Source organism: Anthonomus grandis, chromosome 5 (genome assembly GCF_022605725.1).
Source record: "Anthonomus grandis grandis chromosome 5, icAntGran1.3, whole genome shotgun sequence".
NCBI classification, from domain to species: Eukaryota; Metazoa; Arthropoda; class Insecta; order Coleoptera; family Curculionidae; genus Anthonomus; species Anthonomus grandis.
This window is the reverse complement of record NC_065550.1, coordinates 27,931,963-28,004,051: the sequence shown is the minus strand read 5'-3', so window position 1 is coordinate 28,004,051 and position 72,089 is coordinate 27,931,963. Positions and strand designations below refer to the sequence as shown.

Genomic DNA, 72,089 nt, shown 5'->3' with positions numbered 1-72,089 from the left:
CTGTTAAGTGATTAATAACTAGTGCCTAGGTGATGAAAATATTTCTTTAATATTGTTAATTTTTTCTCACTATTTTTAAAAGCTCAGATTGAAATGGTTTTCCACTATTTTATTCCTATACTTTTGCCTGGATCTTCTGAAAATTCACCTGACTGGACGAAAAACATACACGTTTTTCCAAGGAAGCAAAATACAAGAGACAAAGAAGATGTATCAAAAAAAAATATTTTGACTAAGAAGATTTATGCCCAAGCCTTTACAAACCAATATTTATTCATTAAACATCGTCATATCAATTAAAATCAAATCTTTCCCTTCAATCAGACGAATTGATAATTAATAGATTTCTAATGGGTTTTCTATGAGATAAACCCGAAAAAACTTTGCCAAAGACGCCAAGAGGGTAATTATGAATTCAGTTAAGGAAAAAACTTTGCTCCTGGGTTTTTTTAATGGTTTTTAAGCCACAAGGCAAATATAGGTTATCGACTTTATTACATATTAATGTTTTATATATGGATGGCGCCATAACCCGGAAGTAACTTTTGATTTTTAATTTTTAGTGAAAAATTCCAATAAATGATGAGCCAACTCACGTATTAATAATTTTTTTTTTCAAATTTTTAATTAATTAACTACTAACCTACATAATCGGTAAAGAATTCTTTCTTAATAAATTCATAATTAAAACTAGTCAAATTGAACAGAAAAAAAACTCACGATGATGACGAAAGCAGAATATTCTTTTAAGACCTTGTTGCCAAATTTAAGAGTGCCATCAATTTAAATAACTAAATAAATCTTAAATTATCAATATAAAAAAAGATGTACTATGAAATCATGAAAAATGAATATGAAAAAGTGAAAGATATTCCCAATATACTAAGAATATCCAAGAATATTCTATCAAATGGCCTCCCTACTATTTAAATCTACCTTCCTAATAATTTTAATATCGAAAATTATTAGTTTTAGTTAGTGAAGATGGTGGGCGAAGAAGTTCTTGGATCCTAAAGAAGACGTGGAATAAAGTTTGCCAGAGGAGCTCTATTTTTAAGATCCTAACTAAGTTCACGAATTATAAATTTTTCATTGAATTTCCTATTTCATTGAAATAGATGTGTGAGAGCTTCATCTCTAATATAGCAAATCTACTCATAATGACTTAGTAAAATTGAAAAAGAGATTCATTGAGTCAGAGTTTCCCAATGGCCTCCTAAATCTCCTGACCTAACTTCTATTTGACTGACTTTTGTAGTAACTCGAATGTTATAAAAACCTAGAAAACATTGGAAAAAAACCCAAGCTAACTTAACACACCAAAAAATTTCCATTTTTTAATTTCTGAAGAAGTTCAAGAAGAAGAAACAACGTAGTCAGCGTAGTCCTCACGCCGCGTGTCTTTCTCCCTCTTTCTACGACCCTTCCCTCGACGCTTACGTCTCTTTTGTATCCCCCCCGGGGCCTATTCAACCTCCCACAATGAGTCCCTGTGCTCCTTGTGTCACTTACGAACCGTGTAAGCCTGATGGTAAAGCGTTTGTGCCGACACCTTATCATCCAACTTCTATTCACGAATCTTCTCATCATCACGCACCATCAGAGTAAGCTCCGTCCGTCCATGAGCCTTCACACCATCATTCTCTCTCCATACATAAATCTTCAAATCATGCTCCATCTACTCACGAACCTTCTCATTACGCTCCATCTATCCACGAATCATCTCATCATCATCATCATTCACCGTCTGTCCACGAGCCTTCACATCATCATTCTTCCTCTATTCATGAACCTTCTCATCATCATGAACCATCACAGCATGCTCCTCCTCGTAAAAAGATAAGATGAAGCTTAAGAGATGGGCTTCATCTCAACAGAACATAGAAGCTCCTTAAGATCTGAGTGTCTCTATGGCCTTCCAAATCTCCTGATATAACTTCAGCTTAATTTTTACTGACATAGCTGAAAAACCTAAATAAAGTTAAGAAAAATATCTCCAAAAAATTATTTTCAGTGTGTTTCCTATTCTGTAAATGCCTTGAATCCTATACTTAAAAAATTTTTGAACTAACTGATTTGAGTACAAAAAATCAATTTTAGCTGAAGATAGTACCCTAAAAAAGAAAGTAAATTCAAGTTTCAGATCTGAGTTTTATCTTTAAGATCGAAAATCTACTTATAATTATTAAGTATTCATAAATGGTAGCGACAGAGAGGCACATTAAAGGCAGATTTTTCCTATGGCCTTCCAAATCTCCTGATCTAACTTCAGTTTGACCTTAACGCGGATAGGGTAAACGTTGGAAAAAAACTCTTTAAAAACCATTTTTTATTAAATTTCTTATTCAGGAAGTGGATTAAATACCAGATTTTAATCATTCTTTGGATTTATTGGTTAAGCTAAAAAATTTCTAGTTTTATTTGCTGAAGAAGTCTCTAATAACCTAATGAGGAAATAAGATGAAGTTTGAGAGATAAGCTTCATCTCTAAGATTCCAAATCTCATAATTATTGTTGAGTTGAATACATGATATAGGTAGAAAGACTCATTAAGGCAGAGTTCTCCTATGACCTCCCAAATCTCCTGATCTAACTTCAGTTTTAAAACATTGAAACAAACTTTTCCAAGAATTATTTGCTATTAAATTTTCTATTCAGGATTTGCTTTGCATAACAGATTTTAAAAACTTGTTAAAGTACCTGGTTTGACTAAAATATTTCCAGTTTTGTTTGCTCCTATTGCTTCTTTACGTCAGGCAATATTTACCATGGCTTAAGACGTTTACTATCAATGTCACCTAAAGAATAACAATCAGTAGAAGCAGTTTCTAAAAAAGATCATAAGGAATCAAAGGGTTTGTTTGGTTTCTTCAAAAGTCCTGAAAAGAAGCGTAAAGAAGGTAGTGCTGAAAAAGAATTGCCAAAACCAGTTTTATCGAAAGAAGCCATTCCTAATATGACCAAAGTAAATTATTTCTTACGAAAAGGTTTATCATGATGTACGTTCAATAGTGGATAAGTCGCAGAAAGAGATGGAACCTAAAGTAATTTAATTGGGTTTCTTTAAATCTCCTGAAAAGAAAACTATGGAAGGAAGCATAGAGAAAAAAGTTCTCAGGCAAGTTCTTTCAGAAGACACCATTACTGCCATGAATAATACTACTGACTTCCTAAATATGAAGTCGATATTTACCCTGACGTAAAACCTTTAATACTGATATTACCGAGAGAACAAACACCAGTGGAATCAGTTTTTGAAAAAGAACATAAAGAATCAAAGAATCGTGGTCTCTTTGAGAACCCTTCTTAAGTATTAAGAACTTTTGAAAAGAATATTTAAGTATCTTGTTTTTTTTTATCAAAAGCTATACTATAATTGGCAACTCTTCTTTATCCATCATCATAATTTATAATAGTATAATTTACCAGAAAAAAATGAGATTTCTTAAATTTAGCTTACTTAGCTTTACTTAATCAATCATTATAAATGAATAGATGTGAGTCTTATTTATTCATATTTGGTGCACATAGGACTAGGAGAATCTAAATAGTAAATATGATAATCATGGTTTAGGCTCATGGTCTCAGATCCTCAAGAAGATGAGAGTGGCAGAAACAGTTTAAGAAATCATGATCAAAAATGAGCCTATGAGTGTCAATAGTACAACTAACCAGGAAAAAGAAGGTTTCTTAATTTTAAAAAAGAATATTGAATTATCTTGTTTTTTGATCAAAAGCAACGCCACAGTTGGCAGCTCTACTTTATCCGTTATTAAAATTTCACAAATCAATAGATTTAAGTCATAATCAATAGACAAGGCAAAGAATAGAATAGGCAATTATCACGAAAATTTTAAAATTTTCACGCGCAAATGCCTCGAGAAATCGAAGCTCATCAGCGCCGAGCAGAATCTTCTTTTAGAAATCTCTAAATAAATTGATACGTTGATGCCACATCTATGTTTATTAATTGGAGAGAAAATTCCAGGTTAAAATCAAGTGAAGTTAGATCAGGAGATTTGGGAGGCCATAGGTCCAAGCATCTGCTTTTAATGAGTGTTTCTGTCATTATGATTACTTATAACTCAAACACCATAAATAGATGTGGGCTATTAGAGGTGAAGCTCAACTCTCAAATTTTATCTTGCTTCATTTAGTTACTAGGAACTTCTTCAGCAATTAACACTTACAATTTTCTAGTTAAGAATAAGAAAGTCATTAAAAAATAGTTTTTGGAGAAGTTTTTCCAGCGGTTCCTAGGTTTTCGTGCTATTCGAATTAAAGTCAAACCAAGTTATATCAGAAGAACTGAGAGGTTCTTGGAAAACTTTGGGTTCAATAAGTTTTTCTGTCATTACCCATTATTTGTTATTACCTTTGCCCTTGTCATATCAGCAATGATTTCTTCGAATAAATCTGGTTTTACCAATTCTTTTTTCACCCTACCCTTTATACGCCTTTTTCAGGACTTGTGAAGAGGCCAAGGAAACCCTTTGACTCTTTATGTTATGTTTCTTTGGGTAATGTCTGTACTAAACGTCTTGGTAAATATAGACTTCAGTTTTAAGGAAGTCAGTGTTATTCTTCATGGCAATTATGATTTTTTCTAAAAAAACTTGCCTGAGAATTTCATTCTCTATGCTTCCTTCCTTCTTTTCCTTATCGGGAAACTTACAGAGGCGAAAGAGACCAAGCAAACCCTTTAATTCTTTAAGTTCTTTATAAGAAACGGCTTCTACCGGTTGTTGCTCTTTAGATGATATTTATACTAAAGGCCTTACATCTCGGTAAATATAGACTTCAGTTTTCAAGTCAGTGGAATTCTTTATGGCAGCAATGGTCTCTACTGAAGAAACTGGCTGACTTTTCACTTTTATACTTTACCTTATTTCTTTTGTGGCTTGTCTACTATTGAATGTACATCACGATGAACATCTACTACTTTTGCTAATAAATCATTTATTTCGGTCATATCAGCAATAAATTCTTCAGATAAAACTCCTTTTGTCAATTTTTTTTCCACTCTGGCCTCCTTACGCTACTAATCAGGACTTTTGATAAGATCAAGAAAACCCTTCGACTCTTTATGTTATGTCTCTTTGGGTAATGTCTGTACTAAAGGTCTTACGTATTGGTAAATATGGACTTCAGTTTTTAGGAAGTCAGTGTTATTCTTCATGGCAATAATGATTTTTTCTGAAAAAACTTGCCTGGGAATTTCATTCTCTATGCTTCCTTCCTTCTTTTCCTTATCGGGAAACTTACAGAGGCGAAAGAGACCAAGCAAACCCTTTAATTCTTTAAGTTCTTTATAAGAAACGGCTTCTACCGGTCGTTGCTCTTTAGGTGATATTTATACTAAAGGTCTTACATCTCGGTAATTATAGACTTCAATGTGGAATTCTTTATGGCAGTAATGGTCTCTACTGAAGAAACTGGCTGACTTTTCACTTTTATACTTTACCTTATTTCTTTTGTGGCTTGTCTACTATTGAATGTACATCATGATGAACATGTACTACTTTTGCTAATAAATCATTTATTTCGGTCATATCAGCAATAAATTCTTCAGATAAAACTCCTTTTGTCAATTTTTTTTCCACTCTGGCCTCCTTACGCTACTAATCAGGACTTTTGATAAGATCAAGAAAACCCTTCGACTCTTTATGTTATGTCTCTTTGGGTAATGTCTGTACTAAAGGTCTTACGTATTGGTAAATATGGACTTCAGTTTTTAGGAAGTCAGTGTTATTCTTCATGGCAATAATGATTTTTTCTGAAAAAACTTGCCTGGGAATTTCATTCTCTATGCTTCCTTCCTTCTTTTCCTTATCGGGAAACTTACAGAGGCGAAAGAGACCAAGCAAACCCTTTAATTCTTTAAGTTCTTTATAAGAAACGGCTTCTACCGGTCGTTGCTCTTTAGGTGATATTTATACTAAAGGTCTTACATCTCGGTAATTATAGACTTCAATGTGGAATTCTTTATGGCAGTAATGGTCTCTACTGAAGAAACTGGCTGACTTTTCACTTTTATACTTTACCTTATTTCTTTTGTGGCTTGTCTACTATTGAATGTACATCATGATGAACATGTACTACTTTTGCTAATAAATCATTTATTTCGGTCATATCAGCAATAAATTCTTCAGATAAAACTCCTTTTGTCAATTTTTTTTCCACTCTGGCCTCCTTACGCTACTAATCAGGACTTTTGAAAAGATCAAGGAAACCCTTCGACTCTTTATGTTCTTTTTCAAAAGCTGGCTATTGCTCTTTGGGTAATCTTTGTACTAAAGGTCTTGGTAAATATGGACTTCGGTTTTTAATAAGTCGGTGGTATTCTTTATGGAAGCAATGGTCTATACTTTTTCTATGCCTTTTTCTTTCTTTTCGTTTTCAGGAGATTTATAAAACCCAATATACCTTTTGACTTCTTGTGCTCTATAACTATTTCCGGCTCTAATTCCTTTTGTGGTTTGTCTACTATTAGACGGACATAATGGTGAACCTCGACTGCTTTTCCTAAGACATCATTTATATACCTTGAAACCATTAGCCTAACTTATCTATAACCTCGTGATTCTTATGCTTTCCAAATGTGAAGAAATGATAGATTCAAATCAATAGATTTAAATCATTGCTGATATGACAAGGGCAAAGGTAATAACAAATAATGGATAATGACAGAAAAACTTATTGAACCCAAAGTTTTCCAAGAACCTCTCAGTTCTTCTGATATAACTTGGTTTGACTTTAATTCGAATAGCACGAAAACCTAGGAACCGCTAGAAAAACTTCTCCAAAAACAATTTTTCATTGACTTTCTCATTCTTAACTAGAAAATTGTAAGTTTTAATTGCTGAAGAAGTTCCTAGTAACTAAATGAGGAAGCAAAATAAAATTTGAGAGTTAAGCTTCATCTCTAAGAGTCCACATCTATTTATGGTGTTTGAGTTATAAGTAATCATAATGACAGAAACACTCATTAAAAGCAGATGCTTGGACCTATGGCCTCCCAAATCGCCTGATCTAACTTCACTTGATTTTAACCTGCAATCTTCTCTCCAATTAATAAACATAGATGTGGCATCAACGTATCAATTTATTTAGAGATTTCTAAAAGAAGATTCTGCTCGGCGCTGATGAGCTTCGATTTCTCGAGGCATTTGCGCGTGAAAATTTTAAAATTTTCGTGATAATTGCCAACGTTTTCTACTGCATATAGTTCTGGTCTCGTAAGCAAGAGATTGCGTTTTGTTGCAAGAGCATCCTTTTTATGATGATGATGATGATGATACGAGATTGTTAATTTTTATAAATATATATCAGTTTTTTTTTTTTTTTGTTATTGTCGTTCTGTTTTAAGTAATCTAATTTCTGTTGTTATAATTTAGTTCGAGGCGTATCTAGAATAATTATTATCAATAGTAAATAAAAATTTGTTTGAATATGGGTCAGGGAGATACAACACCGCAGTAGGTAAATGATGATAATAGAAATAATTGGTTTGTGTACTAGAATTTCTGGGGAGATAAGGGGACAGTTTGCGTTTATTTTTTTATTATTTTGTGTACATATTTTATTTACGTTGTTTCAGTGGTAATAATTAAAAAAAAATTAGATCTACTTTATAGAAGTTCTTACGCTATAGAAAAAGTAAAGTTGAACTTCTTGGATTTAATTTTTTCTTTCTCCTTCTTCTTCTTTTTTTCTTGGTCTCCTTCTTAATAAGTTTGCCTACCAACTTTATTTCGAGATTATATAAGTATATAAATGTTGACTAGACTTCACTTGGTGAAGAATCAATTAGCTAAAAGCATTTATTTTATTACCACATTTTATTTACGTTATTTCAGTGTTAAAAAGTAAAAAAAAAATAATTTAATTTAGATGGCTATACAACATACTTTCTGTACTATACAAAAAGTAAAGTTAAACTACCGAGAAATAATTTGTCTTCTTACTCTTTCTCTTCGCCTTCTTTTTCTTGTCCCTCTTTTTATTCGTCTTCTCTTTCTTAATAAGCTTGTTTCCAATTTTAGAGGTTTTAATGTAATAGAAAGTGTTGGTAAAGGAAAAGGACACCAGATTTTATTTAGTGAATAATCACTTAGTCAACAGCGTTTATTTATTTCATAAATTACCATATTATTTATTATTTAATATAATACTTATTTAATAATACGCCATATTTTATAAGTTCTTTCAGTGTTAATAATAATTAAATTACTTTAGAGGACCGTCTTAAAGTTCTTATACAAAAATTAAAGTTATCTCCCTGGATGCAATTTTTCTTCTTTTTCTCCTTCTTCTCTTTCTGAGTAAGTTTGTTACTGATTTTACGTAGATATGATGAAATAATAGAAAGATAGTAAAAAAAAAGGACACTAGACTTGACTTGTTGAAGAATCACTTAGTCAACAGCTGATAATTCCTTCTTCAAACAAAAAGCAGAATATAATTTTTCTCTATCAACATCAATGTAAAAAGACCCAATTAAGACCTAGAAAACAAATAATTAAAAATTTAAACTAAATCAAGCTTTATCGAATGTGAAAGGCAAACATTTAAAATTACCACATAGTGCAAGACAAATCTGGAAAAAAATCACTTTAGTGAAATTTTTAATTTAAATTGCTATTTTGGTACTACCTTTAATGACAAATTATAATTTTTATTATATTCATTTTTTCTCTTCTTATTACTTTTTTTTATTCGTCTTCTTTTTGTTTTTTATCTGCTTCTTTTCTGCTCTCATTTCTTTTTTTGAAGTTCCTTGAAGTTCAAGATAAATCGGGAAGCAACCACATCACTAGAATCTTTAATTGAACTTAGAACTATCTTTATTGATAAACTTTGATTCTTTTTTTTCTCCTTATTACCTTCTCTCCTTCATCTACTCTTTCTTTCTCTTGAAGTTCCTCGAGGGTCAAGGCAAACCTGGAAAAAAACCACTACAGCAGTAGAATTTTTTAATTGAATTTGCTATTTTAGAACTACCTTTAAAGACACATTTTTGTTATTTTCTTCCCTCCTTATTACTTTATTTCGTCACCTTTTTTTTTCTTCATTAAAGTTCTTTGAAGTTCAAGACAGACCTGGAAAAAACAACCATATCAGTTTCAGATTTTTTAATCTTTTTAAGTTTTTTCTTCTTTTTATGCCTCTGTTTTATCTTCTGTTTCTTCTCTTTTTTAGTAACTTTGTTACCAATTTTATTTAAAGATTATAAGGAAATAAATAAACATCTTCAGTTTGCTGTAAGAGGATTAAGTTAAGAGTACTTGGAAAAATATTCTAGGTATTCTAACTGCCTCAAATTCTTTTCTAAAATTCTCAAAACGGTGAGTTCTTAATTCACTAAGCCTCATGATGACTATTTTCTTATTCCAGGTAGTCAAGCCATATATTTTCTCCTTTATTTTAGGTAACAGAATGCACATTTTTTCCTTCCAACCTAGGCTGGTTTGTTGGGAAATTAGTTAATATTCCAAATTCATAAAAAAAATTATTTATTAATTCGTATTTAGAAAAAAAAATTATTCCAGGCAGTTAGGCAATAAAATCTAAATTATTTTATTATTCTAAGCAATGAATAAATAATTTTATCATAAGCAGAGAATCTTTCTTATTTATCTTAGGCAATTGAGGCATAAAATATATTTTTGTTTTATTTTAGTGCAGTCACAGATTTTGATTTTTTTTATTATAGACAGTTGAGTCATAAATTCTAGATTATTTTACTATTTTAGGCACTGAAAAACTTAACGTTTTCTTATAAGATGATCTTTATTCCAAGTAGTTTAATTATGAATTGTACTTTTTTATTTTGGGCATTTAAGCCTAAATAATTTCTCTTTTACTTCAAATCTTTGACTCAAAAATTCATAATTATTTTATTATTCTAGGCAATAAATAAATAATGTTATCATCAGCAGTGAATCTTCCTTGTTAATTTTGGGAAATTAAGGCATAAAAAATATAATTTTCTTATCTTATACGTAGCGCAGTCATAGATTTTTAATTATTTTTTTATTCCAGGTAGTTCCATAAATTCTAGATTAATTTACTATTTTAGGCACTAACAAATAGATGTTTTCTTATTAAACGTTCCTTATTCCAGGCAGTTGAAGTATGAATTGTATCTCTTTTATTTTGAGCCATTAAACCTGGATTATTTCTTTTTTACTCCAGATATTTGAGTCATAAATTCATTATTATTTTACTATTTCATGTAATAGAATGAAAATATTTTTTTATTGTATTCCAACCTGTTGAAGCCCTAGTATTGCGTTTTTTACTATAAAGATAGTTTAGCCAAAAATTTATAATCATTTCTTAATACCTTACTAGAATTTAAAAGTCTTGGTAAAGAAAAAGGATACTAGACTTTACTTGGTAAAGAATCACTTAGTCAACAGCTGATTGTTTACTCTTTAAAGAAAAACTAAGGGATGATTCTTCGGTATCAACATTATTAAAAAAGCCACATAAAATTTAAAAAAAATATTTGAATTTGGAAAAAATTAATTTTAAATCAACTGAAGCCTTATTAAATATGAAATGCACACATTTAAAATTACCCTGAGGTTTAAGACAAAACTAGAAAAAAACAATTTTAGTAGAATTTACAATTAAGTTCGCTATTATGGAACTATCTTTAATAACTTTTATTTCTTTCTTCTAGCCTTATAATTTTTTTCCCTTTCGTCTTCTTTTTCTTCATCTGCTTCTTTTTCTTAAAGTTCCTTAAAGTATTTTTCCTCATTTCTTTTTCTCCTTCATCTTCTTTTTCGTCTGCTTCTTCGTCTTTTTTTGGAAGTTCCCTGAAGTTTGAAAAAAAGCCACATCACTAGAATCTTTAATTAAACTTACTATTTTGGAACTACCTTTAATAATAAATTTTGGTTCTTTTTTTTCTCTCCTTATTGCCTTTTCTCCTTCATCTTCTCTCTTCCTCATTCTCATCTACTTCTGTTCTTCTCTTTCTCTCTTGAAGTTCCTTGAGGGTCAAGACAAACCTGGAAAAAACCTCCACATCAGTAGAATTTTTTTATTGAATTCGTTATTTTAGAACTACCTTTAAAGACAAATTATTTCTTTTTTCTTTTTTTGAAATTACCTGTAATAACACATTTTTATTTTTTTCTTCTCTCCTTATTACTTACTTTATATTCGTGTTTTTCATCTCCTGTTTTTTGTCTGCTTCTTCTTTTTCTTTTTGAAGTTCAAGGAACTTCAACACAAACCGGGAAAAAATCACATCAGTAGAATTTTTAATTGAATTTGCTATTTTGGAACTATCTTTATTGACAAATTTGTATTCTTTTCTTTTCTTATTACTTTTTACTGCATCTTTTTCGTCTGTTTGTTTCTTCTTCTTTTTCTTAGTAAGTTTGCTTATACCTATTTGATTTAGAGAATGAAACCTTGGAAGGAATTATATCTTGAAGTTATATTAAAGTTATCATAAAAGAATATGAAAAGAACTGCAGAGCATTAATAAATCCCTAAGAAAAATAATGTCAACTTTAAAAAAGCAACAAGGCAATAGCATCAAATCTATATTTAAAGTGAGAAGCAAGCATTGAAAATTACGTTCAACAACAAGAGAACACTGTCAAAAACGACTTAATAAGTAGAATTTTTAATGCAATATCTTATTATAGAATTTCCTTTAATGCCAAATTTTTAGTGATAACGTATAACTCTTCTCTTTTGTGATCCAACTTCTTTTCTTTTTCATTTTTTTAATTTTAAATTTGAGTCTGTAAATTATGGTAATGAAGGCCAAACTTAACTTTAAAACCGTTTTTTTTAAGAATTTTTTAAAGCAAAGAATAAAACCATTATTGGATGTGAAGATTTTCACCAAACCTTGGAAAACCACCTCAGTAAAGAAGAATTTCATTTGTTAACTGAAGACTTTTAAAAGTAATTTTTCCTGATACAGACTAATTCCAAAAGTAAAACTACCCGCAAAAATTTTTATAAAACATGCAAATGTCCTAAATATCTAATGTTTAATCATCCTTAAATAGAAACCTGTTATACCCATTTTAATGACCTTTGGTCCGTTCTTGCATCATTACCGTGATGACAGTAAGAATTACCGTTTAAAAGCAATTAAAAATGTCTTTGCTTGTCTCATTAAATTTAGAAAACTGGCTCTTACGGTGACATTTTCAGACAAAATATTAACTTCATCGTCCGAGTATTGGGTGGAAAAATCTTCAAAAAATACCTAATAACTAAGGTATGCGGTGTTAAACTAAAATTGTTTACTTTCACTAAGCATAGTGGTACAATTACATAATTTTGTAATTTACGAGGTGAATCTACACCTCGTTAAGCAAGGCTGATTTTGAAAATGAGATACATTTACTAGAGAAGAGAGATCCATTATAGATATATATTCATTTTTTTTTTGGATTAAGAATTGTTTAAAAATGGGCCAAAAAAAACTAAGATTGTAATAAAGTATTTAATTTCTCTTTCCTATTTAGTTTTTATGCAGGTATTTTAAAAATGAAAATCTACCAACAGTTTTAATTTTTTTATTTAGATAATTTAATTTTTAATATTAGACAGAATATACATTGCCTATCATTACATCAAACTGTCTCAAATAAACATTATTCCAAAATAAAGATAAAGTTTGCACTCGTTTGGCACAGTAAGAAACATTCACGTTCATCCACTAAACCTAAAATATGAAAGTAGACACTTAGTAATACATCAATAATAGAAAATCCGATTAACAATAATCACTTTCTATTACTGAACACAATAAAATCTTAGGTAGAATAGTCAGGTGAAACTTAATACCCTTATTACATGAAGAGTCAATTCGTAACCTCATTGTCAGGGTGATCATCATTAGGGGGCCCTTAACAATAGATTTAGCTTGCCCTTTACAGCCTCAGCACCCTATTTGTCTGGAAAAGTGATAAGGGTGACATACTTAAAAGGATTTTTACTACTATAGATGATTTTAACCCAATTTTACGATATTTTTGTTATAAGTATTATGGTGAATGGGTGCCTTTATTATAAAGGTTTTTTGCATCTGGTTTTGATTGTTTGGTTGACCTTTTAATATTTGATGCCACTTAATTTAGGGGTTTATTATAAGGGCAGAAATAAAAAGATTAAGAGACAGAGGAAGAGCTTCTAAATTAATTTTTCAAAACCTTAAATTTTGAAATTATTGGATTAGAAAGAGGCCCTAAGAAGTATAGTATATTCCTTATGCTTGCCATTTCTAGGATTTTTTAAATTCTTGGGTATTTAACAAAACTATTAATTTATAATTCTTAATACAAAACTTTAAATATTTACGAAATTGGACAAAAATTTTGATTTAATTTATAAAAACTTTTATTCGTATACCTAATGAATAAATATTAATTATTTTCAATTGTAATATCAAAATAAATAATTTTAATTTATATTTAATCTCATTAATATTAATGTTTTTACCGTTAAGGAAACATTTCTAAAATGGTAGGATGAAAAAATAAAAACATTTTTGAATAAATAAACAATAAAATGCTATTAATAGTCGGAAAACGTACTTTTTTAAGGGTATAATATGAAATAAACAAAATAAAAAAGGTATTACTGCAAGTAATGGAACTAGGCAAACTATTCAAGAACAATCAGATTCTGATTTTAAAACTGTAAAAAAATTCCATGCTCACATCTCCATCTTAGTCTAAATGTAAAAGTCTTAGTCAAAATGTAATAAAATAATGTTTTTCATAAGTAATTAAGAAAATTATGCGAGAAAAACACAATTTTCATAATCAACACATGATGAATTACTTCCTAGCCATTTAGAGATGGCCTCTGAGATGCGCAAAGGAAAGAGTGAAATGGAAAATAAAAAATGTAATAAGTTGTGGATCTGCTGCGTTTACATCATGCAATATAAATGAGTTGAACTTATTGATTAAAAATGTATTCACAATAAATATTATTATTTTTTTGTCAAAAGAGAATTATATAATATACAGTGCTTTCATTTCAAAAAAAAAAAAAAACACGTCAAATTAGATATACAGGTGGACGTTTAATTATGCATTTACTGAAGTTCTGTCAATCACCTCCTCACCTCCAGCTAACCTCACTTTAATATGTCAAATGGGAACCCCCATCGTGTGATACATCATAGTAAGGAGCATAAAATTCTTCTCTATTTAACGGTATAAAAAAAATGAAATCGGTAAATGTGTAAGCAAATAGTTATCGAAAATGTCTAGAAATAATGAATATTTTATTTACGCCAAACTTTGGTTTGTCAAATGGCTACCCCATGGTGTGATACATTATTTTAAAAGGCATTCATTATGCTATCAATGGTTGTAAAAAAAAATAAAATTGATTGACCAAGAAGCAATTAAAGTGTAAATCGGTAGGGTAGAAAAATAAATTTAATTAGTTTAACAAATTTATTTTATTAAATGTTCACAATACGCACCGTTATTAGCAAGACAATAAAAAAGCCTATTTTCAAACTCCTTACGAACATTGGCAAGGGTCTGCCCGCTAATTTCTCTGCATTCTTGAAATATTCTATTTTTTAAATTCTCAATACTCTCAGGTGGGGTTTTATAAACTTTGCTTTTTAAGTAGCCCCAAAGAAAAAAGTCTAGTGGGGTTAGGTCCGGAGACCGCGCAGGCCATTCGATTGCACCACGTCTGCCAATCCACTTTTCTCGAAAATGTTCATCAAGCCACTCTCGAACTACCAAAGTGTAGTGGGCAGGAGCTCCATCCTGCTGAAAATGTATATTATTTTCATTCAATAATATAGCACCATGTTGATCTACTTGATTTTCCATAAATTGGATGATGGAAGGGTATATTGCATTTTCTAAAAGGTTTAAATAAATTTCGCCAGTCAAATTTTCTTCCAAAAAAAATGGCCCGATTATTTCATTCCCATAAATTCGTGCCCAAACATTAATTTTTTGGGGATATTGGGTATGGCCTTCCCGAAAAACATGCGGATTTTCATTATCCCAGTATCTACAGTTGTCTGTTCACCAGACCATTTAAAAAAAAGGTCGATTTGTCACTGAAGCAAATATTCTTCAATAAATGGGGATCGTCGTCAATTCGCTGGCACATCACTTCACAAAATTGAATTCTCCTATCAAAATCATCTTCTCCGAATTCATGAAGAATATGAATTTTATAAGGAAAGAACTTATTTTTTTTTTAAACTTTATGTACGGAACCAGGGGAAATATTTGTTAGTTTTGCGGCCTTTGGTATAGATAAAGTTGGATCTATAGCAAATTGTCCTAGTACTTCAACTTGGCATGCTTCATCGACAACTCTATTTTCATATCTTTTCTTATTGCAAATCGATCCCGTCTCTTCAAATTTTCGTATCAATTCTAATACGTATTTATGGCTCACGTTTTTATCTTGATACCTTTCGTTAAATGCTCTCGCGGTTCTGCGAGCACACCGATCTTGAGCTCCATAAAGGAAAATTATTTCTATTCTTTCGGCTAGCGTATACACCATTTTATTAACTCACTGTTTTAACTAAAATTGAAAAATTGCACGCGTCAAACTGACAGCTTTAACAATAATAAATCGCCTGCTTTTTAAACGCCTGAAAAATGTAAGGTATTGCACTGTTTTTTTGTACCTATTAGGTAGGTTTCGCAAAAAATATAAGTGGAATAAATACAGATAAAAAGTTATAAGACTGCAAAGATTTTTGCAAAAAATTTGAAGACATTTTTTTTTCTCGCAAATAACGGTACAGATTCTTTACTTAAAAAAATAAATAATTTGCTTGAACTAAATGTACTGTTTGTTACCACACATTTTAACTTCTAAATTGCTTGTATTTTTTTTTGGTGATCTATTATAAAAAATGTAAGAATTTTAAAATGATGTAGGTACCACATTCATTTAAAATACCAAAGTTTGGCGTAAATAAAATATTCATTATTTCTAGACATTTTCGCTAACTATTTGCTTCGGTATCACCATCCTTTTCATCTAAATGAATAATTAGAAAGATGAATGGATATTGATATTTATGTTTTTCTTGCCCACATATTCTTTTAACACAGCCCAAACTAACTCAGTTGGGCTTAAGTCAGGATGATATGAAGGTAACCGTAACACCTCATAACCTTTTGAATTAAAAATTTCATCTATTTCATATTTCATGTTTTTCATATTTCACATGTTTCTTTTATAGTTTGGCTTATGGTCTTTTATTATATTTGGGATGATAGTCACAACATGTTACACGTTAACTGATTATAAGGATGTAAGTTTTGGTACATATACAGGCAATAGAGAGCAAAACTTTAGTTTAATTTAATTCTGATATCTCACGAGATATTTCTGCAAGTATTGAAACAATTGAATAGACTTCTGATACAACAAATTTTCCGAATATAAAAAAATCGCATTTTAAAAATATCACTATTACAAAAGATGTTTTTTGGATTAAAAAATAAAAAAACTAGTGATATTGTGCTTAGCAGGAAATTAGTAAAAGTATTTAGTGTCATTAGATATCATTTATTACATTTAATTAATTCGTACTTATCAACTGAAAAAATTCCAAGTGATTTAAAAAGATTCCAACACTAAATGTTTAAAATGATTCCTGCATATTTTCGACGAATAAATTTATTACATCTTATTGAGAAAATTGTATCCCAATAGTTGAGTCAATACTTTGAACAACATAAGCCGTTATATATTGAACAATCAGGATTTAGGAATAATGACTCTTATGAATCTGCTTTTCAGTATGTGTCCATACTGAAAAATGGCCAAAAGACATTAACGAAGAAAAATGAGTTGTTAGTTTATTTGTGGATATTCAACGTGCTTTTGAGACAATACACCCTAATAATTAATATTGGACTGTGTTAAAAATTACCTGGATAAGAGGTACAGTAGATTATGTATAGGACAAAGGTTTTCAAATAAAATAGAAAGTATTATATGTGTACCACAGTGTTCTTGCAGACAATTGTTCGTAATTTATATAAACGATATCTATACGGTTTCATAAAACTCTTTCGTTATTTTACTTGCTTGATACAGTAATAATTACTCGTATGCTACAAGTATTTTAAATTCGAAATTTAATATTTTTTAACAAGGGCTCTGTAAAAATTAATTAAAACTAAATACTAATAGGTACCAAAACAAACTTTTTTACTTCTTTAGATCAATGTATTGACAATTCATAAATCAAAGCTTCACTTTGTTACTGAAATAAAATATTTATTAAAAAATTTAATTGTTGATTCTTACTTGATCATCTGCGATTAGTTTTTCTATTTCAGATAATTTACTATTTTCGTCCGCTTCAGTGTCACTTTCTGTATTACGATCTAAATTAATAATTAGTTCTTCCATAACCGTGCCAAACCTTTTAGTTCGCTTACACCCCTACTTCAATTTTTCCTCGGGAATTTTTTTGAAAAAGTCGCCACAATATTATATAACCTTTTGAAAATTAAACATTAGCTATAATTTTAATGAGGTTATATAACACATTATTCTTGGCCATATATTCTTTTAATTCAGCATGAGATTGGACGCTATTCATTTTAACAATCTGAGACCTGGACTCTACCTCTTAAACCATAACTCTCAAGTTTATTAATTAACAGCTCAGGACTTATAAAGTCAAATGAATTTGATCTAAATAGTTATGAGTTTGTTCACTTCTACCTGAACGAAATCCATCCTGAGAGGTCGTAAATTAAATGAGTCAAAAAAAACTGAAATTTGATTGAATACAATCTGGATTTTTTTGAAAATTTGTTAGCCCTAACGGTGCCTTTTTATGATAAAGTTGTTTATACCGGTGATTTTAATGTGGATTTTCTTAAACCCTCAAACTATTTGACTAGGATAAGTTGTCTTATAAATAGATTTGATTTAAATCAGATAATTACAGAACCTACCCGATTTTGCTTGCGGAATATTTCTTGTAGTCTATTAGATGTCATAATAACCAGTAAAGTACTGTCCGTTAAAAGCTGCGACTCAATACCAATTTCAACTGTGATTTCTGATCATTGTCTTATTTATGCTATTTTTAATTTTAGTACAGAAAAAATTAAAGCCAAATATTTTAGATGTCGAGACTACAATAATATTTCTAATAATCGAGATGCCTTTGATTATGCTGCTAGCCCCTTACCATGGGACGAAATTTATTATTCTCCTAATATAGATGAAAAGTTAAACATTTTTAATTCAAATATCAAATATTTAGTTGACAAATTTGCACCTACAAAATTAAAGAAAAATAATAAAAGTAAGCCTTTTACTCCATGGATAACCGATAACATTAAACTACTTATAAAACTAAGAGACAAAGTACATAAAAAATATCTGAAAACTAAAAGTAGTAACTGTCTCCAGTACTATCGAAATTTAAAAAAAATTACTAAACACGCTATCATACGCGAGAAAAATGCTTATTTTCGCAACTTATCTAAAGCTTCTGGAAAGCCCTTTTGAGATACAGTAAAGAAGTTAAATATTATACAAAGAAAAAATTATTACAATATACCTGCCACATTATCTGAAGCAAATGACTTCTTTGCTACTTCTAATAAATTAAATGACACTACTTGCAAAGAAAAAAATTCCTTTTATCAAAATAACAAAGCTCTCAATTTCCCCAATTCACTAAATTTTAATCTTATGGATGAAACCACTTTAAAAGATATTATAGCATCAATTGGTACTAATTTAGTAGGTCATGATGGAATAGCAATAAGAGATGTTGTTGCTTGTTTTCTATTTTGTAGCAAACCGCTACTCAATATTATTAATTCCTGCATCTTAGAAAATCAATTTCCAGACTTGTGGAAAAAGGCTATCATTAAACCATTTGCAAAAGTCTCAAACCCTAAAGAAGCTAAAGATCTACGCTCTATTAGTATTTTACCAGTTTTGTCTAAGGTTCTAGAGAGACACATGTATAATCAAATTACTGCATTTTCAAATTCCTATAAAATTATACCTGAATGTCAATCCGGGTTTAGGAAACATTTTAGTACATCTACTTGTCTGGTAAACCTTATGAATGATAACAGGCACTATGAAGAACAGAAACAAGTAACAGCCGTATGTTTGCTGGACTTTAGTAAGGCATTTGACACTCTAAATCATTATATGCTGCTAGCTAAATTAAATTTCTTTGGTTTGTCTAATACTCATCCCTTATTCCTGTTACCACTGGGGTACCTCAGGGATCTCTATTAGGACCCTTATTATTCTCATTATACGTTGCTGATATGAAAAATTTTATATCTTATTCAAAACTACAAAAACACGCAGATGATTCTCAGATTTATACATCGTTCTTATTAAACTCCTTACGACACTCACAAACACAATTTAATTCCGACTTAAATAATTTACATATATATGCTAAGGCTCATAATTTGAAACTAAACCCTTCAAAATCGTGTCTGTTATTTCTAAGATCCAATAGAAATAACATAGAACATATTTCTCAAGACTTTGTGGTTAAAATAGATAATACAGTAGTACCGGTGGTTAATGAAGCAAAGAATTTGGGTATTATTTTTGATAATACTTCTTCTTCGTCTTTTTCAGCCCACATAAACAAAAAAATTGCCACTGCTTATATGCACTTAAAATATTTAAATAATCTAAAGCGTCACTTACCGAGTGAAACCAAGTATTTTTTGTGCAACTCTTTAATATGGTGATGTAATCTGCAATGATGCAATTACATCGGCAGTCTCATCTTCTATTCAAAAAGTGCAGAATTCCTGTATGCGTTTTTCCTTTAATATTTGCTACAGAAGTCATATTACCACATATCTTAACAATCATTTTATTCTTTCAATGTCAAATAGACGCAAATATCACATGTACTCTTTCATATACAGAATTTTAGAGTCGGGAAACCCACCATATCTAAGAAAACTTTTTAATGTGCATGAACACAACCATAATACCAGACGGTTTAATATTTTTAGGGTTCCTCAGCATACAACAGCAGCTTTTCAAAAATTATTTAGTTAAGTTGCAGTTCATTTGTGGAACAATTTGCCTCATTATGTTAAAGATTATTCTCTTAATAAGTATAAGAAGTACATAAGAAATATGCTTATGCAGTCACAATATGAGGCCTAATAATTAAATATGTATTGAAATGAAAGTCAATAGGACTTTTTTCCAGTCTCTTTTCATTCAGGTTGTGTACCTGTATCATATTATTTATATTCATATATATTGGATGTGTTTCCTCTCCTGCGCTTCCCTGATTCAGTCGCTGCCTACCCCTGCCCTGTGTACATAAATATAAATAAATTGAATTAATTTTTTTTATTTTTTTTCAAGCTCTCACTATCAAAAAGTATCGAAGAAATATTAGTAGGGTTTTTTTTTTAGTTTTCTTGTTATTTTGTTTCCTTTTTTGTTGCTCTTTCTTGAGGATGTATCACTTAAAAGTGCGTCTTGCAGAGGTACTTTTGAGAAACGGTTTTTATAATCGAGATGCATTCCTATTTGCTAACTTCACTTACATCATAAGTACAACTGTTTTGTAATTTTTGATATTGGCAAATAAACGTTTTGAATTTGAATTTCAAGCATCTTAGACACTGCAAATACCGTGAATATTAGAAAAGAAGACCTCTTCTAGTGAGTAATTAGTAAGTTAGCTTAATGGTTTGCTAATATAGGTGGTAATTTTTTTAATGAAATTAACTGAAATGGTCGAAAGAAAGAACATTTTATTTAGTTGATAGGGTAAATCAAATGTAACATCCTGATTCTGAAAACTGTTATTACTGGCTAATGGCTGTGCTGTTTTTGTAAGAAATCTGTTCAATTTATTTTGCAATTATTGTCTCTAGTTTCCGAATTCCCTTTATAAATACTGTCAACCGAGTTAGAATTTAATTTGGAGCTACCCAGAGCATTTTAATAATTTTATACCATTTTACCTTTGTTTGTTGATTGATTTTATAAATTTAGGGCTCTATTATAGACTTTAATTAAAAGACGAATATTATCAGTTCTCCAAGGTGACTAAAGCTTACTTTGATCCTTTACATTTCTTACTGCATAACGATCAAGAAAAGAATATTTTAGTCAAAGAAATTAACTTAAAATAAAACGTAACGTTAAATAGAATATTCCAATTAAATCGCTGTATTGAAATCTCTTACTGTCAATATTTTTAATACAATGGTAGCTGAAATTGAGTGTAGGCAGTTTTTCATTATTATAAAAAATCCGATTAAAAATGACGAAAAATCAAACTTAAAGTTACTTTTTTAGGAGGAATTCTAACTTCTCTAACCACTGCTTGTGCTTATAGAAACTGTAATATGTTATTAATTATCTTACGACTTTGACCAGTAAACATTAATATTTCTGAAAAACAAACAAATTATTAATATTTTACACTGTGTACTATTTATCTCTATTTTAAATCTTCCGATGTAAACCAGGTAAGCACCTCGCAAGAGTTTGCTACTGCACATGCAAATTCCAGAACCCAAATCAAATTGGTTGATCAATGTTTAAAAAGAGTAAATAAATAGTTCAACTCTTTTACTCATATCTGTAAAATGATACTTTTCGTATGTAATTAGGCAAACTATAAAAGAACAACAGTAATAATATCGCAGATATCCATCTCTATAAAAAACACTTTAAAAATGTATCCATTTTACTTATTACATCTGACGCAACCCAATTTACGCCAAGAAAAAAAAATCTTAAAGCAAGAATTATTGCACACCTCACATTTCATAGATCCAATTATATTTGCTTCAATTATATAATTTTTTTTTAATCATATAATCATATATACGTGGGGCAACTTTCCATATGCACCATGGATTTTTCTACGCTCAGTGGCGTAGGCGTAGACTTAATTAATTAGTGTTATTATCCACTTTCATATTTATTCGGTGTTATTTTGGCGTATTATTATGATTTTATGTGTTTATTTAAATAAATGTATTAGATCGAGGTCAACCGAATTACTTTGTCGCAATAAGTAAATTTAAAAAATCTTCGTTTGCTCATGTGGCTAATTACGAGTGATTACAGTAATATCGATTAAAAATCATCATACGGGTTAAAAAGCTATTAAATCTATTAGAGATGTGTCACAACTCGTGGGGAAAAATCAGGTTATGGTGAAAAATCATGTGCTAATCGTGGCATGTTAGTTGACCTGGTGCTTTTTTTTGTAATAGATCATTTTATATGTAAATAGTGGCATTTTAACTTTAATATTAAATCAAGAGAAAATTAATTGCGACTTCCAATAAACAAGACAGTTGACTTGAAAGCATTAAGGTTTAAACGGTGCCTGAAAGATATTTTTCATGTACATTAATTAGAATTTCAATTATTTTATAATTATTTGCATTAAAAGATAGATATAACTAGGTGTCATTTGAGTACAAGTGATAAGAACAATTTTTTATGTCTGAATAAAATCTTACATAGTGGGATACTGTCTTGTGGCACTTTACTTCTAAAGGTCGGAAGTATTATTTTTTTTAGCTTGTTTTAATGAATTTACAAAATAATTTATTAATTTTTAGAAAAAGTGATATAATGCAGCGCAGATTTTATGATTTATAAAATCTAATGCTTTAGTGAAAGGAACAATTATAATCTATTCGAAATCCAGACTGGTGGTTGTAAAATAGCGTTAGAATCCGAAAAATTACGTAATTGAGAGTCAAGAATTTTTTCTAATATTTTTGAAATTCTAAATGTGTTTAAAAAAATGGTTTAAATGAAAAATTTAAACCATTTTTCAGGTATTTTATTTACTTTAAAAGAGTAAGCATTATTCTATGTTTTATTTTTTGATAAAAATTGTTTGGGCCTACTTGTCTACTACTCTACTAATATGTTTTATTGTCAAAAAAGAAAAACATATACACCAACATGTAAAAAGGTTATTTAGCATGCTATGGTCCATTATCCTAAAGGCATTCTGTTTCCATGAATATGGTTTACCTATACCGGTAAAACCAACAACATCCCCATTCTTCTGAAATACTCCTCCAAGACTCTGAACCAAAACATACAAAGCTAATGTAATGTCAAGAGTATCAATATACATAACACAAACAGATATTATTCACTCCCGAAATATACAATTTTATTAAATGTAAAACTGTACAAAAAAAAAATGAATCACAGAAATAAATTAGGCGAAATCATATGGTGTAAAAAATATAAAGAATATACCTAAAGTCCTGCAAGGAAAAGGTAAAAAAGACTAAAATCTATCCGACAAAAATTCAGTTATTTCATAATAGCCCTTTGCAACTAAGAGTTTTTTAACAGGTTTTCTAAAAAGTTTCCAGCTACCTATACCTTTCAAATCTGCACGAAGATAATTAAAGAGTTTTTTACCATCAAATATAAAAGTTCTTTTAATCAGTGAACTTATAGGCATAGGCAAGAGAACATCATTAGCTCGTCTGCTGCTGAAGCAATATCACCACTGTTCAAGCTCAAAAACAAGGACTCAAAGAATGAAAAGATTGCATCTGATGTTCCCTTGGCACTTTGAAAGCCACATTGCTCCGATCTTATAATTTGCTTTTCCGCTAAATATGACATAAGTCGCTTTTTAACCAATTTCTCGATGATTTTTGAGAGGGTGAAAGCAATGCTATTGGTCTGTAAGAAGAGGGTGAATCTGAAGCTCCCCCCTTAAACAAAGGCATGATTCTGGCTACTTTAAGACAATTGGTAGTGACATTAAAAAATTCGACACATTATTAATTAGAACCAACCCTGGTTAAACCTATGAAACGTAAAACGACGCAGAAATAATAAAAAATAAAATCTGAAAATTTTTAGAAGAAACTGAAGAAGTCTTACTAAAAACATTTAACAGAAACGAAGATTTAAAAACATTAACTGGGTTTGAGAAAACATTTGAGAACTCTTTGTTATATTATAAAATATTTTAATTTATTTTATATTTCTAGGTTTTAGGGTTTAGTTTTTAGGCAAATGGTTAAAAAGCCTCGAAAAAAGTGGAAAAATTTTAAAAGTTTTAAGAGATATTTACTAAGAACTTACTTACTTACGCTTTGATTAATTACTCAAATAAATTAAAAAACTGCTAAAATTACTCAAACTCAAAAAATTGACTCGAGACATGCAGGAAGAAAAAAATGTTGAATGTTCCTATAACATTTTATAAAATGTTATTTTTAATTAATTTGTTATCAGAAGTTATAGAAACAACATCCACTTCTTGGATATTCGTAAATAATAACTAATATAATTTAAAAAAAAACTTGTCTGTTAACGGATATATAAATATTTTGTTGTATTATGAATTTTTTAGCAGTTTCTGGGGATTCTGTAAAAAACTTCTATTTGACGTATATTCAAAATCTAATTTTGCGAAAATATCATATTTGCATAGTATAAGCTTGTTATATTTACGTATTTTTTCTCAATTTTTTAATGTTTTCTATATTCTACATAAATTTTTCTTCCTTCATTTACGTAATAAAATTATAAAATAATCCAACATTTTATTTTTTTGTAATTATCAATTTGTAACTTTAAATACTGCTGAGAATTATTCCTGCAAAATGCATTGGAAATAGGTAACCAAAAACATGAATTATACCAAATTATAATATACCATTTATTGCACTTATATACCAATATACCAAGACATTTTAATTCGTACGTGTCCGTTATACCTAATTTTTTTCCGTCTATGTTTATATTAATTTTTATGACTAAGTTCAGGATTTTAAAATCGCTCTGAGGAAGCAAATAGATTTTGCGAAACGTAGGCTATTTTAAGTTAACTAAACTTAAGTTTCACTGATCCCGAAACTCAAAATCTTACCAGATAAAGAATAAAGAGTACATTAAGTCAGTGATTAATAGGTTTGCAGGTGTTGGGGTTTATTTTTGGTATTTTATGTAGACTTACGATTTAAAACTCACATTAACTATTGTTTACGAAGGGCATATTCCTCCATTAAATTTTTATAAGCTCATAGCCATGTTTTAATACAAGAATTAAAAATAAAACTAATTAATTCTCTAGTTTTAAGTCATTTTATTTTTTTGAATTAAAATTTTTGTTTTTCATAGAAGCTAAAGTTTAATCTTTTTTAATTTTTTTTTGGCTTCTTTTTAAACATTCTATTGACGGCATAGTTTTTTTTAGTCAGTTTCTTAATTTATATTTGTAACTTGCAAAATAAGCATATTATTTGTGATGAGCTATTTTCCCAAAAAGAGCTTCTCTATTAGTCAAATAAAGAGAGACAAGCATTTTCTTCCCCCTTTAGGCATTATTGCCTAAGGAAGAAGAAAAATGATATTATGTCATAATCAATGTATGTACCACCTACAAAAGCCTGTCAATACCATCAGAGGTTATGAAAATCTTACAAAAAAAATGCGGAGAGAAAACTGGGTTGAGGTATATTTATCAATAACTCTAATACAATTATAATTTATTTTATTAAAAAAAACTACAATATCTTATAAAAAAAATATCGCTGCTTTCCGACAAGAGTGGTACAATTCCAAATTTGTCATTTTTCGGTAGAGGCAATTAAAGTTTTTTCATAATTTAATATATTTTGCTACACAACTACTTTTTAATAAACGTTAAATTTGAGTTTGGTTTAAAATAAGTATTAATGTATATTTTTAATAATAATACTTCCCAGAAAGTTAGATACCTGATTCAAAAAAAGTAGAAGTGACGTTTTTCCACGAAAAGGATACCGTAACAATAAACAAAAGCTTGAGTCACAAAATTAAAAATCAAACATCAAAGGGCATTTTATTTCTATTTATATAAACTTATGTAGTAATTTTACAAATAGTAATAGGCGAACACTAACAATGAAAGTAACTTAACTTAAAATACATCTACTTTAGATTTTAAATCAACAAATTTAACAGAAAAAAGTAGAAAAAAAACAAAAATTTTGAAATTTATTCATGATACAAAATAGTCATGGTTTATTTGATCATCTATCGCAACTAAAGATTATTATAAAAACGTGGCACAACATTTTTTGCGATCAATGAAAGTATACCTTTTTTCTTAGCCTCCGGAATTCCAGTTTTTTTATTAAAGGCATGTTTCAGTTCTATCTCATTAAAATCAGTGGACGATCGTCTAGAAAACATATTACACGAAAATATGACGCATCTTTGTACGAAGCCTTATAAAAAAAGTATTCAATTTCCTTTTTACGTACTTCAAAAAGTTTGATGTCGGAAGTTTTCACTAGATCGCCATTTTCATTTTTGTATAATTCTTTTACACCAATTTGCTTCGATAAATCTTTTAGATCGTGGAAATCGTCATGACTTATTTCTTTAACTACATAGGGTTGCCCAGTTTTTTTGGCTTGCCTTATTAATGTTACGTACTGATCAGGTGCGTAGATAGCTGCGGACTTTTTATATCTCACAATTTGTTTTTCAATCACTGAGTGTACGTTATCAGCATCATTTTGGGTATGTCCCCTAATTAGGTACTTATGAGTTATTGAACTAATATGCGGCAGTACTGATACAGCGTACAGGTAAAATGCAAATAAAAACTTCAAGCAATTGTCTGTATAAAATGTTACATCAATCATTTTAGTTTTTTCAAGGAATGCCTTTTCCTTTAGTCCATTAAGATAGTTCCAGACGCATGAGCCAATTTCGTTAGCATCCCTATTTGCCTTACCCTCATGCCAAACATAACACACAACATCATTTTTTGTAGAGCTGACAAAAGTCAAATTATATACGTTTAACTTGGATGTATAGTAGAAGGAGGAGGCATTTCCAAGAGGGCAGGGTAGAGTTGCTTGAAGGTCATAGGACACAATAAATTTGTTTTCTGTCTTGTCTTTTTCTCTCTGTTTTCGACTTAATTTTTTTTCTGTTAAGTGATTTTTATATTTATCTTCAATTAATTATTTTCCTTCTTCCGAAGCATTTTTATATTCCATACAAAGATCGCATTGATGTTTTTTGGGAAAAAATAATCCAATGTTAAACTCTTTTGTAAATACGTCGTAGTATGTTCGGTACGAAGTGGACTCTATATTTTTATCTTGGCACCAAACTTTATAATCCCTGTGAAGGTCAGCAATAGTTTTTGATCCATCTATAAATTCTCTCTGGGTATCCGCTCGACAGTAATGACTTTCTATTCTAGGTATCAGGTTAATGTGTTCTACAATTCCTTTCTTAATATTTCTGTCAACTTAATGGTGATTATCATGTTTTCCCCTAAAATCTTCTGTTATAATCCCATGGGTTATTTGCGATTCCTGTTTTTCTGTTATTGTTTTCAATGTTCTTGTTGTTATTGATAAGGTGGCTATAAAAAATGTTCTGCAGACTCGGATCTTTTTCCCATTTAATTGAAAATAAAAAGCGTGATTTTGACGTCTGTGATTTTCAAGATTTGAGTATTTATATGTGGGGGAAATTCCCGTCATTGAGTTAGCAACAAAATCCCTTTGCCTTTGTAAGTTTGCTAAACCCCAATATTCCTGAAAAATACATTGTCGCGATTCTTCTGTTATTTTATCTTTGCATTTGAGTCGACAATTATTTTTGCAAGGAGGAAGTTTTTTTTTCATACATAGTGACTAATAACTTTGTTTTAGTACCATCTTCATTTTTAGTAGTTTTGACCGATTTGCTATGTTTTTCTTCCAACACTTGTTATTTATTTCCCTTTTTCTGCCTCTCTTTCTTTTTTCTGATTTTACTTTACCGTCTTCTCTTTTTCTTTTACTTACATCTTTGCCGGTTTCTTGCACATCTTATTCAGATGATGACTCAGATGAAGCTTGATAGTCCGGATCATTTTCTAAAGACACATTGTCAAACAGTTCAGAGTGTTCTGATGAATTTTGAGAACTTGGACTTGATCTGCTTGATGTATGTGTAGAAGTACAGCTAGCCTCTTCCATATGAATACCATGGTCAGGAGTTAAATTTTGGGCGCATTTTATATTTTACAAAATAAATATACAAGAAAGTAACACCTTACTTGTACTACCTTTTTCTGTAATAAGTACCGCCTGCAAAACAGGTTTCTTATCGGGTTTTAGAGTTTCAACAATCGCATCTAACGTAATAACGGGTGAATTAATGGTATGCAATATCAAAACTCATCGTTTATTTCAACATGACATTCTCTTTACCATGTTCTTATTTAATACAACTTTATATCAAATAAAAAATTAAATAACAAAAAGTGTCCAGGCTTAAAATAAATAAATAAATAAATAATGACTTTTCTACATAATGAATAAATGCTCATACAATACCTTATTTCTGTTTTAATGCAGTTTAAGTCTGGCGCAAGTCTAGCTTAAAGCTACTCAACTGAACCAGACATAAACACTATAATAATATTTTAGATATTAGATAATATTAAATAGCTAATTAAATTTTACCTAAATTACTACACTATTAGTTCATTGATTCTTTTATAACACAGAAAATATATTAAAAACATTAATTATTAGATAAGAAAAAAATATATATATGGAAATATTCCAATAATCTTAAGGTTAAAAAAATCTTAATAATATTATTAAATTTGGTTACTTTGAATGAATAAGTAAGTCTTGTACTTCCTCTTAAAATTTTTAGGGCTTAAAGTAAGATAACATTCCGGTATTGAATTGTATTGCTTTACAGCGTTACATTAACATTGTGAATTATATTTCGAAATACTAAACGCTCTTTTATTAAATTGGGAGAAGACGAAAAATGCAAAATTCTACGATCATTCATTTTTAACCACCCGAGGTAAGTGTAAGATATAAGTGTGAAATATGATCAAATTTGTGCAAACCACAGATAAACCTCAAGCAAGCATTCTGCACCTTGTGTATGCGATTCTTGCTCTCCAAATCTAAAGAAAAACCATAAATATAGTCACAGTATGTAAAATTAGAAAACACAAGTATGTGCCTATTAGTGTATGAAATTGTCAAAGAAAAATATTTTTGTACAAGTTTTCTTAAATGTTCTTAAAATTTTAGTTGAATATCGATAACAACTCCCAAGTTTTTAGTACTGTCGATAAATGTTACCTTCAAGTTATTTATAATTATACTTAAATTATTCTTTAAAAATTCACAATTTTTTTTGACACCAAAAACCTAACATTAGATTTTCCGGATTAAGCTTTAAATTGTAATCCTCAGAAAATTGGCATAAAAGTTGAAGATCTTCATTAATGCATAATTCCATTACTTTAAAATCTTTCGTATCAAAGCACATGTAGATCTGCGAATCTAAAGTATAAATAAGGAACATTAAAGGGCCCAAAATTGACCCCTGGGGAACGCCAGATGCTATAGCTGCTCTATCAAAAGAAATATTATTACAGCACAGTGATTGGAACCTCTTGGATAGATATGATTTTATAAGCATACAAGATTCGTTGTAAAATCCATAATATTGCCATTTGGCCACCAACAGAATTATTGAGCGACTAATGAAAGAGAGAATTGTTAGGTCTCTTACTACACATATTATTCTTCATATTGGATTTCCAATTTGGTTTTAGAGAAGGCAAACGTACCCAGGACCCTATCCAGAAATAAATTTATAATGTTTATTCTGCCATTGATAATTTCTATTATTTTTAGATTTGTCAAAAGATTTTGACACGGTATGTTATCAAACTCTATTGTTCAGAGGTCAAACTTATGATTTACTGAGTAACTATGTGACGAGGGAAAATACTAGGTAAATGTTGATGGAGCTTTGAGTGCAGTATGGTGTTCCACAGAGGCTGTATTCGGGCCTCTCTTGTTATACTTATGTACCTTATTTACATTTTTCAAAATTTTGTGTTTGTCTATTAACCAGTATCTAAATAGGGTCAAAAAAGCGTTTCGACTTACTCTCAGGCATTATTACCTAAGAAAGAAGAAGTAAAATTGTATTTTATTCACCTTCTTAGTCTAAAATAGCAAGAAATTAAATGCGTACTTTTTATCATTGAATTGATACACTCAGTACACAAAAGATCTCACTCTCCCAGTACATTTACCCACACACACACACACACACACAAACAGAGGCTACCGAAAAAGATAATTTGTCACCTAAACCGCAGCCCGCCATCCACTTCCCATTTCACTCCCACACACGGGCGGCCGCTACTTCTCCATCTTTATCCAGCACCTGTGCTCACCTGACCCCTTCCATTGCCACGAGCTACCAATAGGAGACGCGATATGCAACTTGTATTCATCGTCTCGAAAGAGGCGATCTCGAGAACGCGACTTCTCCGGGTATTCGCGCTTCACTTCTTAACTGAGAACGTCGTTCTGTAGATCGTCTTTTAGTTTTTTCAATTAATTCTTTTAAATTCTTTTTTTTTTGGTTTCCTCCTAAATAACACCATAGAGTTCCGATAAGTTCGGTAATTTATTGGTTTTGAACAGTGGCGTTCGTGTTGAACTTGATTTGTTGTGCGAACAGTAGAAGTAGTGACTTTTTGAACACGGGTTTCTTTTAATGTTTTGTGCCTATTTATTGGGAAACTATGGATTATAGTTTTTGTTACATCAGGTAAGAAAGAAGTTTTATCCCTTTTTATGGTGCAATAACATTCTTAAAATCTTGCCTAGTTGCGTGCATTATTGAGCTATTAGCAGGCATAACTTAATAAGGTATGAGGCACGTTTTTTTATTAGTTTAATAAAATCTTTTAATGCTACTAAATATAAATCCGAATGCCAAGCACATCATCTATATGACGCAAATCTTTCAATTTATTTATTTAAGATTTCATTAAGTGCCCAAAAAAACCGGATTGGATGCTCTCGCTACATCTCAAAAATGGTTGTATATTTCAGTTCTTGCTGCTTTAATTTTTTTAAGATTTTTCCTAATGTATTTGCAGAATCTTATTAAGCAAAGAAAAATGTTTTGAAAATGTTTCTTCCTTAAGATACTTTCCTTAAGAAATTTTCTTCCTTAAGATACTTTCCAGCTTGATTTGAGCTAGAGCTAAAGAGACAAGGGACTCTTTTGGGTGAGTTTTTTTCATATTTTCTTGGTTTAAATCAGAATTTTTGTTAAATTTCAGGCTCAAATTATTTAAACTAATTTTTATTTTAAAAAAATTGAATGACAAATTTACTTGTATTTCACTCAGTTCCTCAAATTCTATTTCATTTTAAAATTGATTTTAGTTACAGGGCTACAGGTTCATGAATAGTGATGTTGTTTTTAGGGCCCTTAATATTGCAGGGATTATTCTTCATATTTTGTTGGTCTATATATTTTTTTTCTTATAAATATATTTCTTTTCATTTACAGGAAAATTGAGCTATTTGAGCTATTTAAACTATTATTAAAAAAAATAAATAAAAATGTATGTAATATTAAATAGTGAGGCTTTACCATTTTTGGCTTCCTTGATGCTGGGAGATGTCTTAAAGCGATTACTTCTTTAATTTTCAGTTTTTAGGCTCAAATAAGTTTCCTTTTGAAAACATCCCTGCTTTTACTTTATTATACCAAAAAGACATTCTTAATTTTTTTTTGAAAATATTCAATTTCTTATATACAGTGCATCCGTAAAGTAGCGGATAAATTCAATAAAAATGAAATGGACCGTTTCTGAAAAAAATGCCCAAACCCGGCGATTTTAATATTGGGTTTAGGATTTTTCTACGTAGAAATTATATATACAGGGTGACTCAAAAAAAAGACATGACGTCATCAATATGTTTTTTAAATGGAAACCACTATGTTTTTTAATGCAGAATCAGAAAGAACGCATTTTTTTACAAAGGATATGGTAGAAATGAATAGTGGTTACATAAGCAATTTTAAACGAAAAATTATAATATAATGTAAAATTAAAGAAATACCTATCAAAATTAAATGTTCGAATTGAGCACCGTTAACAACCTGACAATAACCAAAATGCTTTAAAAAATTTTTTTTAGCGTTGTCAATGACATCTGCAGTACCAATATTTCTAATTTCCTGGCGTATCTGTTCTTCTAAACTTGCTGGCTTAGTGACATACACTTTACTTTTTAAGTATGCCCATAAAAAGTAATCAAGGGGAGTTAAATCTGGCGATCTGGGTGGCTATTCAATGAGCCTATCTGTCCAACTATTTAAGAAAAACTTCATCTAGTTAATTGGGAACGGGTAAAGCATAGTTTCTCCATATTTAACTACTATAAATGTTTATAGCTTGCAAAATTTTCAGTATTTCGACTCAAATGAGCTTTTTTTCGAATAATAAATCAAAAGATGTTTTGATATATTATGTCGAATAAATGTCGAAAAACTTTTCAATTTTTCGGGATGAAAATATCAGGAAATAAATTTCTTTAATATTTTTTTTCAATATTGAGAATTTCTTGACTCAAACTAAGCTTTTTGTCAAAAAACATCTACAATATTCCTCAGAAATGCCAAAAAGAAGTTTCTACATAAAAGATGCTATAGGTTTTATTAAGGCGTTAAGAATGTTAGGAATTTTTATTTTTTTTTTAATTTTTCAGGAAATGACAGCATAATTATAATAAAACTGAATATGTGCTTTTATTAATTTACTCGTACTATTAAGTAACCAGTATTTGATTCTTTTTTCAAAAATTTGACATTTTGCTATAATCCGCACAAAAACTCATCTGCTAAGAAAAATATCGCCGATATGCCATTTAAAAAAACAAATTATAAAACTACAAAAAAAATGGCACAACAAAGACTATATACAGATAAGATTGTCAAAAATAAGTGATAAGAAAACGCTTTAGTACCCTATTTTATTTAGGTTTAGATTAGGTCTTGTATTCAAGTAATTTCATGAAGAAAAAAATGTTTTTGTGTAATTTGTTTTAACCCACAATAATTATGATGCTAATATGACACCTACAAAAAAAATGTCGTATTCAATAGTGTTATATGTATAATTACTATAAGACGTAACCCACTTATTGCCGTCGTTTAGTAAGATAGGTAACAGAAAAAACATATTTCCAATATTTAACACAATATACGTTTTTATATGACCAAAAAAAAGGTTTTTATCTTTTTTGATAATCATAATTTGGCGTTTCATTTTACTACCGTTTTACATAATTAAATAGAGAACCTTTTCAAACTGAATGTTTTATTTAACGTTTAAAAGTTGGATATAAACCATTTTGTTTGAATTTATTCAACAATCTATTTAAATTTTTATCAGAAACACTTAATTTTCATAAAAACAAAATTAAAAGCTTTAGCATAAAATCAAAATTAAGAGCTTTTTCGAAACATGCTTTAAAAAATTACACCAGAAAAACATTTTAATTTATTTTTTTTTAGACATTTTGCATAAAATTTAGCATAAAATTACCGAATCAATTTTAATTGAGCTTCTGAGAAATGAATTACATGTAAAAACTGAATTAGATTTGCAAATAGGTTTTCTTAGAATTAAACTTTCGTTTATTTAAGCCTTTTTAAGGCAATTTTTTTAAATTATACAATAAAAATTTAATAAAAAAAACTTTAGTTTCTTATTACAATTTATAACTTATTACGGGTTTTTATTGTTATTTTTTACAATTAAGCATCACTTTCTTTTAATATGCATAATTGTCTTTTTTCCGTATTCACCCCTAAATATGGGATATTCTTAATACCTTGTAGAACTTACTGCTTTAACAAAAATTGTTCAAAATTGTCCCCGTATTTTCCTCGACGAATCCACGACTCTCTAGTAGTGTCGAAAATAAAATTCTAGTCGCTACTTTTGGGGTTTTTGATAGAAAATGGCGTTTTGCTTGAAAACTATAACATCGATATAAAAATGGTTTTAAATGGATTATAGCCAATTAAATTCCGGGTGCCTAATGGAGATAATGGGTTTTGGTAAGTGTCGTAGGTGTGCCAGTATTAGGCATCAAAGTCAAAAAAGTATAAAGCAACAACCAATCTACGTAGAAGGTATCAAAAAATAAGTTCTAACGAGTTACTTACTTACTTTAAATATCCAGATAATACCAAATTTTTTAAACGATATAAATAATTTATTTTTGTACAAATATTACACGTTCGTCTATATTAAGCAATATCTATTATTCCTATAAACTTATTTCCTATAGTTAAGGTTATCTTAAACCATCTGAGCTTACACATATCCGCTTGAAAAAGTTTAGATCCTGACCACATTTTCCCGTAATGCCCAGATAAATATTCCACCAAAGGTTTACGTCACCCCTGTGAGTTTTTCCAAATTTAAATTTCAACCTGATAAATATTCAAAAAACAAAAACCTCACCGCTGAATATTTTTAGAAAAATCATCTAACGTCCTACAATAACCGGATACGGACATTTACATTTATTTGAATTTTTCGATGATTAAGTCTTATCAAATTTATAAATCGGAGAGGGTGTACGCCGCTGAACTAAAAGGTGCGCCGCATTTTACCGATGAAACAGATAATTTATCCGAAATATCCACTGGGGTCCTTTTTTTTAGATAACAACCCTCCTGATCTAGACTAAGAGCTGACTGACAGTCTGATGTTTGCTTTGTAATTACCATGGTTACTGACTTACTGAGGGGGGTGATTATGCGTGAAGTGCAAATAATGGGGTAGGTTTTATGGGTTTAATAAGAACTCAGGTAACAAAAAAAAATTATTGATAAATATAAACCTGATAGGCTTCGTCCAGGCTCTCCTTGGCCATGATCTGACCGCCAAAATCAACCGATTTGTTTTTAGTTCTTTTAATCTCGTTGTACGAGCATTTCTATCCAGATTTTGATATCTATGCCAACACCAAAAATGTGACTTTTTAAAATACTTCCACAGTAAATAAAGCATCGCGGCAGTAAAAATCCATACTTCTTCCCTCCTGCTCTCCCCCTTTACCCTCCTCTTTTTCTCCGCCTGCGTGATCTGGAGCTCGAAGCTATAACTGGATTTTTCAGATCTATGGCGCACACTGAAATTCGATATCCAGGCAGTTTTACCTGAAAATCGAGAATAATCTTATTTGAGGGTTGTTTTTTTGTTGTTGTGCTAGGGGAACATGAATGACCTTAATTTCGTCTTTTTTTTTAATGCTACTTAGGTGTAACCTGAGACAATTTTCTCTGAAAGTAATATTTGTCGAACTAATAGTTATTATTTATTTAATGCGATTCCCAGTTTTTGTAGGGGATCCACAGCTTATTTTTTCTCGCTAAGATGATGTTTGTTCGGTACTTGATGATTTGTTAACGAGGTGATAACGCTTTCACTACATTTTTATTTCGAAACCTTATGATTTCAGAATTTGTTTCTTGATTTTAAGTGGTGCCATCTTGATAAAATAACCTAATTTAAATTGGCCATTTTGAAAGCTGTCAACTTAGACACTTGTCAATCGATTGTCATTTGTCAACTCCTTGACATCCTTGACATTGTTTCTTAATGAACTTTATTTAGTAATGGGTATAATAATTTTATAACCACATTAGTGTTTGGTGCAAGAAAGATCCTTTAAATTTTAATTGCAGTTAAGCTGCAAGTGTCAATTGTCATCTGTCAATCGAACGTAAATCTCCTTGACATGTGACATTTGACAATTATGACATGAAGTCTTAAAAAATGAATGTGTCATTCGGTTTTTATTCTGTAAATGAGGGAAATTTTGGTACTTACTCTAGGTGGGATCTTAGAAGACAATAATATAACAGCACAAGTACTTTTAGGTAAATATCTTTTAAAATCTAAATATAAAACCAAGCATTCGCAGGGCTTTGGAACTTATAGCTATTGTTTCCTGTATTGGTCCCTGAATGTATTTATTTTCCGGAAATTACCCCAAGATCCTTTACCGTCTTCATTAAATGTAATCTATGCAATCATGCAATCTATGTAATCTATGCAGGACATCCTAGATTGGCGTTTTGGATTCTGTTGGTCAGAAAACACTTTCAGGTTCTCAGAGAGTCCAACAGAATTCAATTTGACAATCAATAGTTTTTGGTCGGCTTTGTCAAACGCTTTAGAAGGATCGGTATAAACCTGATGACCTCCAAGGCGTCTAATAGAGTAGTGTTATAGACCAGCTTATCGGTCTGTAACAAGACTGCCTGGAACAAATTACAGAAAATTAAGTAAAAGGATAGAACAACATGGTTTATTAACTATGACACTGACAAATAATTTTACAAAATTATATTGCTTACCAAAAATTCATAAAAAAATCTTCCATTGAGACCTATAATAAGTTTTAGCGATTCACTATATCACTATATAAAAAATTCCTTGGAACTCGTCAACTTATTGCAATATTTTCAGTTACCACCAAATTTTGTCTTGGTATCATTAGATGTTATTTCTTTGTTTACAAATATTCCGACCTTATCATTGCAATTTTGATAACAAAGTTGTACCTAATACAAGACCGATGTAATAATAAGTTCAATTATTATCCAATATGTCCAAGTATAAGGAATGAATATTCATTGGACAGGCAATGTTTATATTCTTATTATTGTCCAACGTTGAAAATATAAATTTGTGTTTATAGTATATTTGCCCAGTTTTGAAGCCTAAAAGCCAGTGGAGTATCCCAGAAATTAATAATTATATTTTAGCCACTAGAAATCAAGATGTTCAGTTGTCAATAAAAAATAAATTATTTAATTTTTTCCAGGTACTCCAGTGAGAAAAAAAATAATATCTTAATTTTTAGTATGTCGATTGTAATGATTTTTTCCAAGATTGCTAAAAGAGCCATTAGACTATCCCAAAAATCAATAAATACAACATTTTAGCCACTAGAAATTAAGATGTTAAGATGCCAATAAGAGATAAATTGTTTTATTTCTTCCAGGCATTTCTGAGAGAAAAATGTCAATATCTTGATTTTTAATCCATTGATTTTAGTAATTTTTTAGCAAATACTTTAAAAGCCCTTAGAGTATCACAGATATCAATAATTATAAAATTTTAATCACAAGATTTTAAGATATTCACTTGTCAATAAGAGATAAATTGTTTTATTTCTTCCAGGCATTTCTGTGAGAAAAATGTCAATATCTTGATTTAAAGTGCATGGATTTTAATCATTTTTTCAGAAATGTTTAAAGTATCCTTAGAGTCTCTAGAAATTAATCAATAATTACAAAATTTTAGCTACTTAAACTCAACATAATTATTCATTAGTCAATAAGAGACAAATAATATAATTTTTCCAGGCACTCCTGTGAGAAAAATGTCAATATCTTGACTTTTAGTTTATTGATTTTAACAATTTTTTAGCAAATACTTGAAATGCCCTTAGAGTATTCAAGATATTAATAATTATAAAATTTTAATAACAGAAATTTAAGATATTCACTATTTTATAGTAAGTAAGAGACAAATTATTTTATTTATTCCAAACATTTCTGTGAGAAAATATCTTGAGATTTAGTGCATGGATTTTAATTATTTTTTAGAAAAGTTCTAAATATCCTTAGAGTCTGTAAAATCAATAATTCCAAAATGTTAATCCCTAAAAATTAAAATATTTAATAGTCAATAAGAGACAAATTATTCTATTTCTTCCAAGCACTCCCACTGAGAAAAATGTCAATATCTTGATTTAGTGCATGGATTTTAATCATTATAGCACATATAAAGGACTTTCAGGACTTTCTATTGGATATTCATTGGATATCATTTGGACAATATTAGGACGTCTATATTACAGCTGGATTATCCAAAAGGGGACATCCATTGGATATTCAATGGTCTAAAGGGTGCTATCTAGGTAGAGCTCTTAAATTTCGTTTTTCAAAATGATTTTAATGGTCAGTTTTACCAAGTTATTGGATTAGATATGGATAATTATTTACTACGACATCATTATTAGTGAACTTTGAAAAACATGCATTAATCAATTACCTTTTAAATTACCTTTTTTCCAACGATACGACGATGAGATTATTACTACCGTGCCTGCTCACCAAATTGATGTTCTTCTTTAATAACCTTCATTCAAAACTGCGATTAACGATTGATAATAGAGTCAATATACTAGAAGTAGTAAAAATACTTAAAAAATTCAAAAAAATTATAATATAAATCATAAAGGAAAGTTTTTGAGAAGGTCCACATTTTTCAAGCTCATCGGTTTGACATTGCAAATATTAAGTTCGTTATCTTATCACGAAAATTCAATATTTACACACAGATCTTTTTCTGTAGTATTTTCTAAAACCAATTTCGTGTGCAGGTGGATCATCATACATATTTGGGATTCTGGGAAAATTTCCTGATTCGAGATATCTCTCGAAATTTTGCAAAAATTACACGATACTCGAGTGAGAGATAATATACGGTTTATTATTAGTTGATATTGAGATAATAATGATTTAATTAAAACGATCAGAGTTCCTCTGTTTTGAACGTAATAAATGAAATTGATTATACCCTATTTGTTTTTCCGTAGGAACAAAGTGCCTTATTAGTTATTCAAAAGTACTATAAATATAGGGTGAGTCTTTCTTTATTTATAGGTGCAAGAAATATTAATAAAAAAAAAAAGGATTCCCATTGACAAAAATAAAGTATTAAAGAAGAAAATACTACTTTTTGAGGATAGGTCTAATTTTAAAATTTTCCAAAAATAGCTACAAATTGGGAAAATAGTGGATATTTACAAAGAATTATTTTGTGAATCAGATTTTTTTTATAAAAAAAGTAAAAGTCGTATTGGAAAATGTTTCAAATAAAAGTGTGAATTAAAAGAAAAAACCTATATATAATTTTCTTTATTTAGTGAAAATTCCATACATTAAAAAAAAATCTATGAGAATATAAAACTTTCATAAATCCAGTAAATATTAACCCACTTTCGTCAGCAGGAGTTATCATAAATATATTTTGCGTATTTTACTCTAACATTAATTTATTTAATTTATAACTAATTAAATTATAGGCAAATAAAATATAATTTCCGCAGGTAAAGGTTCTTCGTATCCATTTAAGTTATGCATAATTTTATTCTAATTTGTGCTTCCTAATAAATGCATGCTATTTAATAATTGAAGTATGTTACGTAATATCCAAAGAAAGGAAAGATGTTTTTATTACCTGTATATTAAAAAAATATATTAATAGAAAAGATATAAAAGAAATTAAGACGTTATGGACATCGGAATATGTAAAAACCCTAATTTTTGCAGTCTATTAATTAAGAAAATAACGTCCCGAACTGGTATGCGTTTCCCTAATATTTCTTATATTTTGAAATAATAGTCTTTAAATGTTGATTTAACAAAGCTTATATTTAAATATTAAATTAACAGGTTTAATATTTGCTTCTAAAAAATATAAATTACTAGACTAACAATTAAAAAGCTGAATCAATATTTGTCAAGTATTTGAACCAATTAAAAAAAAAGTTTGCCTAAAGATAAAGATGATAAATCTGATACCAACTAAAAATGAATTGAAACGACGATTCTTAATAATGTAATATAATTACTTACTAATAATATGTTATTATTATTGCCGCTTTATGGCTATCGACTCTTTCTGGTGCTATGCAATAAAAAATACATATCAAATCCAACTTAATTGACTTATTTCGTTAAAATTCTTATAGCAACAAATAGTGATAAAATAAAACCTCCCTCTACGATCTACCACCACCCTTGCGCCCTTTCACCCCTTACACCCAGCTCAAACCCTCTCTAACAATAACAACAGCAACAATGAAAATGGGTGTGTCACACGTCCGTCCGGCCTGGGGGGGTCCCCCTAGCCGATGATAACGGCAGGATCTCCTGAGAAAAACAAGATGGCGTCAGCAGGCTGGCGCCCGCCTGCTCACTTATTGATCTGTTAAATCTCCTGCTCGCCCGTTGCCTTGACGATAGATCACACACAGACACTTTTAGTGGCGTCTACACATGCCCTTTCGACCAATGGCGGGTCTTTTTTAAGGTTTTTGTTCATACTTTGAAAGAGAATAGTGCGATGATTCATCAAAATGTAATGAAAAATAGTATGCCTCAAATTATAGAGGTTTTTGAAACAAATTTGAAAATAAGCCTCATTTTTGGGCGCCAAAAGTATCTCTTGCTAATTGATAAAGATGGGTTCTCTATTTGACGAGCCCTGAAAATAAAAAGCATGGACATGGTACGAATACTATCGCCCATATGAAGAGCATCTTTAAAATATGAACTAAATATATTTAATACCATAATATGGTAACGAATTATGAAATTATGAGTTTTTAGATAATTTATGTAAAAAATTATAAAAGAGGAAAGTACTATAATTTTTTAAAATTCCATGAAAAAATCGTTGGTATGTTTGAAATTCTAGAGGTTTTTGAAAAAACTTTGAAAATAAGCCCCACTGTTGGGCGCCAAAAGTATTTAATACCATAATATTTGGGAATTCAGACATAATTAAGACTCGGTATTAAACAAATACCATCATCGGAATGTTTTTGTTGATCTTGTGAGACCACATTCTTTGCTAATAATTTATTTCGTTTCTAAGAAGTTTATATGTAGAGCGACTAAATTTTGTATTTATTTTCTGTTCAGTTTTGTTTTCACTTGTGTTTATCTGTGGTGAGTTTAAAAGTATAGTCCATTTGTCTGTGCAAATAAAATTCTCGAGAAAATAAAAAATGGTAAAGAAAAAACAATGAAAAATATTTGCAAAAAAACCTAAGTTAGTATCCAAAACCTTGAAAGAGGTTCCAAAAAGTGACAATAAAAAACTGAGATTATGGTGTATAGAAATATCAAGAGATTGATCGTGCAAGATCGATTCATTAGTTAAACATGTTTCAATATTGGTAAGTACCATAAAACGAAGGGTTAAGAATGCTGGTTTATACGGTAGAAATCCTTTATCTTAATGAAAAATACAAAGACCAGACTTCCATTTACCTAAGAGCATCTAAACTAGTCCTACGAAAAGTGAAAAACAGTTGTATTTGTAAATGGTAATCGTTTTAGACCACAACACACTTACTGAATTAGGAGACCAGTGAATAAAAGATTTAACCCAAAATATACCGAACCTGTATCATGGTTTGAGGTTGTTTCGGTAAAAATCGAAGGTAACGTGGATCATTTCGTGTTCCTAACATAAGAAAATGAGATGCTACCTTGAACAAAAGACAACATGTGCTTCAGATGAGTGAGAACAACAGAAAGATGTGAAGCAGTTATTAAAACTAAAGAATATGCTACCAGATAATAAACTTACATCCTACTTACTCCCTAGTAATTGACTCTCTTGCTTAATCTTACTTTATCATCTACTAACTTCTTTAATTGCTTTACGATCAGAAACCTCTCCAGCCTAATCAGAAGCCACTTCTAAACTAGATGCTCCACTAAAATTCTCTTATGTAGAAACTTACATAGAATTTCAGGAGTAGAATTTGCAAATCATTTAAAAAATCATTTTTCCAGATTATCTTCATCTTCATTACTATACTTCTTCTTTTACTAAACTAGTGAAAATATCTTATGGGTTCTAATATGGCCTCTTCTTTTTTAATTTTCTTAAGACTTTAAACGGTTTTTTTTGGGGGCTTTGGTTCAAACTGCAAAAAAGGAAAGTGCAATAATTTATAAAAAAATTGTGAGTATCACCCAAATCTAAAGCCTCTTCCAGTGCAGCACCTATTCAACACTAGACTTCTTCTTTTACTAAATTAGTGAAAATATCTTTTGAGTCCTAAGATGGTATTTAAGTAAGATGGCTTTTTTTCGGGGGTTTTGGTAACAGCGAAAGAGAAAAGTGCAATAATTTATGAAAAAATTATGAAAGTGAACTTTGAATGGTTGAAATTGTAGGGGCTTAAAAAAAATTGGAATCTAAGCCCCACTGTTGGGTGCTAAATAGATCTCTCGCTAAAAATGGTTACTGTATTTGATTACGGAAAATACATTGGCGAATGGTTAGGTTTAATATCAAAATCCCTAATATTAAAAATACATTCTACTTACTGCCTATTAGTAAATTCTATTGCTTAATTTTACCTTCCCTACTGACTTCTTTGATTGATTTATGATCAGAATACCTTATCAACCTATTTTATACTAGATGCTGCATTAAAATCGTCTGAGCTAGAAACCTACATAGAATTTTAGAAGTGATTTACCAAATTAATTAAATTTTTTAGATCTTACAAACATTCTCACCAAGCTCAGAAATGTTCTTCATGATTTTCAATTTTTTTTCAAAGATCCAAGGCTTTATGTCAAATTTACTCCATGTTCCTTGAGTTCAAAAAGACCTAATATTTCAAATTCTTTTGTTAGAATACGGTTGTCTTTTTCTATTCTTTTTTTTTTAATTTTGGTTTAATTAAAACTGTTTTAGCTTTCTTGATCTTCGTCTTCATCTTCGTCTTCGTCTTCGTCTTCCTCTTCATTTTCATCTTCATCTTTATCTTTATTATCATCTTTATGATTATCTTCATTTTCTTCAATAGTAATAAATTAAAGTTCAAGTCACAGGTCTCAAACATATTGTAATATAAGATCAAAGGTCAATATACAATATATTTAGTTTTTTTATTACTATTTAAAATAAGCTGGTCTCTAAGAAAAAATGGACCATTTCTTCAAATCTATTTCTTCTTTAATTTTCTTAGGGCATTGGATTTACTGAAATTAATTTGAATGACTGTCTCTCTCTCTCTTTGTTGTACAGATGACTGAAAAACAATAGTGGTAACCTTATAGTAGCTTTTTTTTATACTTATGCCCAATCTTCTTCTGCTGATAAGACTGACTGATTAAATGATTGTCGCTTTTTGACATCTCGGCTGTTTCCACATGTTTTTACCTTGATTTCAGGCCTTGCAGTTATTTCAAAATTCTGCCAAGCAATTGGAGTGAATAATATATAAGTTGACTTTACACGCCTGCAAAAATTTTCAAAGAAATAACAATTAATTCGTGGACGTAACATTTAAGATATAAAAGAATTCCTTATTATTTCCATGTATGCCTTGGTATTACTAGATGCATTTTAGAAGAGCTACTGAAGAACTCAATTGCTCATTCAACCCAACCCAATATTTTTTTCTACAGCCTTCCCCATTGGCTAGAAACGGATTAAAAAAACCCCACAGTTGGGCGCCAAACTTCCATACACTACTATGCCCATAGTTAGATCTCTTCTAATCTTTTAGTGGTAAGCCTCTTCGATTTTATCCTTTATATACCGTCGTTTCTTAATATTCCCACAAAATAAAATCCCCCAATAATTTCCATAAGTATAATAATGCATAGCATAGCTGGTATTGTAAGTGGAACATAGTAAAAAATATAGTAATTAAGTTCATAAGCCTCACCCTTTTCTTCAATTTCCTGAAGACATTGAGTTTGAGTAATTCCTTTGAATGACCGTCTATCTCTTTGGCATCTCGATAGTTTCACCATGAAATCTCCCAGTACCATCATAAATTATATGTAAATTTCACAATTATTTTAATGTGTCTATGTCTTATTTACTTCTTGTTCTTCGTCTTTCTCATCTTTATATTTTTTTTAACGAGATCTGCTAAGTAATCTAAGGACTGATTAAATGGTCGACGCCTTTTGGCAGATCGGCTGTTTCCACATTTTTCTGGATTGATTTCAGGCAGTCCAAAAGGTTTTTTTTCTCTTATGTCAGTCGTTTTAAAATTCTTCCAAGCAGTGGAGAAAATACAAAATGCCTTTAATTACAATTAATTCCTGGACGTAACTTGAAAGGTATAAAGGAATTTCTTAGTATTTCCATGTATCTCAAAAAGCGATTTATAAGAGCTATTAAAAAACTCAATTGCTCATCCAATATTCTCTTCGCTATTGACTAGAAACGGACTAACTCAATCCCCCAGTTGGGCGCCAAACTTCCATACACTTTTGCGAACATCAAACACTATAATGATCATGGTATGTTTAGATCGCTTCTAATCTTCTACTGGTCTCACATGACTAATTTATTTCCAGAATTATTGGTTATATCCTATACAAACCCTCGTTTTTTATATTCCAACAAAAAGAAGCCTCATTAACACTACTCCCTCAGCCCCTCGCTGGCCCACCCCCAATCATTTCCTCAAGTATAATAATGAATAGCATAGCCGGCAATGTAAACACATCATACGGCTTTGTGGCCGTATCCAATCTAGTTTGATGAATAGGGGAACAAAACACCCTTTTCACAAGTTATTCTATACAAGATGATTTTCCTAAGGGGGAGGGTGTGGTGGTACAGATTGTTACCGATTGACTTCTACGCGTTTTCGAATTTTATAGGGGATGTGAAAATGAGCATCTGAGGCCAGGGTCGTATTATAATTGGATATGTTTGATATATATGGTGCGGGATGATTAGGCGTTTCAACTTTCGCCCACCTTAAACTCGGGAGATAATTAACTTTAAGCCGGCAAAAAGGGCATCAAACCGAAATAATTATTGACAAAAGGAAAGAAGAAACGAAGTACGGGGATTAACACCTGCCGTGCGTCTGACGCGTGCCTCGCCCCGTCAGTTGTTTAATCTCGTCGACCTCTTTTTCAGCTTTGAAGATAAAAGTTCGGTTTTTAATACTTGAGACCGGTTTTTTTTTCGGATCGAGGCAAGGACGACGCGTGCCATACAGCTGTCAGTTCGAGCCACTGAAAGGGAACCTGGTGGTTAACAAAAGTACTGGTTCATTGCACCATTCAATACAACCCCTGATCGGTTAAATTCGGTTATCTACTAGCATATTCTACTAGTATAGTCTGAGGGAGAAACGAGTTGAGGAGTGTTTGAAGATCGTTAATGAGAGATCCTCCTTGGATATAAAGAAACTGCTAAGCATTTTCAATTTGATGCACTCTTTTTTCTTTGGATTGAGTCAATTTTTTACGCAATTCTCTCTTTTTCACTCTTCTTGCATTTTTTCTTCAGTTTCCCTTTGTGACTTTTGATGAGTCAGGAAGGATTTTCTTCATCAGACTAAAATCATTTTGAGCTTTTCCCAAGCAAATAAAGAAAGGAATTCTTCTGGATTCGTCCCAAGCAGTTACAAAAAATGCTTACTTCTTCCAGTATTTTTTTTCCAAAAAAGCCAATATTTGCTTGGAAAAAAAGATGACCTGGAATTAATTAAATTTCTATGAGATGAGCAATTGCCTGCAAAAAAATAGAAAGCGACCCATGCTACTCAAAGAAAAAGAAGGTTCCTTAGAGGAGTACCTTAGGAAGCTTCCTAGAAGGAGCAAGTTACAGGAAAAAAATAAAAATCCGCAGACAAATTGCAGCTTAAGGGGGCTAAAAATTGCGGATACAATAAAGGAAACCACTAATACATATGTTTTTTTTTTAAATTCAATAAAGTAAATACACTTATAGGTTTTTGGCAAATATGAATCTTTTCATTATACACAATTTTGTACGCAGTTAAAATGAAATACGTTAGAGGTGGTTTATCTAAATATGACTCAGGTAACAATGAATTTTGAAGTAATGAATAAATGGATTTCAGTTGTACTATTTTAGTAAAGTCAAGTAAGATAAATATGCATAAATTAATACGAAATTTCGAAAGCATAATTTGAAAACTATAAAACATACGATTTTTAAAGTAGTACCAAATGATTTAGAAGTTACTAGTCTTTCCAGGAAAAAATGTCAAAATTGACCATTTTTAGAGTAAGACAAATATGCATAATTTAATAGGAAACTTTAAAAGGAAGTAGCTTGGAAACTATGAGACGCACGACTTTTACAATAGTATTAAATGATTCAGATGGTTCTAGGTATTCCAAATACGTAAGAGAAAACGTTTGGAAATTCTTCGTTTTTTCAAGAAAATTCAAAGTTTCCATTTTCGGACTATAAGTAAGTCAAATATGCATAATTTATTAAAAATCTTTAAAAGCCCATCGCTTGGAAATTATAAGACGTACGACTTTCCCACTAATACCAAATGATTAAGAAAACTCATACATTGTAAACATGCTAGAAAAAATCTTTGAAATTATTAGTTTTCACAAGAAAAAATTTCAAATTTGACGATTTTCGGACTGTAAAACAAATACGCTTAATTTAATAGGAAACTTTGAAAGGAAGTAGTTTGGAAAGTATAAAAGGTAGTACTTTTCCAATACTACCAAACAATTCAGAATATTTCAAGTGTCATGGTAAACGTAAATTGCGAAAATGTTAATTAAAACATTTCGATGTAATTAAATTTACCAGGAAAAAATTGAACATTTTCGGACTATAGGACCAATATGCATAATAAACCTCGTAGCTTTGAAACTATTAAACGTACGACTTTTCTAGTAGTACCAAACGATTAAGAACCTTCCAAATATTCTAGAAACGCTTGCAAATGGGTTTGAAAGTTAATAGTTTATCCTGGAAAAAATGTCAAAGTCAGGCAAACACAACATGTGAGGTTAAAATCCTGGAAGGCATAAATTTATTTCAAACGCCTGGAATACACAAAAAATTGATATGAAATTCCAGGAAGGCATTAAAGATGACTTCAAAAGTCTGAAAAATGTAAAATGTAGCAGAATCCTGGAAGTTATATAAAAATTAATTTGAATGCCTGGAATAAAAGGAAAACTTATTTCAACTGTCCAAAATTCATTTTAGATCTCAAGAAAATATCAAAAATTATTTAAAAAATCTGGAAAATCTGAACTGTGACATCAAAAACCTGAAAGACTAATACATTTATTTTAAATTCCATTACTTGAAAATATGATAAAGGCACAAAGTCCTCGGATACACTTCAAATGCCTGGAATAAAATAAGAAGTGACGCAGATATGCATAATTTAATAATAAACTTTAAAAATCGGTAGATAGGCAACTACAAGACGTACGAATTTTCCAGTTATACCAGTCGATTCAGAAGGTTCCAAATATTCCATTATCGTTGGAAGAAATAATTGAAAGGTATTATTTTTTTCCAAAAAACACTTCAATTTTGACCATTATCAGACTGTGAAACAAATACGTATAATTTAATAAAAAAACATTAATAACCCCATATTTTGGAAACCATAAGACAAACGGCTATTCTAGTAGTACGAAATGTTTCAGAAGATTCTAAATATTTTAAAAACGTCGTAGAAAACGTTTAAAAATTAATAGATAAAAAGAAATAATATATATTAAAAATAAAGAAAAATATTTTTTTGAATTTTTCAGACAATTAAGGTCGTAAAATTATCTCACCAGCCTTCCCAACCCCTATAAATTTTAATTAAAGTGTTTCTTTAAGTAAATAATTTATACGTGTAAACAATCGAGATTCTATGAAACCTTCACCTGATTAGCCCCACAGTTGGGCGCCAAACTTCCCCACTATGCATCCCTCTATATCTGGGAAGTTTGGCGCCCAACTGTGGGTCTAATTAGGTGTAGATTTCACAAAATCTGGATTATTTATACGTCGATTTACGTCAAATTACATATAAATAATATACCTTGATAAGTTTTTTTCAAAGAAACTAAAAACTGTTTGTAAAAAAGGATGACCTGGAATGAAATACATTTTGCAGTAAGATGAACGAACAACTACCTGAAAAAAACTAAAAAATGACCCATGCTACCTAAAGGGAACAATTTTAAATTCCTAGAAAAAAAATAGGTGCAATTGCCTGAAGGAAAGAATAAGTTTTTTACAGGCAATTGGAGTGAAACTCAGTGAAAATTCAATTACCTGGAAATACCTAAAAGTAACAAAGAAACTTATATTATTACCTGAATTGTAAATATATTAAAAATATTTCAATTTTCCAAGTTTTTATTAAGATTAATTACTTAGACAATAAAAATATTGTGAGTTATTTCAACTTGTAAGCTTGCTTAATTTTTTTTGTTGGATATAGGTCAAAACAAACTACTTCAGACGATGGATATATATTTTGATCGATGTTTCGATCTCTATGAGTTCATCCTTAGGACTATAGGTAAATCATACATTGCCTTCGTTAAGAATAATAATTGTAAAACTAGATAAAATTCAAAGAATTTTCGCGGTCTAGAGTTTTTTTTCTAACCATTTACTTTGGAAGATAAATTTGGACAATCATTGTCCTAAAGATCTTTGTACTAATTATGGTTTTACAATTATTATAATTAAGGAAGACGATATATAGTCCTAAGGATGATCTCATAAAGATCGAAACATCGACCAAAATATATAAATCGTTCGTCGAAGTAGTTTTACCTATATAACAAAAAAATTAGCAAAAATAGGAATAATTTCTTTTTTCTTCTGCGCAATTGGAGTGGAAAGAGTCAGACGGTGAAATTCAATTACCTGGGAATGCCTGGAAGTAACAAAAAAATTATAATATTGCCTAAAATAAATGCCATACTCGTTAATGCTTGAATTATATATATTGAAAATGAAAAATAATAATTTCTTCTTTCTTTTAGGCAATTGAGGTCATAAAAGTCGTAAACCGTTATGATTGTCCTCAGAGCTGGGCGACCAACTTCCCAACTATGCCTCCCCCCCCTATAGATCTTTAATTAAATTGTTGCTTTAATTTAATATTTTGAGAAAATTTAAACGTATAAATAATCCAGATTCTATGACATCTTCACTAATTAACCCCACAGTTGGGCGGCAAGCTTGCCAACTATGCCATAGTTTGGAAGGGAAGTTTGGCGCCCAACTGTGGGTCTAATCAGGTTAATATTTCTCTGGATTACTAATACGTTGAAATATTATTAAAGTATTAACTTAAGAAGCAACAATATAATTAAAGATATCACCTCACCACACCGTATCTGTAAAAACATCGGTCTCGTAATGCGTCATGGTCACACGCGCACGTTTTCAAGGTACCAGTTTTGTTAGCGAAAAACCTAAAATTTCCATTCGGAAAATAATCGAAATCCCAAAAACAGAGAGAAAAAAAAAAGAAGTTGTTGACTAAATGGACAATTCATGTTCGCTTACGTGGCAATCGCAGAACCGTTTGATTGACGCAAGAGCTTCGCATTAAAAATTTTAATTCGCTCGCGATGAGATGCGGATCGTAATTGTTGTTTTTGCACGTATTATTCGGGTGGAAAACCATCTAGTTTTGGAGAAAATTGTGAAAATCTTAAGACCCATAACCACGAGCGCACGTTAATTAATAAATAGTTATTAAATTTCCAATATGGCCTTTCTATAAATTGCCCTCACTGCATTATTTCCCTATATATAAATAACAGTCTAATTGGGTACATGATTACAGTACCACTTAACTTTGCAGTACTCTACAAAATTGCCGTTCATTTGTTTAGTTATTCAGTTGTTTTGTTATCTACGCTTTCTTGATTCGGAGATGAAAATTTACTCGAGCTCAGCCCCGCGTCCGTTAGACCGAAACAACTTTTAGAAAATGTTTTTGTTTGTAATTGACATTGTAAAATGTAATATTTATCAAAATCCAAATAGAAAGAGAATTAGTTCAACGTAACGCTCTATGAATAATATCGAAATAGGGGGATCTATATTATCTCGAAAGCCACAAAAAAAGGGGTCCAGGGAGATATTAAAAAACCGTTGCACGCGCTAGAGCAGGTGTCTTATACGGGAGGCAGGTGATTTTTGAACCGAACATATGCCCCCTTTCTATGGCCGACAGACGATTTTTATTTAAATTAACCGGCAGATCTGATCACGGTTTTGTTTACATCGATGTTGTATCAACTGTCTTTTCATTTGAAATGCACCAGTGAAGGTATTGAAAAAATAAGTGAATTTATTTAGTTATATTTCTAGTGAGGATGTCTTATATTAGGTCTCTTGTGTGGCTAATTAATCCTATTAGTCCCTTGGGAGAATTATCGAGACCCCATACATAAATGTATGCAGACGGAGATAACGGTTTTATAATTTAATTTGAGAATTGGGTATTTTATTAATGGAACACCCTATAACTTAATGCAATTTAGTTGATTTGATAATATATTTCATAATAAATTTTATTTTAAATAAATGTGTTGGGTTATGCATTAATAATAAATATTTGAAATTCTTATAATACTGTTTTTTAGTATATGACAATAATTGTTATTATTTTTATGTTTAATTTTTTAATTTCTATTGAATTATAGGAAATTATTATTGATATTAACCATTTTTGCCTTATAAAGAAATAAAAGGTCAATAGCAAAAATCATATCTACAAATAAAATGTAACAAGTAAGAATAAAGTTGAAAGAAAACTGTAACAGCGACAAATGAACGTGAAGGTTGAAAATATAAGTATGATAAAAAAAATAATTTTTTAAGCGCCTTTGCATGAGCAATTTTGCCCTTTTTGAAGAAATAAAAAAAAACAACAACAATAAACGTAGATGGAGTTTGCAGGTTTAGGACCAAAAAATCAAAAACTTTCTTTTTTGAAAAGGTGTCGACGTTTCGACGTTTATTTACGTCTTTTTTAAAGCTGCACTTACGAAACAGAACAAACCTTAAGTATTTTTTTTTTAATAACTTAACTGAATATTAATTTTAAAACATCAAAATTATAGACATAAATTGTTTTTCTTTTATATTATAAAAAATAAGAATTTCTCTTTTACTTAATTTATAAGCAATAAAAATGGACAAAAATAATAAATAAATAAAATAGAATACAACATAAAATCACAATATTTATAATTTTTTTTCTGTTCTATTGTATTTTATTTATTTATTATTTTTGTCTATTTTTATTGCCTATAAATTAAGTAAATAATAAATTATTTATTATATAAAAAAAGCTAATTTGTGTCTATAATTTTTAAAATTAATAATTAATATTCAGTTACGTGTTTAAAAAAAAAAATTACTAGAATTTTGTTCTGTTTCGTAATTACAGCCTTGAAAAAGACGTAAATAAAAGTCAAAACGTTGGCACCTTTTCAAAAAAGGAAGTTTTTGATTTTTTGGTCCTAAACCTGCGAACTCCATTTAAGCTACCTACTAAGGACGCTACTTTTAGTCAATAAACAACAATAAATTATGAAAAAAATAAAGATAACAAGAAAAAAATATTAAAATAAAATACATTGAGTAAGAATTAAGTTACAAAAAGTTTAAAAGACAAACTATATTATTTAATAAAATGAAACAAGAAATGAATTATTTAACAGGAAGTTTTTCAGAAAATATAAAACCCAGTAAATTTGTAGATTTTTTAAATCTAAATGAATTTTTTTTAAATATTTTTGCCTTCTGTTTTATGTTTTATTTCTTTTTTTCTTTGATAAGAAGGCATGCGTAATTTCAATTTTTGTAATGATTTTAAATTAATAAGATATCATTTCGATATTATCTTTTATTATTTATGAAATATCTTTAAGAATGTTTGTAATAAACAATAAATAATAAAAACAAAATACAGAGAACAAGAACGTAATGAAGAAATTAAATAAGAAAAATATAAAAACAGACAACTGACACATAAAATTGGGAAAAATCATCATTTGTGTATCTACTTTTAATCTACTTTCATTTCAAATAAAATTTCAAATGAAACTAAAATATAGTAAATAAGGAACAAAGAAAAAGACAAGCTACATTCATTAATAAATTTATTCATTAATTCAATAATAAATTAAAACGACAAATAAATTATTTACAGGCAAGTTTCTTAGTAGATATAACACCCAATACATTTTCATATTTTTTTTAATGTAGATTTAATTCTTTTATATTTTTGACTTTTTTGTAATTAAAAATAAATAATAAAAATAAAATAGAGCCAATAAGAAAAAGTTAAAACACCACAAATGACGCATACAATTGGAAAAAAAATCTTCATGTGTATCAAGTTTGATTTTTTTTAATTTTAAATAAAATTTTTAGTTAATTTTGTAATAAAAAATTAATAATAAAAACAAAATACAGTAAACAAAAACAGAACTAAAAAAAATAAAAATTAAGAAAAATGTACAAACGATAAAAATTTCAATTAAAACTAAAGTATAGTAAACAAGGAACAAAGAAAAAGGCAAATTATATTAATTAATAATTCAATTAAATTATTTACAAAAGAGTTTCTTAGTAAGTATAACACCCAGAAAATTTGTATATTTTTTTAATATGAATGTAATTCTTTTATATTTCTACCTTCTATTTTATGTTTTATTTTTTTTTATAATAAGAAAGTATTCGCAATTTTAATTAATTTTTTTCAACTGATTTTAATAAGGTATTTTTTCAATACTATCTTTTATTATTTAAAACAAAATACACTGTACTAGAATAGAATTTAAAAAAATTAAAAATTTTAATTATTTATAAGTCTCTTTTTTTCAATGTGAATTTGATTCTTTTATTTTTTTGCCTTTTATTTTAAATTTTCTTTTTTTAAATAAAAGTATTCGAAATTTTTCTTTTTAAAATAGTTTTAATTAATGAAGAATTATTGCAATGCTTTCTTTCATTTTGTTTTTTTGTAATAAAAAATTTACAACACAAATTAACTACGGTGAATAAGAATAAAATTAAATCAAATTATAAAATAAAAAAAATGTGAAACACGACAAATGACGTATAAAATTGAAAAAAATCTTGGTATATGTACCTACTTTGAATTTTTCTTAATCTTAAATAAAACTAAAATACTGTAAATAAGGAACAAAGAAATTATTTTTTCCGAAAACTAATGAGCATTTTTACCTTTTTTAAAGAAATAAAAAAGAAAATATCAAGAAAAAATTATAAAAATAGAATACAAATACAAAAGTAAGAATAATGTTAAAAAGGACAAACTATATTAATTGACAAATTAAGAGGACAAATAAATAATATATAGGGAAGTTTCTTAATGCTAAAATTAATTTAATTCTTTTATATTTTTGCCTTTTGTTTTATATTTTCTTTCATTAAATTAAAGAGTATTCGCAATTTTTAGTCTTTTTCGTAATAAAAAATTGATAGTAAAAATGCAGTGAATATGAATAAAATTAAAATAAATTATAAAATAAGAAAAATGTAAAATACGATAAATAATGCATAAAATGTGAAAAAATCTTTATTTAGACAAAAAAAATTGCTTGAGACCAATGAGCATTTTTACCTTTTTTAAAGAAATAAAAATAAAAACAGCTACAAAAATTAGGAAAATAAAATATAGTGCGTAATAGTATTCATAATTTTCTTTTTTTTTAATAATCTTAATTTAATGAGGTTTTCTTTTAATACTATCTTCTATTATTTATAAAATTAAGTCTTCAGTCTTCTTTGTATTAAAAAATTAATTTTTAAAACAAAAACCAGTAAATGAGAATACATTTTTTACTTAATTATAGTAAGTAAGGAACAAAGAAAAATTAAGTTTAAAGGTTGAAAAAACCGTAGTCAAACTTTTGATCAAGCACGATACTCTAATTTATGCGACATATGACTTTTGAACCCGATCATGTCTTTGTTACATCTTTAAAACAGCAAGAATTTGCAATATAAGGCGAAACGTGTACCTTGTATTTACATTAATTAAATATAATGTAAACTTTAATGTTTCCTGCTAATTTAAATAATCATATTCACGCCAGAAAAACCAGAACCATTTTATCGATATGTTATCGTTATAAATTTAGGATGAAATCGTTATATCGCATATTATGCAAAATTTATTACAATTAATATTTTACATTTAAAAAAATGGTTATTGCTTTGTTTTTTCAAAAAATAAAATTATTTTAAAAAACACCTTGCAGTTATTACGTTAGTTAATGGCCAAATTAAAAAAAAAATGTATCCAATTGATTTATTGCCTTTACTCATAAGGATAATGCAATTAAAAAAATAATTAGATCGTTTTCGTGTTAAGCGAGCCACATGTAATAAAATGCCTTACCAAATTCACGTAATTTAAGGTTAGAAGCTTACCAATCAGATTATACCAATTTACAAGTGCGCAAATAGTTTTCACGTAATTTCTCTGTTTTTTTTTTCAACTAAAACTGTTAAAACTGCTTCATAAACCATTGATAAAACTCATTATTAATTCCTAAAAAACTTTTGCAATTTATGTCGAAATTCAACAGCTCATCATATTTCCTATAAAATTGTATCGATCAGCAGGAGCAGCAGCAATAATACGATCTCGATTATTACCAGGAAATTTGATATTTTTCAATATTTTTAGGTCAATATAGGTAAAGCGAGGCATGTGTATTTAATGAAGTAATTACATTACAGATTTGCATGTTAAAAACCTAATTAAAGGAGAAATTTTTTAAGGAAATGAATAATTATTATGTTTTTTTTTTTATTAAATAATGACCGTTCAAATTGAGTATTAATGGCGATTTTCTTTCTATTGCAGATTATAGAACAGTCATGCAGGGCGTGGTGGTTTGTCCCGAAAATCCCCAGCAAGGCTCGCCTCCACCTAATAACGTTATAGGTAAGAATTATTGTAATAATTAAATAATTTGTTCTTTCCTGCATTTTGTTTTAATATCTTAATAAATGTAAGATCCCAGTTGCGTAATAGAGTGGATTTAAGAAAAAGTAAACAGCTAATTTTGATTTGTCGAAATATTTCACTCCGTTTATTGCACACAACGTTAGCAGCAATCGTTTTTCGAAATTTCGAATTTTTTGAAAAAATTGCCTCAGAATCGCTTATAGGGTGGATTTAAAAAAAGATTTTGGGCAAAATTGTTTCTACTCCAATTTTGCATTTATTTTCAAAAATTGTTTTTATTTTTTTTTTAATTTTTTCGCGTATATAATCAGAAATAATTAAGATAAAAAAATCAAAGTTTGGCGTACATTTACAGATTCAAGCTTAACATTTAGAAGAAACCAACTCGTTTAATGTCGCAGTTTATATTATTATATTAATATTTAACGTCTGTATAAAAAAAGGAAAAATTTTCCCCTTCATTTATATCTTAGATCAGCTGTTTTCTTATAATGACTAATATAATATAAAAATTAATACCTACCAAGCAATAAACAGAGCTTTGTTATTCTATATAAAGAACATTATCAAAAAAATAGTCTTGAATTAAATGTATTTAAAAACTATTAATAAAATGAGCCCAAAAAAACAAAATATCCTGTATTACGATCAAAATTTAAAAATAACAATACCAAAGAAATATTACAATAATTCAAATTTCCCGCCATATTGCGTACTGGCTGGCTAATGACGCACCATACCCTTAAACATGTTATTTTTTTTTAATTCTGGGGCTCTTTAGGATAAAATGGGTGGATTTAAAAAAAAATCAGAAAAAAATTTGCTTAGCAAATTTTGAAATTATTTTCGGAAATTTTCACGTTTTTTTATTTTTCCAAAAAAATATTTAATATTGCAAAAATTTCCAAAATTTCTACTAATAAAATTAACTCAACAAAATATCCAGTATAACCATTAAAATTAAATAATATACCAAAAAAATATCACAATAATTCAAATTTCGCGGCATGTCACGGCGCGACTGGTTAATAACGCAGTATATCCTTAGACATAATTTTCTATGAGGAACTTTTTTGGGTGGATTTAAAAAAAAAATCGAGAAAAATGTTCTTTTCAAAATTTAGATTTATTTTAAAAAATTTTCACCAGAAACTTCAAATCCGGATATTTCTTTAACATTATAGAATTTTTGTTAACATTTAATGCTTAACATCTAAAAACTATAAACAAATGAGCCCAAATGAACCAAATACCATTAAAATTGGAAAATGTACCAAAAAAGCATCACACTAATTCAAATTTCCCGCCATGTCGCGGCCTGGCTGTTTATTAATGCTCCATACCCTTAAACCTAATTTTTTTTTTAATCTGGAATTTTTTGGATTAAATTGGGCGAGTTTGAAAAAAATCAATTTTCAGAAAAAAAAATTGTTTTTCGAGTTCTAATATTTTTTCGAGAAAATCTTTACCATTGCAAGATTTTCCAAAATGTTTAAAATATAAATCTCAACGACTAAAAACAAAATATTTTAATTTCAGGCATTTATAACTTCCTGTATTTGACGCTATTTTTAATTTGGTTTTTTTTGACAAAATAACCAAAAAAAAATGGAAACAAATCCGATAAATTCAAATTTCCCGCCATGCTACAGACTGTCTGGCTAATAATGCGTAAACAAGTTCTGTAAATTTTAAATAAATCTGGATGATCTTGAAAGAAAAAACACAAAAAGTGCAACTTTAGAATTACTGGTCAAAAACTGCTGTGACGGATCTACAAGCCTTTTTTATGTGAAAAAGGGACGGGAAATAACATTTTTCAGTAAAAGAAAAGAAGAAGTAAGAAGAAATAAAAGAAGTAAAAGAAAACTTTAATAGCATACGCGTAAATTTCAATATTTACTGATTCTCTGTGAAATCCTTAACAAAAAAAATAACCTCAATGCAAAAATTGACCTTAAGACCAATACATACTTGGTATGCTTCTATAATTAAAAGAAATATTTACCTAGATATTTAAATTTAAAATAATATTCCAATATTTTCAAATTTCCCACCACACCCTTAAACAAGTCAATCATTCGGCTTAAGACATAAGGAACCACACCCTAAATCGACAAATTAAGGTGATTTTTCATGCATCCGTCATACGACGGTTCCGAAACACTTCTATTGGTGGAAATACTGTATTCTTCTTGGTCTATCTTAAAATTTAGTTGGCTTTAATGTATTCGATATCCGATGGAGGTCAGTACAAAATTATTTGCCATCTATCACTATTGTTTAATGCTTACATCTTCTGTGTTCATGAGAATTTTCAATCAAAAATCATCCCTCACTGTATTCACTGTCACAGTTGTCTATTGCTGCTTTGCATTTTAAAGTTGAGTGACTTAATAATATTTCGATTTGTGATTGTCAGATGTCATTCTAACCATATATGCACTATGTGTACCTTATTTCATAAATTTAGGCAAGACTACCATTGTGGGATTTGTTGTAGGTTAAAAGACGCATTTCCTAGACCTACCAGAGGCATTAAAGAGATGTTTAGGTACATATTTCGAAAGCTTAAAGCCTTCAGAAGGTGTTGACAACCCTTGGATAGAAATCTGATCGATTTTAAGCAACTTTTTAAAGACATCCTATATGGGGCAGTTTAACGAACCTGTCACAAACGTCAGCACGTCAAAAACGACTTCCTGTCCCCTTAGTTCTCTGACAACGGGTTTTTAATTAAAATGAGGACTTTTTGATGTAAATCACAACCAAAAAGAGGGACAATAACCCGTAATTTTCGTCATATGCCACCGGTTTCTCAGTGGGCACCACCACCATCGAGAAACGCACACATGCCTCGTTATCTTATAGCCGAGATTAAACAATCAGAAAAAGGCAGAGAGCAAAACATCGTTTTTGGTCTGGCCTGGTGCTTATCTTCGAAGGAAACTGAACCTGTATGTGGTTTTTCGACCGTGAAGTACTGACGTATCTCTCATTGTGGTCCATATTAATCAGAGGCACGCCGGCTATTTCCCGTGTGATTGCTTTGTTTGAGAATATAACATCATCTTTAGTGTTTATTTATTACGAAGTACTGCGGTCTAATGGGATAATGTGGAAGAAAACCTTGATGGCAGTTTTTTTTTAGTCATCATGAGCCTAACCTCCAAAATCGACCTTTATCATTAGGTTACGAAAAAGCTGGATGAGGGGGCAAATTTGAGAGGAAAAACGATTTTCACCAGGAAATTTGCATTATTCTGTTTTGTTCCAAGTTTTCTATTCAACCTCAGTCTAAGGTCTCTTCTGCAATTATTATATTATTTTCACTGTATGTTATCCAAATATCGTAAAATTTGCGAGTTAACAACGGACCACACTCATACGTGAAATAAGGTCACAAAGGGGATGTTTAGGTGCATATTTGGGAATCTTAAAAACTTCAGAATATTATGACAGCCCCTAGCCAATAGTTCAGTTAAGATTTAAATAACCTTCTTATTAAATTCTTTCGTCGTCCCTATGTAAATGAGCCTGTGAATCAGCCTGTGACGTCATAAATGTCTAAAAGTGACTTTCCATTAGCTTTAATTGCAATGAGTGGGACAAAGACGATATGTCTTTTTTGATATTTTTGGCCTTTTGTTTCACATATTCTGAAAATAAAAACCGAACAAGGTTCCTTATCATTTTTTTTTTTCATAAAACTGGACTAAAGTTGAACAATCTTTGTTTAACATCGTCGATACTAAGAAATTTCTGGGATGGGATGGTCTGAGTAAACCGATATCCGATAAAAGCCTGAAACAACAGATCACGCGGTGTGTAATAAGACAAATTTGTTTGTTAAGATGATTAAACCGTCACTCATTTTATATTAATTGACTTATGATAAACATTTAAAATCAATAATTATCACATATACCTGACCAGAAATCAAAAGTCTCTCATACACGAATATTTCTTTGTCACCGTATTGGTAAACATCATTTACTTGACCCAATTCTGTTGATTGTTTTTCTTTTTTTTTAAGGTCTTGTGTAACTCTTTATGGAGAAGTCCGCTTACGTGATTTTAGTATTAACCGATGAGATACTAATCATCTATTGACGGTGTGATGGAACGTTATGGATTTTCCATTAGAAAAAAAAATTACCCGCCGAGAGATGCTTTAATGCATAATTTATTAGTTTTTAAGAAATGTTCATTAGTGATAACGTGCGGGCGGGCTATTTATTAAGAAATATTTATTAAACATAGGAAATTTATTTGTTGTCTTTCTAGAAAAGCACGTAAAGGCATAGCCTCTCTCTTTCCTTGCCTAAGTTATGAATATCATCATAACCTCAAGGACTGACGACAGTTATGTGGCAAATGACATTTGACAGCTGTCAGTTATTGAAAATCTACTTCCAGTATACCTGGAAATGTCAATAATTTAATTTCTTCATAGTTGAAGCAGTTGCTTGGGTAGTTTATCTCTAAAGCTGTTATTTTATGTTTTACTTCCAGAATAGTCTTGGCGCCTATTGTCGGTCTTCCCTTTTTCCTTGACTGAGATTAACACAACATTGACAGATGACATTTGCCAGCTGTTATATCCTGGAAAACTACTTGCAGTGTAAATGGAGATGTCAATAATTAATTTTTTTTGTAGTTAGCGTATAACTTATATAGCTTCTTATAATGCTGAATAGTTTTAGCTTATTGTCGTCATTCTCTTTCGCCTTGTCTAACATAAAATTGACAAGTGACATAGACAATTATAACGTAGTAGTAAATGACATTTGGTAACTGGTAGATATTAAGATACGTAACCATGAAGTCGAAACTGTGCATTGACAGTTAAAACAAACAGTAAACCAGAGATGGCATTCGGATGTATTTGAAATTTCCCAACTTTGAAGCTTGAAGTCCTTACTAATATTTTACCCTTTATTGTTTCAGTTACCAGCATGGAAGAACCCCATCAACCGACAAACCCAACCAAAGAAAAACTCAACCAAAGCGACTCAGGAATCTTCTCAGCAACGAACACCACCATCGACCAGTCGACCACCTGTGAAAGTGACAACCGTAGCGACTGCAGCTCACCGGAACGCAAATACGTTTGCCCCATCTGCGACATCATCCTGACCTCACAGCATAAGTTTACCCTCCATATCAGATCTCACAACAACGATCAAGACCAAGATCAAGTGCCTGAAAAAGGCTTCGTTTGTAAAATCTGCAATAAAGTCTTGAGCTCTAGCTCTAGTTTGGACCGACACGTGCTGGTGCATAGCGGAGAACGGCCGTTCAATTGCAAATATTGCGGTGACACTTTTACTACCAACGGTAACATGCATCGGCACATGCGCACTCACTCCAGCAAGCTTGAAAACTACGAGTCAGACGGCAGCACCGACAGCGGAAGTAACCGAAGCATCGAATTCAATAACAATAAAGTGGAAACGAAGCATGCTAACAAACGCAAGCTAGAAGATGAAGAAGACAACGAGCCTTCACTCAAAAAGTTTGCTCTATCAAATTCTCAGTTTCGTTGTCCGGTATGCGAGAGGGCGGACTTCACCTCCAGTGAAATCTTAGAGGCACATCTCGAAGATAACCATCCAGAATACCCAAGTAAATGCGGACAATGCGATCAAGTATTTTTAAATAGCAAACAGCTGATGGTGCATAAGGAGCGTGCCCACGTGACACCAAAGCCTGCCGTGGTTGGCTTCAAAGATCTCACCCGTTGGGACTTCTCCAGTCAAAAGTTTCCTCACATCGCCAGGCGGGAGTGCGAACTCAACATTCACCAAGCTGCTGCAGGTGGATTGAATTTCCAGTGTCATAAGTGCTGTAAAGCATTCCCTTGCTCTAGCTCCCTTGAAATCCATGAGCAAAGCTGTGTTAACTCCCCTATTGGCTTAAACTTATGCAAACCTAATGGCATTTCCGAGGATGAAATCAGGCGAGCAGAATTCTTCTCCAGACTGAACCTCCAGAATAATTCACCAGAAAAACTTATCCCTCCAGCTCTATACCCTTCAAAAGAAACCACTCACAAGCTTCGTGAACATTTGGCCAAAGCCATGGATGGCACCAAGGACTTAGCTGACATCCAATCGATTCTCTCTAACATCAACAGACAACAGCTCTCTAACAGCAAACAGGAGGTAAGAATACCACCTCCACCTCCTCCAACTTTAAAACCAACGTTAGAAATTGGACAGGACTCAAAAACAGAAAACGAGGAGGAAACTCAAGATTCCTTTGCCATAGAGTTCAGAAAAATGAAGCTGAGAGGTGAGTTCCCATGTCGGCTCTGCACCGCAGTATTTCCTAACTTAAGAGCCCTAAAAGGCCATAACAGAGCCCACTTAAGTGGAAACAGCAATGGAACATACTACTGTAACATGTGCCCACACTCTTCAATAGACAAGGCTGCTTTAATACGTCACATGAGAACTCACAATGGTGACCGGCCTTACGAATGCTCTCTATGTAACTACGCCTTCACCACTAAAGCAAACTGTGAAAGGCACTTGAGAAATCGCCACGCGAAAACCACCAGGGAGGATGTGAAGAAATCAATCATTTACCATCCATCAGAAGACCCTACCAATGACGAACTGAATAAATTAACCATGAAGGATGAGAAGAAGCATTTATTCCCATCCCCTATTGAACCAAGAGATGTTAGTCCTGAAAAAGTACATTGCTCAACCCCCAAGATTTCTTTGAATACTGAAGTCAGTTTTCCACCTCCGACAATCGTTCCTGACCTCCAAGCTCTTAAGCCATCCAAGATCTTCTCCAGCATCGATTTTATCCACAACGAAAACCTCAAAGCAAACCGCTTTGTACCTCCCTTCTTTCCTCAACCATTTAACTTTGCTCCCAAGCTGCCTACAATCATCCCCACCTCTCCTCCAGAGGTACCCCCTGCAATCCCAAGTAAAATCCAAGTGAAGCCATACGAAGCCCTTAGGGAAAGCAATCACTCTTTCGAGCAATCTGATGATGAATTTTACGAAGAAGAAGAGGAAGTAGCCTTGGACTTAAGCAAAAAGAAAATGGACGAAGAAAAGCAGAAAATGATTGAAGAAGACGACGAAGATGAACCTCAAGACCTAACCAAGAAAGCTCCAAGCTTAATACCCCATATGAACGAAATGGTTGCTCAACAGTTATTGAAAACCCATCCAGAAATCACTCCTACAGCAGCATTATATGCCACCCAACTTGCTAATCTTTGCAGAAATGGATTTCCTGGTTGGGGAGCCTTCCCTGTGAATCCTTTATTGTATCAAGCATTTCCTGGACTCCCTCGTAACGCTCAAGAGCTCAAAGAACGCATTCAAAGATTCCAACTGTGCGGAGGTTCAATGATTTCTGAAGACTTAAAACCACAGCTCCCAGTAGAAACTCCCATTCCAGCCAACTTCAAACCTATGATGTCAAGAGAGAATATATTTCCTCCAAAACATCTTGCTGAAGAACAAGAAGAATCACAACCGTTAAACATTAACGTGAGTGAATCAAGTTATGACAGTTTACCACCAAAGATGCACAGCCCCGTACAGCAACCACACAAATCTGACATGACTCATTCACCTAATTCAGTTAAAATGGTGATTAAAAATGGAGTTCTCATGCCCAAACAGAAGCAGAGGAGATACAGAACCGAAAGACCTTTCACTTGTGAGCACTGCAGCGCAAAGTTCACTTTGAGATCCAATATGGAGCGGCACATCAAGCAGCAACACCCTCACTACTGGTCTCAAAGACAGAGAGGTGCCATCGGACAACCTGGAAGGAAACCTCAAGGTTTGCTGCTCAAGCCGAACTTTTGCGACTTGCCTCTCACAAACTACGAGATGCCAAAGATGCACGACTTCGATGAAACCAAAGAACATATGAACGAGAAACTGCGATTTGCGTTACTGGCGCAAGGAATGCAAAACAACCACTTCAATCATCAGGATGTAAAAAAAGACGACGATGAGGACTGCGCTTTGGTTATTGATGAAAATAGTAAGACTGAAGAACAAAATAGCAAACCAACAGAACATATTGCTATGAATCTGACTCGTGATTGTAATGACGCGGTGAGGGTGAACCAAAGAGCAACCAAAGGAGAAGAAGACTTGGTATCGGTTTCCAGACTTCTGGACAATGCTTCGCAGCAACAATTTAAAGAGTACTTTAAGGGGGACAGTGAGGATCATGAAGTTGGTGGAGTCAGTGAAGAGGAAGAGGAGGGTCTTGTGGCAAGTGGGAGTACTAGTGAAGGAAACATATCTGGAACTGATGAAAATAGGTGAGTTGTGTGTGTATAGATTTAGTAAAAAGTACTTAGTTCCGATATATTTATTTATGTTTTTATTGGTTTCAGATCTGACTCAGAGACAATCAACTCCCAAACACCAGTAAAAAAGAAGTCAGCCTACTCCCTAGCCCCGAACCGTGTTAGTTGTCCATTCTGTAGCCGAAAGTTTCCTTGGAGATCATCCCTACGCCGCCATATCCTCACCCACACCGGTGACAAACCATTCAAATGTTCGCACTGCCCTTTGCTCTTCACCACCAAATCGAACTGTGACAGACATTTGCTGCGGAAGCACGGTAACAGCGCCACCACGATAATCACCGGAGAAGCCCCGAGTAACGCCAACATGAACTACTTGATGAGGAACGTACCTGAGAGGCCTTTCAAATGCTCGAGCTGTCCCAGCAGCACCTTTTCCACTTATTCCAAGTTGAAGACCCATATGAGCTGTAAACACTTGACCAACGCTCAAGGGGATGACATAAGGGCTCAGGGTTACGAGGCGGGCAGCTCAGAAGATGAGAAAATCTGTAAGCCGGAACCGGTGAGGAACGACTGGGAGAACCAAATCTCTTATAGCAAGTGTGCGGTCACTGGTAATGCGGCAGACCCACAACCGAATGCTCAGGTGGTAAATTCTGATCTGCCTTTCAAGTGCCACCTGTGTGAGAGCTCGTTTTCTGAGCGGCAACCTGCTTTGGAGCATATCAGAGATAGACATGCTTCTGAGTACGACTTGCTGATGTCAAAGAACGCTCTGGAGATGAACCCTACTACTCATCAAGATGAAGCTTCCGCTCATCATGACGAAGACGATTCGGATATCAGAGGCAAATTTCCTGATTATTCGAACCGGAAAGTGATTTGCGCATGGTGCATGCGCAGATTTTGGTCCGCCGAGGATTTGCGCAGACATATGCGCACACACACCGGCGAGCGGCCTTTCAGTTGTGACATTTGCGAACGTAAGTTTACTTTAAAGCATAGTATGCTGAGGCATCGTAAGAAGCATGCCTTGAATAGCAACTTCGAGCATAGCGATGAGGATAATATGGAGCATTCGCATCGTGCAGAGGAGTCTGGTAATAAGAGTTCTTCTGATGGAAAAGGAGAGAAAACTGACGAGTCAGATGTGCAGGAGGGAGCAAGCGATTTGATAGGTAACCTGTTGGGGATTAGAGATAAGACTATTATTGATAAGGTACTTGATGCTTCGGCAGATGATGCCGCCAAGCTCTTAGGGGTTAGGAATGGGGTTAAAGAATAAATGTTACTGGGGGTTAGTTAAGTAGAATATTCCAAAGATTTTTTTTAGCTTGGTTAGGTTGGGCAAATCGCTTATGAGATTTGTTCTTTAAGGTGCGACTTGTTTGTAAATTTTCTAGTCAGGTTATTCCAACGAATATTTAGAAGTTAGGCCTAAAATGTCAATTTGTTTCTATATAGGTTAGGATGCTTTTTGGGTTTTATCACCCCTCTGGCTCAAACGTTTATAATATAGTGTGCGTAAGTATTTTTTTTTTAAAGCAATATATATAATTTCTGACAGATTCAAATATTTATATTTACGCACCCAGTATTGTATTAATTATATATATATAGTTATTCCGATAGCGTAAAATTAGTCCGTGCACCAATTTGACTTGATATTTTCCAATAATTTGGGCGTGGCTACGTATTTTTTCTTTACAGTGACAGTTCAAAATGGCGGATAGGCTTGTGATAAAAATTAATAATTTCTTAAAAGTTTTCACAATACCTGAATGTTACGTCACTTTCTTCCTTTTTTTTTTATCAAATATATGCAGAAAATTTAATCTTTTCACTATATTACTTATATGAAGCTTTTTTCTTGTTTAAAAAAAATTAAATATGATGAGATTTTAAAAAAGCCGCCATTTTTTGCTCTCCCATCCAAGATGGCGTTTTGACAGAAGTAACTGTCATTATTTCATGTGAAAATATACATAACCTACATTTAAAGTTAGAGTGGAGAAGAGGCTTTTACGCCATTATGTTTCCAGGGTGATTCTCCGAGAAACGTTCTTAGTTACTTAAAACCCTCACCCTGTAAATATTATTTATTAGTTTAGACGATTTATTTATAAATTGTTTTTTTTTATAATTTTGTACATATCAATAAACTGCGGTCTAGGTATACCAAAAATTTCTTAATGCGCTAACCATATCAATGCAATAATTATGTTATTGCACTGATCCGTTAGTAGTTGTATAATACTTTTTTGCCCTCATAAAATATAGCTGAGAGTATCTTATAATTGCCTTAAAAATGTCTTTAAAAAGCAATATACGAATATTATTATACTTATATATAATAAAAGTGCACTTTTCCCTATTAAGTCTTAAATATAAAAAATGTAAATATAAAATCGTTTTTGGATAAAATGGTCAGTAGGAGTTTATTTAAATTTAAGTTAAATAGTTAAAATAATTGCAATCGAAAATCAAAATTAGGATTCGTATATGACAATTTAAAAATTAAATTTCTATTATATATATGGCTTGTTGAATTTTTTTATAATTATTTATATTTTTATTATTTTTTTTTTGTTATTTCAGTATTAGGTGCTTATGTAGGAGTAAAATTTGTATGTTTATTTATTAATGTGCTTTTAAAGTGCTTACGTTCCCTTTGTTATTGGTTTTGCAGGGTTTTATATGTATTATATAGTATTTATTGTATGGCCCTGTATACCTTAAATATTTAAATTGTAGGTTATTAGATAGAAATTAGACTGACACAAAATGTTTGTTTTTGAAATTGCACGTTATATTTTGTATTCGATTTTCACACAATTCACCTGCGTGTCTTAAAAAGTGCTTTTTGCCTGAAACCTATTATGACTTTAGGTTTAGGCTTAAAAAAGCGGATCTACTAAGCTATAATTATTATACATTTAAAGCAACGAGTGATTATATTGTATAACATATAGTCTTTAAGGTACTTTTATATTTCTTAGACGTTATTATTAAGGCTTCTTATTGTTAATTATTATAAATATTCGGTAATTGCATTTTTATTTTGTTAAAATGTTCGCCATATTTATTAGAAGTGTTTTTATTATTACAAAATGATATATAAATATATATATGTAATTCTAGGAATTCACTACTTAAATTTAATGTTTACACGAATTTGCGTACCTTTTTTCTGTTTAATTTTGAATTGAATAAATAAGTAGAATATAAAATGTTTTTTTTTAATTCCCTTCAACATATGTAATGATAATAATAATAAAATTATATATGTCGTTTATTTGCATAATTGGCAAGAAATTGAAAAAAAAACAACTTTTAAATTCATTTTTATAAATTTTCTTAACCCATTAACGCCCAAATTATTTTTTTTTGAAAATCGTTGAAAAAATAGTCTTGCCATGTTATTTTGGATAATTTTTAGCCAAAAAAAAATGTAAAATTTTTTTTTGTTTTTTAGTTTTTTCAAAAAAATACGATCTATAAATAGATCGCTGGGCAAATAATTGATTTTTTTTTTATAAAAAAATATGTTTTTTATTACTGTACAATATCTAATTTTTGCGATGATATTTTACAAAACAAGTGGTGCAAAGCGTAATGTTACATTTTTTGCAGTAAGTAAGTGGGCGACTTTTACAAGAAGTGTATTGGCTCTTCTTTGATTGGTTGTCTTTTCCAAAAAATGCCCTTTTTCATCAAGTCTAACTTTATCAGGTACGCGTGATTTGGAGGTTGATGGTAAGCTCAGGGGTCTACCTTTCATAATACTTCGTCCATGACCAAGCTTGAGGTAGGTTACTGCAATCTCGCGCCTAAAATCTTTTAAATTTATTGATTTCTTCCCATTGATTCTTCGGTAAAGCTGCAACGAATTTATTACTGCCATATCTATCATCCTTATGAATAAACACCAGTACCACTTTTTGCCTCGGATGGCGATGCTATGCTTCTCCAAAAGCCAGTCAGGGCTGAGCCGTGCCGGGGGTGCAAGGGGTGCGACGCACCCGGGCGGCGCTCATTTGGGGCGGCAAAATATCCGAAAAATAAAATAAAAAAGCGCCAAGTAATGAAAGAAAAATTATGAATAACAAAAATTTATAAAATTTAAAACTTATAATTAAGGCCCCAACAGAATACAATGTTTACTGAAACCGAGCATTGTTCCCCGAATCGTTGCTATAATAATAATCTCTATAGATAAATAAATAGGTACCAGGACCAGGTAATAAAAACAATAGCACCGCAATTATGGTGGGTTCAGCCAGGGCGGCGTATAGTAATTCCTCGAAATTTATTTCTTGCGGAATTTCAATGCTTTTGGGTAATAAATAATATTAGATTATTGATTTTAGGAATAGGACCTGTTCAAATTAAAAATATTAATTATCCCATTAATAATTTAAATAGATGTTTTAGCGCTGCTTACTTTGAAAAAAAATTAACTAACAATGAAAAAGTTCCTAGAACCTGGCTTATTTACTCAAAATCTAAAGATTCAGTGTACTGTTTTCCTTGTAAATTATTTAAAGTTTCTGATAATAGTTTTAATGAGGGGAATGGCTATAGTGACTGGCGACATTTTTTTTCTCGGAATTTAGAAAGACACGAAACCAGTAAGGGGCATTTTGAAAGTGTTAGGAAATGGCTTGAATTAAAAAATTCAATAGAAAAAGGTTTAACTGTGGACTCTATCAATCAAAATTTATTTCAAATGGAAAAAAAAGATGGACTTCGATTTTAGAGAGAACACTACTGGTCAGGGGTTATCAGATTTTTTATTAAATTATTTAAAAGAAGTGGATATTGATATTGCCGATATGAGAGGTCAGGGCTATGACAATGGAGCAAACATGAAAGGCAAGCAAAATGGCCTACAAAAAAAATTTAAATATTAATCCTAGAGCCTTTTTTGTACCCTGTGCCGCCCATAGTTTAAATTTAGTAGTTAATGATGCAGCAAAAAGCTCTCTAGAAGTAACTAATTTTTTTAGCATTATTCAGGAAATATATGTCTTTTTTTCGGCCTCAACTTACAGATGGAATGCTCTCTTAAAAGAGCTGCCCAGGCTAACACTATCCTAACTAGCTATAGCCTATATAACTAGCTAAGCCCTTATCGGATACCAGCTGGGAAAGCCGTATTGAGGCATTAAAAACTCTTAGATTTGAGAAAAAGTGTATGATGCTCTGTTTACGCTTTTTAATGATGAAGGCAGAGATAATGAAACAAAGAATATTGCAATGTCCCTAATAAATAAAATAAAATCATTTAAATTTATTTGTTCATTAGTTATTTGGTACAACATTTTGGCAAACATTAATATAGTAAGCAAAACACTGCAAAAGTCTAATGTTATTTTACCAGAAGCTGTACAGATGCTAAAAGAAATCAAATTATTTTTGACACAAATGAGATCCGAAAACGGGTTTTTAGACATGATAAATGAATCTAAGAAAATTGCGGAAGAAGTAGACGCCGAAATTTCCTTTCCAGCCATTCACTCAATAAGACCAAGGAAAAAAAACGTTTTTTGATTATGAACACAAGGATGAGCTAATCCAATCTCCAGAAATAAATTTTAAAGTAATTTTTTTTTTATATTCTCGATATTTCAACCTCAAAATTGGATGAGAGATTTCACGATTTACAAAAACATATTGAATTATTTGGTTTTTTAAACAATTTGAAAGCATTTTCTAAACCCGAAATAATGACCTATTGTAAAAATTTAGAAGCTAAATTAACTGACCCTGAAACAAAAAATATGGACATAAATGGATTGGACCTCTATAATGAAATCGACATATTATCAATTTACATTAATGATAGAAATATTTTCTCGGCCAAAGAAATATTAATACATCTGGTTGCCAACGATTTGAAAGGCATATTTCCAAATTTATTCGTAGCTTTAAGAATATGTTTAACAATGCCAGTGACTGTAGCTCATGGAGAACGCTCATTTACACAATGAGCCAATCAAGACTATCAAATTTATCAATAATAAGTATTGAGGAAGACATTGTTTCTAATTTAGATGTTACCGACCTAATTAGGGAATTTGCATATAAAAAGGCTAAAAAAGTAAATGTTATTTTTAACATTTGCATTTAAACCAGGGTTCTAATTACTTTTTTTTAATTTCTTTAAATTAGTATGTAAGTAAAATATATTTTCTTTAGGTGTTTATATCGATATAATTACATATTAATATAGAAATACTTATATAAGTAAATAATATATGCTTTTATGTATATTTTTTGTATAGATAATATTGATATATTGATTAATATATGTGTGTTTGGAATTTAATTCAATATGATTTTTTTATTACACCTTACATTTATTTTTACATTACAATTTATTTTTTAAAACACTTTTTATAAAAATCACTGCAGAAGTCCACTCCTCCCATGTATTTATTGTAGTTGTATATCAGTCTAGGTTGGGAAACTGGCATGCGAGCTTTCTCCTTCCTATTCCAGCGTAGAACTGAGGCTACTGGCTCTACGTGATCAAAATTAGTGGCCATTGAAACAAACTTATTGTCATTCCATTTAACAATTAGTATTTCATTTTTGATGTCGAATCTAAAATTATATGATCCACGAGGCATTTTTTCCAGTTCCTTGGTTGATTGTAATGGGCACTGGGCAGTCCGATTTTTCCTTATCGTGCCAGTAGCTCTAAATTTAAATTCTTTTAGCTTGTGAAATATATTAACTTTTTCAAATAATGGTCGTATTTTAAAATATTTATCATTTGTGTTGTCTTTAGCTTTAGTATTGTCGACAAAATGAATACATGATTTTATTTCCAAGTAGGCATTTCTACTCATAGCATTTTTCACGATTGATTGGCCCAAATCGTCTTCATCGGACCAGTAATCTCTTTCAGATGGTAAAGTATGATACTAAATTATATATAGATATAAAAAAGCCACTAAATATCAAAAAACTAATAAAAATTCTTATATCATCTTTTGATATTGTAAAGCCATGTCAATTCTTTTGGGTAACTACATAGTTAGTAGTTTGTTCCATTATCATGCCGTAAATTTCATCATCGAAAAAGTGTTTAAATATGTTTACCGCAGAGGAGTCTTTCAATGTAGCTTTCATATCGTTCTCAGCTTGTAAAAAATCCTGTTCGGCTGTTTGAAGATTATATTTAGGGTCAGTTTTGATCCATTTAGTTTCAAGTTTTTGTGGATTTTCAATTTTTGCTTTTTTTTTCTCAGGGAGTAGACGTGCCAATGGTAAGTTATCTTCTTCCTTGCTTTCGTCATCTTCATTTGTCTGTATTTCTACATAACCAGCAATATCTTTTAAGATAGCGATTCCAGTTTCTTCATCGTTAAATACTTTCTCATCGGTTAGCTCATCAACATCGGGTGGCAACGCTAGTATGTCCGCATCTATTTGCTCTGAGTACAGGTACTGCACTGCATCTACTAGATTTTTAAATATATTAGGTTTTCTGATTTTTATATCTGAAATAAAAAAAAATCTTACAGAAAAACATTTTTTTTAGAAATTAAATTTAAAAAAATCTCTGTTTATCCCAGCGATCTATTTATAGATCACCATAAAAATCAGTGTTATAAAAAGTAAAAAAAATAGAAACATGCAACAATAAACATTTAGCTACATTTATTGAACCCCTCCTAATAGAAATATAATACATAATTTAACTTACCTTAACAAATTTTAAAGCTATCTCAAAATATTAATAGTCGATGCACTTGATAAAAAAAATGTCTCCAACGAAGGTCCAATAAAATAAATACTTTCGGTCGTACAATGAAGTAAGGCACTAAATAGGACCGATTTACTATCAAAGTAACGATATTGGTGGTACGCGCCGCATAAAATTCACCAGACACATTTTGAACACCTGTTTGATGTTGTGATCTATAAATAGATCGCTGGGCGCTAATGGGTTATTTACCCATTGTCAGGGAATCACCCTAAAGTCAAAGAAGGTGCAAATGAACATAAATTTGCTCCCGTTCCTATATTAATTCCACATATGTTCAACAGATGGCTCTACGATTAATGTGGATATATGCACCAAGTGTTTATAGTGATTTTTGCTTGTTCGCTTAGCTCATGGGTAAAGCTTAACTAACTTTCGGTTAACTGATTTTTGTTTATTCATACATTCGATATAAATATGTTTCGCAGACTATGTATTAGTTTTATCAAATTCTTGTTTGGTCGAGACCAGCTAAGTGATTTTAGAACTTAAAACTAGGATTAAATGTTACATAAAAGTTAAACCTAGTCCTCTGTAGTAAAAAAATTACGCTTATTTACCTTAATTAACCCTGAAAAACCGAGCCTTAAGGCCGATGATTCCTATATATTTATTCTTCTTTAAACTTTAATTCATCCTTATATTTTCGTATCTTAATGACACTAAACTCATTAAAACCTTAGACTTGACAGCTACAAGCAACAAAAAATCCGACAGAAAACAGCTACTAAAAGGTTAATAATTTATCGATCCAACGAACTTTAGGAAGTTCGATCGAAATTATATGAGGCGCTTCATTCGAATAGATTACTATACAATTATTCACTATGTAGTTGTTTAAAGTCTTATTTATTTTGTTTGTTGGTCAGACTTTAGAAAATTCTTGCGGATAATAACACATTCTTATATCTAGTTATAACTTTTATTCCTAGACTCAGGTGTTCATACATTTAGCAAAAATACTAATTATACATTTAGCAAAATCCACTAACAGTTTGCTTACAAAACTTTAACAAAATTCTACTTTCTTTTAGAAAATTAAATAAATATTCTACCCTAATGTTTTCCTATATACTTCCTAATGAAAATGATTGCTGAAGTACAAGAAAACAGTTAATGCAACAGTGATTCAAACAAAAATAGTATAATAGAAAGGTGCACAAATCACAATAACACACCTATAGGGTAACTTTTCTTCTGCTATTGATTAGTACCTCTGCAATGTTGTCCGTTGTCTTAACTATAGGCCTGTTGTAGAACTTAGCAAAAGTATCTGAAGTTTCTGTCCAGCTTGCAGTTTTACGGATGAAATTTATAGGTACACCTCTCTTGAATACTGAGGATGTTTAGGCATGTTTAATAGAGTAAGCTCAGAAAATATTTGTGTTGATTCCAGCTTTTGTTAAGGAGTCCTTTACCCATCTGCTTAATGTCTGACTAGAAACTCCACTAAAAGGAGCAGAATATGAAATAAAAAGGTATTCATTGTTTATCTTCCCTAAGGTGGCTGTCTTGTCGATATACT

General features: G+C 30.7%; 1 protein-coding gene across 1 annotated transcript; it reads left to right on the top strand.

Annotated features, from left to right (window-relative positions):
- The first annotated feature begins 30,353 nt into the window (after nt 1-30,353).
- Nucleotides 30,354-66,017, top strand: LOC126736446 (ras-responsive element-binding protein 1-like). The gene is made up of 4 exons (XM_050440792.1): nt 30,354-30,639; nt 54,378-54,458; nt 59,433-62,796; nt 62,872-66,017. The coding sequence occupies exons 2-4, from the start codon at nt 54,392-54,394 to the stop codon at nt 64,070-64,072; spliced, it is 4,632 nt and encodes a 1,543-aa protein (XP_050296749.1). The 5' UTR covers nt 30,354-30,639; nt 54,378-54,391; the 3' UTR covers nt 64,073-66,017.
- The last annotated feature ends 6,072 nt before the right edge of the window (nt 66,018-72,089 follow it).

What these genes read in the sequence shown, in the direction of transcription:
- LOC126736446 (XM_050440792.1), top strand. Translation starts at nt 54,392, where the DNA reads ATGCAGGGCGTGGTGGTTTGTCCCGAAAATCCCCAGCAAGGCTCGCCT. An exon ending in TCCACCTAATAACGTTATAG is followed by an intron (nt 54,459 to 59,432) that starts GTAAGAATTATT and finishes TTATTGTTTCAG; the next exon opens with TTACCAGCATGGAAGAACCC. An exon ending in TCTGGAACTGATGAAAATAG is followed by an intron (nt 62,797 to 62,871) that starts GTGAGTTGTGTG and finishes TATTGGTTTCAG; the next exon opens with ATCTGACTCAGAGACAATCA.